At 42.1% G+C, this 72089-nt stretch overlaps 3 protein-coding genes, 2 long non-coding RNA genes and 1 pseudogene across 5 annotated transcripts in view; 3 read left to right on the top strand and 3 right to left on the bottom strand.

Moving 5' to 3' along the window:
- Nucleotides 1-18, bottom strand: part of LOC147981553 (UPF0481 protein At3g47200-like) — a 1683-nt gene extending 1665 nt beyond the window's left edge. The window contains exon 1 of the mRNA XM_087517155.1: nucleotides 1-18. This exon is cut by the window's left edge and continues 1665 nt beyond it. Within this exon, the coding sequence (XP_087373281.1) occupies nucleotides 1-18 (18 nt within the window).
- A 2248-nt stretch (nucleotides 19-2266) lies between these two features.
- LOC147981552 (uncharacterized) lies at nucleotides 2267-2912 on the top strand. Its single transcript, XR_015598957.1, has 2 exons — nucleotides 2267-2563; nucleotides 2645-2912. It is a non-coding gene; the product is annotated as an uncharacterized LOC147981552 (long non-coding RNA).
- A 27949-nt stretch (nucleotides 2913-30861) lies between these two features.
- On the bottom strand, nucleotides 30862-31965 carry LOC147981551 (UPF0481 protein At3g47200-like; annotated as a pseudogene).
- A 2576-nt stretch (nucleotides 31966-34541) lies between these two features.
- LOC147981550 (uncharacterized) lies at nucleotides 34542-35499 on the top strand. Its single transcript, XR_015598956.1, has 2 exons — nucleotides 34542-35059; nucleotides 35141-35499. It is a non-coding gene; the product is annotated as an uncharacterized LOC147981550 (long non-coding RNA).
- Nucleotides 35500-44207: 8708 nt separating this feature from the next.
- On the top strand, nucleotides 44208-46495 carry LOC147981549 (protein FAR1-RELATED SEQUENCE 5-like). Its single transcript, XM_087517154.1, has 2 exons — nucleotides 44208-46352; nucleotides 46433-46495. Exons 1-2 carry the CDS (start codon nucleotides 44208-44210, stop codon nucleotides 46445-46447), a joined length of 2160 nt encoding a protein of 719 aa, XP_087373280.1. The 3' UTR covers nucleotides 46448-46495.
- Nucleotides 46496-48347: 1852 nt separating this feature from the next.
- LOC147981548 (uncharacterized) lies at nucleotides 48348-49203 on the bottom strand. The gene is made up of 2 exons (XM_087515999.1): nucleotides 48589-49203; nucleotides 48348-48503 (listed from the first exon to the last, which is right to left on the bottom strand). Exons 1-2 carry the CDS (start codon nucleotides 49195-49197, stop codon nucleotides 48348-48350), a joined length of 765 nt encoding a protein of 254 aa, XP_087372125.1. The 5' UTR covers nucleotides 49198-49203.
- Nucleotides 49204-72089: the final 22886 nt, after the last annotated feature.

Genomic DNA, 72089 nt, shown 5'->3' with positions numbered 1-72089 from the left:
CTCACCTTGCGCCATCATTTTAGTTACCCAAGAACGTCATATTAATTCACGATAGCTAGCAGGTAGCAGAGAGAGGTAAAGAAACACAGTTAGATCAATATTACTAAAAGCAAGTAGTAAGAATAACATTCTGATATATACAAAGAGTAACAAAATTATCTAAGGTAACTATTGGAAACATAGTTCATCAGCCTAGACATACTCAATGTTAGAAGCTCACACATCAGGTGGGTTCTGGGGAAGGATTATACAAGGCAAGCTTTACCCCTACACAGTGCAATGCAGAGAGGCCGCGTCGAACTCGTTACTTCTTGGCACGAGTGGGAAGTAGTTCGCCTTCTATATTTCATAAGCCTGTTAAAGAAAAAATATACTGAAGATTTCATGATATCAATAGTTCAACGGCTAGGACTTACATTTCTACTATCATGGCCAAAATATACAGCCGAATCATATAAATATGCATCTGAAACCAAATGACCGCGGTAAGCATAGTATAAAACCAGCTGAAGAATCTGAACTATTTCGTAGAGCATACTTTCAATTATAAACCCAAATAGTAGTAACCTATTTCAATTGTCACTGATCATGTTTCCTGTCTCACCAAACACACCCAATATATAGCTCCTGCATGTCCACCTCCCAATTTACTTCAATTCGTAGACAGATCTATAAGAAATCTATATCGTTCCTATGACTTGAATTCAACGTACTTGGTATTATTATATTTTTAATCGACCAATGTGCTGCGTTAATGACATATCAATTCCACTCACTGTCCGAACACCCACAAATGCCATAATCTGCAAGTGAAAAATGAAAAATATTGTGTGATTCACCAGACTGATATTTTTCTCACTTAGGTTGAATTCGACTTGAGGCTATGGTGAAGACAAAATTTATCTGGAATGAAAATGACCTATGTTAATTAAACTAGGCAAGCAACACATTGGGAGGAATTTCATTACCGTCTCATGGCGTCCGAATTCTTCCAAGAGCAACATTTGAGATCGAAGTTGGCCTACTTTTCTCCCGCGGTATTCAAGCCGGTTTCCATCACAACTCGGCAGCCGAGCTTCGTCGGAAATATTGATCGAACACGAGGAAAGAACGAGAGAGGGCGAGGAAGGCGCAAGCAAAAGAACTGATCAGTCAGCGAATCATCCAAAACCCTACTTCCTCCTGAAGGGAATCTAAGGCAGCCCGGCCAAAGCGGTCTAAATTATCGTGAGCGAAATTTTCTTCCGTGGAACCAGCCAACCTGCATGCAACTGCGCTCCTCTCACCCATGCATGTCTATCACTAGCGAGGCCCAATAAAGGGGCGATTAATAGCCACATGCAGTAGTTCTCGACTATTCACATCGGATCGCCATTAATATAGGATCACCAGCGTCATCTTCTTTCGACTATCCTGCATTACATTTGCTTTTTTATATATCTATATCTATACCAATATAAAAAGACCCAAATGGGCAGATTCAAACCATCTCGACCGTCAAATCATGTTATCTAGCGGTTCAAATCGTTCCAATGTTGAGCACCAAGCACGTTTAACGCTCTAATTACCCATCATTGTCATTGGTTATAAACACGTTTTGACTCAACACTATCCCTTGAAATTTGCCATGTAATTAATATCTTACCATTCCTGCGAAAAAGTGATTGATATCTTACCAAATAGCAACATGCAATAGATATATCTTACCTAATATAACGTGCAACCAACATCCTATCTAATATAAACGTGCATTGCACGTACATTATTACTAGTCTAACTAAAGACACTACATGCATATCTAATGCTCCCTCGGACGCTCAGGTTTTCGGTAATTACAAGCACTCTTAGAAACCAGTTTACTTGATTTGGCGTGGACGACCTGATATGTAACACCCTCGTGCTGCTCGGGGATGAAGGCTCTGCGGAGTCATCGTCGACGGCGGCCATGGCGAGATGCATCGAGCTGCTCCGTGCCCCTGCACTAGCTAACGGCGAGCTTCACGTACTACTTTTTTTTAGGGGATCACGCACTACACTATTAGTGTGACCTTTAACTAACACTACTAGTGCCTTTAACTAACACTACTACTAGGAGTTTTAAGGATGTTTACCCGATCTGTTTCTACGCTTAGCTATATATCTCAAGATTTTAAAGCGGCGGCTAGTACTCTTGCACGGTACAAGACAGACACGCGCACGCCAGTAGAGAGGGAACCGGCCGGCCCAACCGATCACAACGCTGAATCATTTGGCAGTCGGCCAGGAATTAATCTTCGGATGTGGACACCCACCGACCCACGTTGAGGTGCTGCCATCTCCGATCGATCCGCCATAGCTGTATCTGTATAAATGCGTTCGTCAAGCAGCTAGTTGAGATGCCACCCACGAAACAAGGAAGGAACCATGGCTGCTCCCAAAGCTCTCATCTGCGCCATGATCATACTACTTGGAGTCGTCGGCTTCACCTGCCCTCGCGCCTCGGCAGGGCGTGTGCCATCGGTCGCTCCGGTGCCGGTCCGTTGTGCATCCACTGGCGAATCGAACATAGTATCTGCAGGAACAGGTGAGTATTATTGCCACTTAGTTTTGGGCACGAGCTCGTACATGACGCTTGCGCCGGCCGTGATATCTATATATCTGCTAGGAATAGGAGGATGCAGTGGCAGCGCTCCAGCTGCCGCAGAAGAGAAGGCCCTGTTCCCGGTGCGCCTTCCGCCCCGCATCCCGCCGTCGCGCGAAAACCTGCTCAAAGCTCCACCAGGAAGCATCCACTAAGGTGACGGGCAAATAAGATGGATCCACTATTGTGACCGGCAAATAAGATGGATCCACTAAGTCGTAATGATGTAACAGTTGTGGTTATCGTGCATGTATGCCACCATGGGAAGCATAGCATCGTATGTTTCAATTCACTGGTCTGTTTCGACGTATATGTTCTAATAGCAACTCGATCCCGCTGAAATGTTAAATCGGGTTTATTAATTGGCACACGTTTTTATGCTAGCTGCGGTGAAACGTTAGATCGAATTTATTAGTTCAACAAATTATTATGCTCCAAATGTTGCACTAAAGAATTTTGAATGGTAGCGACTATAAAGTTCAATGAACAAACTAAAATGTGCTCGATTGTGATGATATGGGCCGAGAAGCGAGGGATTCGCTGTAACCAATAATTGTACACCCGATGGAGTTCATCTTAGAACAAGGTCAAATGGTAACGGCCTATAGAACTCGCAAAGTCACTTTTACCGGCACCCGGAGCTACCGGCAACGCACACCCAATGGGTTCAGCCACATGGTGTGTATCCCAATACAGTTGCATGTATTTGACATCTTTTTCTAGCTTTAAGTGTTGGCATTTCTCTCTTGTGGATTCCACCATTGACAGATAAAGGTAGCATGCATTGTCCTATCCTTCTATTTTTCTTTCACATGGGTACAGGTTATGACACATTCACTCTCTCCTCTCCCACCAACAAAACATCATTTTATTCACCCCATGACAATTTTAATCATTCATATCTTTCAAGTTATAATTTTGTTTTTGAAATAATTTATATATTTGAGTTAGTAGCGCAAAGACCTTTAGAACAAGGTCATTCTTGGATATATTTCAAACACGTTAATTTTTCAACATTTAAATTAACATATTTCACTCAATATATTTTTTGTGGAACAGCTTATTTTAGTGTTCGATACTGATATTTGTGATCAGTGAAATACGTTTCAATTTTGTCGGAAATACACAATGAAATTAGTTTTTAAAATATATCTTGTAATGAGTGAAATCAGTTTTTGAAAAGATTGAAATATAGGAGTATTTCAATCGAGTGGGCATAATTTGTTTTCTCATAATAGTGAAATGTATATTTTTTATGTGAGTGTAACATGTTTTCTAAAAATGTGTGAAATGAGTGAAATCTATTTTTTTTAAATGAGTGTAATGTGTTTTCTGAAACTAGTGAAATCAATATTTTTGTAATGAGTGATATCAGTTTTTGAAACAAGTAAAATATAGTATTTTAACTGAGTGAGTGCAATGTGTTTTCTGGAATGAGCGAAATAGGTTATTTGAAAAAGTGGAATATAACCAACATTTTATGTGAAACTGCATTTTTCAGTGTTTGAAATTGACATTCGTTATGAGTGAAATACGTCTCAATATATTTCGTAAATTTGCAGTGAAATTAGTTTTGCAAAATGAGAGTAATGTGTTTTCTGAAATTAGTGAATTTTTTTTCTAAGCTGATAATTTTTCGAAATGAGCGAAACCAATTTCCGGAAGTAAAAGGTTTTTTTAATTGAGGACCAATATTTGACATGAGTGAAATCTATTTTCCATACATTTTAAACATATTTTTGGTGTGAAATACTTGTAACTTGTTATATTAATTTTTTGTACAATGTCGTTTCAGTTTTTCCAATTCCAATTTCATTTTTCACATTGATTGACGCTGATTATTTCAACTCCCAAAGAAATGATTTCAATTCTTCAAAAAATAAAGTTTCAATCCAATTCAAAACATACACTATCTGAGTGGCATAAATAATTTTGTATTTCAAAAGAGTGGCATAAATAATTTTTAATTGTTTGCAATGTCATTTCAGTTATTCCAATTCCAATTTTGTATTTCAGAATGAGTGAACTAGTTATTTCAACTGTCAAAGAAATGATTTCAATTCTTCAAAAAGAGGATTTCAGTCCTTTCAGAAGCATATTTCACTATCATATTTTAAAGAAGACTGAAACTTACTATTTCAAAATAGTGAAATCATTATGTAAATGAGTGAATATGTATTTTCAAATTAGTGAAATAATTTGTTTGGAATGAGTAAACTTTTGTTGATTGAAATGAGTGAAATCGTTTTTTAATGAGTAAAATCGGTTCTTTTGAAACTCGTTTGAAATATAGTCAAGATTGGTCTTGTCTTAAATATCTCATTGTCTGGAACTCAAATATAGAGAAATATGAAATAACCAGATTTTTGTTTACAAGATATTGGTGAATTAATATCTCACAAGAAAAAAAATGCTAATTTCTCTATGGTTGAAGAGGACTGTGAGTGTGCATGCAGTACTAGATATAAAAATAGTGGGGACGTGATGGTCAGGTATTTGTCAGAAGGTGTCAGCTGTATATAGAAATGTATTACACAAAGGAATCTTTGTGACTTTATACGTTGGATACCTGAACACATCTGAATGTGAGAATCAACGACGGATGCTTGACCGGTAGCTCCCGGCTCCGGTAAAAAAAACTTTTTCGCTAGAGAACTGGGGTGAACTTCCTAACAGCATGGTGCACCATGCTATAGAATAGATTTAGCTTCTCTTAGTTAATCCTGCAGTTTACCAGCTTCCAAGGCATGCACAAACTATCTGCATAGGTCATTTTCCTCAAAATATTTGCATAGATAAGTAAGCAGATAACTGTTGCTACCATATTTTTCAGTTAGAGAATTGTGCATATGAACTTATCTCTGTGCTACATCAAATCCTCAGTTAATCTTATAAAGAAGACACTGAATAATTGGTTTTCTTCTCCTTGTACCATATTTAATTAATGAAAATTACCGTAGAACGATTGTTCAATGGTTTCGGCTCAAAAAAATAATTGGTTTCCTATTTCCCTCATCCAAGAGGCATCTAGCAAGTGGGCCAACATAGATAGTGGCTTACAATATCGTAAGTCAAATAATCAGTCGAAACTATTACCTGAATAATTTGACTTACTTACGAGCTCTTTTACGGTGATTGGGGAGGTACCACCGGTACTTTCAGGTACCACCATTGATTTATCGGTTACCTATTTCCCTCATCCAAGAGGCATCTAGCACGTGAACCGACAAAGAACATCCTCTCGAAACTATTAGCCGAATGATTTGACTTACAATATTGTATTACCCTTTTATGGTTTTGAAATTCTAAAGAAAACACTTTCATTAAAATAGTGTCAGCTCTAGAAATATGAAATTTGGTATTAAAGGCAAACTAATGCAAAATTGCAAAGCAATTTTGAAGATCACAGTTTATTCACCGATGCAACAACATATGTAAAACCAAATAAAGGGGATATCCTACCCAATAAATGGAAAGATCACACATAGTAGTGGAATTGAATAGATAGCCGGTGCCAAAACTTATAGCCGAATCTGCAATTGGCAACAAAGAATGTGTGCAAATACAAAAAAGCATATGCATGTGTGGCAAGTCATGGAATTAAATTATTTGTGAAGGGTAGGGTAGAGATGAAACCCATAAGATCTCGAAATTAGCACATAGTTCTGGCACATGGATAGCTACCTTCTACGCACCCCTGTCCATGCCTAGTTCTTTGATGATATTACAGTCCTTTCGATCTCTCTTAACGGACTCTTCCATGTTAAGTTTGATCTACCCAACCTCCCTTGACATTTTCAGCATACACTAGTAGAAAACAGGGCTTTGGTCCAGGCCTAAAAAAGGCATTAATCCCGGTTCCCCTACGAACCGGGACTAATGGGTGCATCAGTCCCAGTTCGTGAGGCCAGTGCGCCGACCGGGCCTCGGGGGCCATTGGTCCCGGTTCATCTGACCCCTTTGGTCTCGGTTCCAGACACGAACCGGGACCAATGGACCTCGCTCCTGGCCCACCACCTTTAGTCCCGGTTGGTGGCTAGAACCGGGACCAAATGAGGTCCTTTAGTCCCGGTTCTAGCCACAAACCGGGACTGAAGAGAGGCCTATATATACCCCCTGCCCGCGAGCAGAGCAGTGCACTGCTCTGTTTTTTTGGTTGGCCGTGGGAGAGCTTTGTCATGCTCTAGCTCACCTCCTATGCACATGAGGTGTTCGATGAAATGCCCAAGCCACACTTAAGCTTTCTCCTCTCGAAGCTCCTTGTCCAAGCTCCATTTTTTTAGTAATAACATTTGATCACTATTGTACTTTGGTTTTAATGTGATGATGAACTTCTATTCATTTGGTCATTTCTGTATTCATGATGTTCTATGATGGTTTTTGACACACCTAATTATATATAATGCATGCAGATGAACCGGCAATGGATGTACGGTAACAGACGCACCTCCGAGTACATTAAGGGCGTGCATAATTTTCTCGAAGTGGCTGAGGCAAACAAGAAGAATGGTTTTATGTGTTGTCCATGAAGGAAATATGCCCTAGAGGCAATAATAAATTATTATTTATTTCCTTATATCATGAGAAATGTTGATTATTCATGCTAGAATTGTATTAACCGGAAACATAATACATGTGTGAATACATAGACAAACAGGGTGTCACTAGTATGCCTCTACTTGACTAGCTCGTTAATCGAAGATGGTTATGTTTCCTAACCATAAACAAAAGAGTTGTTATTTGATTAATGGGATCACATCATTAGGAGAATGATGTGATTGACATGACCCATTCCATTAGCTAAGCACCCGATCGTTTAGTATGTTGCTATTGCTTTCTTCATGACTTATGCATGTTCCTATGACTATGAGATTATGCAACTCCCGTTTGCCGGAGGAACACTTTGTGTGCTACCAAACATCACAACGTAACTGGGTGATTATAAAGGAGCTCTACAGGTGTCTCCAAAGGTACATTTTGGGTTGGCGTATTTCGAGATTAGGATTTGTCACTCCGATTGTCGGAGAGGTATCTCTGGGCCCTCTTGGTAATGCACATCACATAAGCCTTGCAAGCATTGCAACTAATATGTTAGTTGCGAGATGATGTATTACGGAACGAGTAAAGAGACTTGCCGGTAACGAGATTGAACTAGGTATTGGATACCGACGATCGAATCTCGGGCAAGTAACATACCGATGACAAAGGGAACAACGTATATTGTTATGCGGTCTGACCGATAAAGATCTTCGTAGATTATGTAGGAGCCAATATGGGCATCCAGGTCCCGCTATTGGTTATTGACCGGAGACGTGTCTCGGTCATGTCTACATTGTTCTCGAACAGTAGGGTCCGCACGCTTAAGGTTACGATGACAGTTATATTATGAGTTTATGACTTTTGATGTACCGAAGCTATTTGGGAGTCCCGGATGTGATCACGGACATGACGAGGAGTCTCGAAATGGTCGAGACATAAATATTGATATATTGGACGACTATATTCGGACACCGGAAGCGTTCCGGGGAAGTTTTGGATAAAACCGAAGCACCGGGGGGTTACCGGAACCTCCCAGGAGGTTAATGGGTCTCATGGGCCTAAAGTGGAGAAGAGGAAGGGGCTGCCAGGGCAGGCCGCGCGCCCCCTCTCCCCCTAGTCCGAATTGGACAAGGAGGGAGGGGCGGCGCCCCCCCTTTTTCCTTCTCTTCTTCCACATCTCCTACTTGGACAAGGAAAGGGAGGGGAGTCCTACTCCCGGTAGGAGTAGGACTCCTCCTGCGCGCCTCCTCTAGAGCCGGCCGCACCCCCCCTTGGATCCTTTATATACGGAGGCAGGGGGGCACCCTAGAACACACAAGTTGATCTTCGTGATCGTTCCTTAGCCATGTGCGGTGCCCCCCTCCACCATGTTCCACCTCGGTCATATCGTTGCATTGCTTAGGCGAAGCCCTGCGTCGGTAGAACATCAAGATCGTCACCACGCCGTCGTGCTGACAGAACTCCTCCCCGACGCTTTGCTGGATCGGAGCCCGGGGATCGTCATCGAGCTGAACGTCTGCCAAGAACTCGGAGGTGCCGGAGTAACGGTGCTTCGATCGGTCGGATCGTGAAGACGTACGACTACATCAACCACGTTGTGCTAACGCTTCCATTGTCGATCTACAAGGGTACGTAGATCACACTCTCCCCTCTCGTTTCTATGCATCACCATGATCTTGCGTGTGCGTAGGAATTTTTTTGAAATTACTACGTTACCCAACAGTGGCATCCGAGCCTAGGTTTTATATGTTGATGTTATATGCATGAGTAGAACACAAGTGAGTTGTGGGCGATATAAGTCATACTGCTTACCAGCATGTCATACTTTGGTTCGGCGGTATTGTTGGACGAAGCGGCCCGGACCGACATTACGCGTACGCTTACGCGAGACCGGTTCTCCCGACGTGCTTTGCACAGAGGTGGCTTGCGGGTGACAGTTTCTCCAACTTTAGTTGAACCGAGTGTGGCTACGCTCGGTCCTTGCGAAGGTTAAAACATCACCAACTTGACAAACTATCGTTGTGGTTTTGATGCATAGGTAAGATTGGTTCTTGCTTAAGCCCGTAGCAGCCACGTAAAACTTGCAACAACAAAGTAGAGGACGTCTAACTTGTTTTTGCAGGGCATGTTGTGATGTGATATGGTCAAGACATGATGCTAAATTTTATTGTATGAGATGATCATGTTTTGTAACCGAGTTATCGGCAACTGGTAGGAGCCATATGGTTGTCGCTTTATTGTATGCAATGCAATCACGCTGTAATGCTTTACTTTATCACTAAGCGGTAGCGATAGTCGTGGAAGCATAAGATTGGCGAGACGACAACGATACTACGATGGAGATCAAGGTGTCGCGCCGGTGACGATGGTGATCACGACGGTGCTTCGAAGATGGAGATCACAAGCACAAGATGATGATGGCCATATTATATCACTTATATTGATTGCATGTGATGTTTATCTTTTATGCATCTTATCTTGCTTTGATTGACGGTAGCATTATAAGATGATCTCTCACTAATTATCAAGTAGTGTTCTCCCTGAGTATGCACCGTTGCGAAAGTTCTTCATGCTGAGACACCACGTGATGATCGGGTGTGATAGGTTCTACGTTCAAATACAACGGGTGCAAAACAGTTGCACACGCGGAATACTCAGGTTAAACATGACGAGCCTAGCATATGCAGATGTGGCCTCGGAACACGGAGACCGAAAGGTCGAGCGTGAATCATATAGTAGATATGATCAACATAATGATGTTCACCATTGAAAACTAATCCATTTCACGTGATGATCGGTTATGGTTTAGTTGATTTGGATCACGTGATCACTTAGAAGATTAGAGGGATGTCTTTCTAAGTGGGAGTTCTTAAGTAATATGATTAATTGAACTTGAATTTATCATGAACTTAGTCCTGGTAGTATTTTGCAAATCATGTTGTAGATCAATAGCTTGCGTTGTTGCTTCCCTGTGTTTATTTTGATATGTTCCTAGAGAAAAACTATGTTGAAAGATGTTAGTAGCAATGATGCGGATTAGATCCGTGATATGAGGTTCATCCTCATTGCTACACAGAAAAATTATGTCCTTGATGCACCGCTAGGTGACAGACCTATTGCAGGAGCAGATGCAGACGTTATGAACGTTTGGCTAGCTCAATATGATGACTACTTGATAGTTTAGTGCACCATGCTTAATGGCTTAGAATCGGGACTTTAAAGACGTTTTGAACGTCATGGAGCATATGAGATGTTCCAGGAGTTGAATTTAATATTTCAAGCAAATACCCGAGTTGAGAGATATGAAGTCCCCAACAAGTTCTATAGCTAAAAGATGGAGGAGAATCGCTCAACTAGTGAGCATGTGCCCAGATTGTCTGAGTACTACAATCGCTTGAATCAAGTGGGAGTTAATCTTCCAGATAAGATAGTGATTGACAGAATTCTCTAGTCACCATGACCAAGTTAGTAGAACTTCGTGATGAACTATAGTATGCAAGGGATGACGAAAACGACTCCCAAGCTTTTCATGATGATGAAATCGATGAAGCTAGAAATCAAGAAAAACATCAAGTGTTGATGGTAGACAAGACCACTAGTTTCAAGAAAAGGGCAGAAGGAAGAAGGGGAACTTCAAAAAGAATAGCAAGCAAGTTGCTGCTCAAGTGAAGAAGCCCAAGTCTGGACCTAAGCCTGAGACTGAATGCTTCTACTGCAAAGGGACTGGTCACTGGAAGCGGAACTACCCCAAGTGATTGGCAGATAAGAAGGATGGCAAAAGTGAACATAAGTATATTTGATATACATGTTATTGATGTGTACTTTACTAGTGTTTATAGCAAACCCTCAGTATTTGATACTGGTTCAGTTGCTAAGAGTAGTAACTCGAAACGGGAGTTGCAGAATGAACAGAAACTAGTTAAGGGTGAAGTGACGATGTGTGTTGGAAGTGGTTCCAAGATTGATATGATCATCATCGCACACTCCCTATACTTTTGGGATTAGTGTTGAACCTAAATAAGTGTTATTTGGTGTTTGCGTTGAGCATGAATATGATTTGATCATGTTTATTGTAATACGGTTATTCATTTAAGTAAGAGAATAAATTGTTGTTCTGTTTACATGAATAAATCCTTATATGGTTACACACCCAATGAAAATAGTTCGTTGGATCTTGATCGTAGTAATACACATAATCATAATATTGAAACCAAAAGATGCAAAGTTAATAATGATAGTGCAACTTATTTGTGGCACTGCTGTTTAGGTCATATTGGTGTAAAGCGCATGAAGAAACTCCATGCTGATGGGCTTTTGGAATCACTTGATTATGAATCAGTTGATGCTTGCGAACCATGCCTCATGGGCAAGATGACTTAGACTCCGTTCTTCGGAACAATGGAGCGAGCAACAAATTTGATGGAAATCATACATACTGATGTATGTGGTCCAATGAATATTGAGACTCGCGACAGGTATCATTATTTTCTGATCTTCACAGATGATTTGAGCAGATATGAGTATATCTACTTGATGAAACATAAGTCTGAAACATTTGAAAAGTTCAAAGAATTTCAGAGTGAAGTGGAAAATCATCGTAACAAGAAAATGAAGTTTCTACGATCTGATCGTGGAGAAGAGTATTTGAGTTATGAGTTTGGTCTTCAGTTAAAACAATGTGAAATAGTTTCACATCTCGCACCACCTGGAACACCACAGCATAATGGTGTGTCCGAACGTCATAACCGTACTTTATTAGATATGGTGCGACCTATGATGTCTCTTACCGATCTACCACTATCGTTTTGGGGTTATGCATTAAAGACAGCTGCATTCACGTTTAAAAGGGCACCATCTAAGTCCGTTGAGACGACACAATCTGAACTGTGGTTTGGCAAGAAACCAAAGTTGTCATTTCTTAAAGTTTGGGGTTGCGATGCTTATATGAAAGAGTTTCATCCTGATAAGCTCAAACCCAAATCAGAGAAATATGTCTTCATAGGATACCCAAAGGAGACAGTTGGGTACACGTTCTATCACAGATCCGAAGGCAAGAATTTTGTTGCTAAATTCGGAAACTTTCTGGAGAAGGAGTTTCTCTCGAAAGAAGTGAGTGGGAGGAAAGTAGAACTTGATGAGGTAACTGTACCTGCTCCATAATTGGAAAGTAGTTCATCACAGAAATCTGTTCCTGTGACTCCTGCACCAATTAGTGAGGAAGCTAATGATGATGATCATGTAACTTTAGATCAAGTTATTACTGAATCTCGTAGGTAAACCAGAGTGAGATCCGCACCAGAGTGGTACGGTAATCCTGTTCTGGAAGTCATGTTACTAGACCATGACGAACTTGCGAACTATGAGGAAGCGATGATGAGCCCAGATTCCGCGAAATGGTTAGAGGCCATGAAATCTGAGATATGATCCATGTATGAGAACAAAGTTTGGACTTTGGATGACTTGCACGATGATCGGCAAGTAATTGAGAATAAATGGATCTTCAAGAGGAAGACGGACGCTGATAGTAGTGTTACTATCTACAAAGCTAGAATTGTCGCAAAAGGTTTTCGACAAGTTCAAGGTGTTGACTACGATGAGAGTTTCTCACTCGTATCTATGCTTGAGTCTGTCCGAATCATGTTAGTAATTGCCGCATTTTATGAAATCTGGCAAATGGATAAACAAAACTGCATTCCTTAATGGATTTATTAAATAAGAGTTGTATATGATGCAACCAGAAGGTTTTGTCAATCCGAAAGGTGCTAACAAAATGTGCAAGCTCCGGCTATCCATCTGTGGACTGGTGCAAGCATCTCGGAGTTGGAATATACGCTTTGATGAGTTGATCAAAGCATATAGTTTTATACAGACTTGCGGTGAAGCCTGTATTTACAAGAAAGAGAGTGGGAGCACTACAGCATTTCTGATAAGTATATGTGAATGACATATTATTGATCGGAAATAATGTAGAATTATTTTGTAAAGCATAAAGGAGTGTTTGAAAGGAGTTTTTCAAAGAAAGACTTCGGTGAAGCTGCTTACATAGTGAGCTTCAAGATCTATAGAGATAGATCAAGACGCTTGATAAGTTTTTCAATGAATGCATACCTTGACAAGATTTTGAAGTAGTTCAAAATGGAGCAGTCAAAGAAAAAGTTTCTTGCCTGCGTTACAAGTTGTAAAGTTGAGTAAGACTCAAAGCCCGACCACGGCAGAAGATAGAAAGAGAATGAAAGTCATTCCCTATGCCTCATTCATAGGTTCTATAAAGTATGCCATGATGTGTACCAGATCTATTGTATACCCTACACTGTGTTAAGCAAGGGAGTACAATAGTGATCTAAGAGTAGATCACTGGACATTGGTCAAAATTATCCTTAGTGGAATAAGGAAATATTTCTCGATTATGGAGCTGACAAAAGGTTCGTCGTAAAAGGTTACGTCCATGCAAGTTTTGACACAGATCTGGATGACTCTAAGTCTCGATCTAGATACATATTAAAAGTGGGAGCAATTAGCTAGAGTAGCTTCGTGCAGAGCATTGTAGACATAGAATTCGCAAAATACTTACGGATCTGTATGTGATAGACCCGTTGACTAAAAATATCTCAGAAGCAAAACATGATCACACCTTAGTACTCTTTGGGTGTTAATCACATAAATGATGTGAACTAGATTATTGACTCTAGTAAACCCTTTGGGTATAGGTCACATGACGATGTGAACTATGGGTGTTAATCACATGGTGATGTGAACTCTTAGTGTTGAATCACATGGCGATGTGAACTAGATTATTGACTCTAGTGCAAATGGGAGACTGAAGGAAATATGCCCTAGAGGCAATAATAAAGTTATTATTTATTTCCTTATATCATGATAAATGTTTATTATTCATGCTAGAATTGTATTAACCGGAAACATAATACATGTGTGAATACATAGACAAACAGAGTGTCACTAGTATGCCTCTACTTGACTAGCTCGTTAATCGAAGATGGTTATGTTTCCTAACCATAAACAAAATAGTTGTTATTTGATTAACGGGATCACATCATTAGGAGAATGATGTGATTGACATGACCCATTCCATTAGCTAAGCACCCGATCGTTTAGTATGTTGCTATTGCTTTCTTCATGACTTATGCATGTTCCTATGACTATGAGATTATGCAACTCCCGTTTGCCGGAGGAACACTTTGTGTGCTACCAAACGTCACAACGTAACTGGGTGATTATAAAGGAGCTCTACAGGTGTCTCCAAAGGTACATGTTGGGTTGGCGTATTTCGAGATTAGGATTTGTCACTCCGATTGTCGGAGAGGTATCTCTGGGCCCTCTCGGTAATGCACATCACATAAGCCTTGCAAGCATTGCAACTAATATGTTAGTTGCGAGATGATGTATTACGGAACGAGTAAAGAGACTTGCCGGTAACGAGATTGAACTAGGTATTGGATACCGACGATTGAATCTCGGGCAAGTAACATACCGATGACAAAGGGAACAACGTATATTGTTATGCGGTCTGACCGATAAAGATCTTCGTAGATTATGTAGGAGCCAATATGGGCATCCAGGTCCCGCTATTGGTTATTGACCGGAGACGTGTCTCGGTCATGTCTACATTGTTCTCGAACCGTAGGGTCCGCACGCTTAAGGTTACGATGACAGTTATATTATGAGTTTATGAGTTTTGATGTACCGAAGCTATTTCGGAGTCCCGGATGTGATCACGGACATGACGAGGAGTCTCGAAATGGTCGAGACATAAATATTGATATATTGGACGACTATATTCGGACACCGGAAGCGTTCCGGGGAAGTTTCGGATAAAACCGGAGCACCGGGGGGTTACCGGAACCTCCCGGGAGGTTAATGGGCCTCATGGGCCTAAAGTGGAGAAGAGGACGGGGCTGCCAGGGCAGGCCGCGCGCCCCCTCTCCCCCTAGTCCGAATTGGACAAGGAGGGAGGGGCGGCGCCCCCCCCTTTTTCCTTCTCTTCTTCCACATCTCCTACTTGGACAAGGAAAGGGAGGGGAGTCCTACTCCCGGTAAGAGTAGGAATCCTCCTGCGCGCCTCCTCTAGGGCCGGCCGCACCCCCCCTTGGATCCTTTATATACGGAGGGAGGGGGCACCCTAGAACACACAAGTTGATCTTCGTGATCGTTCCTTAGCCGTGTGCGGTGCCCCCCTCCACCATGTTCCACCTCGGTCATATCGTTGCAGTGCTTAGGCGAAGCCCTGCGTCGGTAGAACATCAAGATCGTCACCACGCCATCGTGCTGACAGAACTCCTCCCCGACGCTTTGCTGGATCGGAGCCCGGGGATCCTCATCGAGCTGAACGTGTGCCAAGAACTTGGAGGTGCCGGAGTAACGGTGCTTGGATCGGTCGGATCGTGAAGACGTACGACTACATCAACCACGTTGTGCTAACGCTTCCGTTGTCGATCTACAAGGGTACGTAGATCACACTCTCCCCTCTCGTTGCTATGCATCACCATGATCTTGCGTGTGCGTAGGAAATTTTTTGAAATTACTACGTTACCCAACAGTCCATGCCCTATATGTGGGAATACGAAGTCTTACTCTGACCGGAAAATCCTTCACAACCACCTACTTTATAAGGGTTTCATGCCACACTATAATGTTTTGACCAAGCACGGAGAAAGAGGGGTTATGATGGAAGACAATGAAGAGGAAGAGGATGATGACAACTATTTGCCTCCTGAATACGGTGATGCTGCAACGGAGGAAGCTGAAGATCAAGAGGAACCAAATGATGTGCCCGATGATGATCTTCGCTGGGTCATTGTTGATGCAAAGAGACAATGTGAAAGTGAAAAGGAGAAGTTGAAGTTTGACCGCATGTTAGAGGATCACAAAAAAGGGTTGTAGCCAAATTGCGAAGATGGCAACACAAAGCTCGGTACCACACTGGAATTGCCGAAGTGGAAGGCAGACAATGGTGTATCTAAAACTGATTTGAGAAGCTACTGAAAATATTGAAGAAGAAGCTTCCAAAGGATAACAAATTGCCCGATAGTACGTATGGAGCAAAGAAGGTTCTATGCCCTCTAGGATTGGAGGTGCGGAAGATACATGCATGCCCTAATGACTGCATCCTCTACCGCGGTGTGTACGAGGATTTGAACGCATGCCCCGTATCCGGTGCATTGCGGTATAAGATCAGACGAGATGACCCTGGTGATGTTGAGGGCGAGCGGCCCATGAAGAGGGTTCCTGCCAAGGTGATGTTGTATGCTCCTATAATACCACGGTTGAAACGTCTGTTTAGAAACAAAGAGCATGCCAAGTTGATGCGATGACACAAAGAGGACCGTAAGAAAGATGGGAAATTGAGAGCACCCGCTGACGGGTCGCAGTGGAGAAAAATCGAGAGAAACTGGGGGGATTTGCAGGTGACGCAAGGAACATATGGTTTGGTTTAGGCGCGGATGGCATTAATCCTTTCGGGGAGCAGAGCAGCAGTCATAGCACCTTGCCCGTGACTCTATGTATCTATAACCTTCCTCCTTGGTTGCGCATGAAGCGGAAGTTCATTATGATGACAGTTCTCATCCAAGGCCCTAAGCAACCCGACAACGACATTGATGTGTACCTAAGGCAATTAGTTGAAGAACTTTTACAGCTGTGGAATGGAAAAGGTGTACGTGTGTGGGATGAGTAAGACCAGCAGGAATTTGACCTACATGTGTTGCTGTTTGTAACCATCAATAATTGGCCTTCTCTCAGTAACCTTTCAGGACAGATAAACAAGGGATACCACGCATGCATGAACTGTTTAGATGACACCGACAGTATATATCTGGACAAATGCATGAAGAATTTCTACCTGGGGCATCGTTGATTTCTTCCGACCAACCATCAATGTCGAAAGAAAGGCAAGCATTTCAAAGGCGAGGCAGATCACCGGAAAAAGCCCGCCGTCCGTACTAGTGATCAGATACTTGCTATGGTCAATGATTTACAAGTTAATGCAGAGCATCCTATGGTCATCCCCATGGATCTACCATTGTCTCACCAAGTGCCAAGAGGACCTATGACACGAGCACGAGTTAGAGCTCTCGAGACCGAGGTGACTTCCTTCCTTAGTGATATCACATATGATCCACTCGAGACATGGCTACTACCTAAGTCCAAGATGTCGTGCATGATTAGGTATCAAGAGGACCCTCCTGTAGATGCACGTGAAGACGGACAAGTCCTCAAGTTCAAGGACGAAGAGAACCAACGGAAGAAGTCAAGAACAACTTCCAGGCCCTGGATATCCGGCCGTGACCCCGGACATCCGGCCCCTGGAGCATCGTCCACAACAGTCGCCCAGCTGCCAAGGACCTACAGGCCCGGACATCCGGCCCTAGCCCAGACATCTGGCCCAGCCCGGATATCTGGCCCGAAGCCCGGAAATCCGGCACCCTCTATCCAGAGAGCGCCGAGGCCGACCCCGCCAGCCCTGACATCCGGGCCCCAAGCCCGGACATCCGGCCCGTCCCGAGCCTCCGGACACCCGGCCCATCGCCCGAACATCCGGACCCCGCCTATCCAGAGAGCATCAAGGCCAGCCCCGACCGCCCGGACATCCGGCACCTCACAAAGGCCCGGACATCCGGCCTCCCCTGTCGAGGTAGGACCGGAGGTACAGGCGGAGGCAAGAGATTTCAATATGGTCCAAGCAGCCTCACGCCTCTTCCGCAGAGGCCTTATGACAAGTCCGAGGAAGAAAACGCAGCCATATCGAAGGCCGAGGTGGAAGCCCATTTTACACCGAAACCGCCACCGCCACCAAGGGAGAAAGTGCCCAAGGAAAAGATTGACCACTTCATTCGTATGGCTAGACCACCAGCTCCCAAGCCTGTTGACACAGACTATGAGCGCCACCTCAGGAAGTTAAATCGAGCACGTCTACAAAAAGAGGCGAGCTCGAGCTCGAGCAAATCAGCTGGCAAAAAATGCGGTAAAACCGTTCCCCAGATGGGAGAAAAGGCGGCGCAATCAATCCCCAGCTTGTTGTGCCAACAAATCATGAGAGTAGGCGTGCCCAATATTATTGTGGGCAAACCGTTTAAGTTCCTGAGCTGAGCGATGTGGTAATAACCGAGGAGCATATAAGGCAGGCTGAAATCCTCAAGATCACTGTTGGACAACTCCTCGATATCGAGCCCATGTCTCTGCTTAGAGATGAGGAAATAAAACGGAAATATGTCCGGGGCCAACCTTTGGTCGAGCCAGACGAGGTCAAGAAGCTCACAACGAGAATGTATGAATTGCATCAATGGTACATGGACATTACCAAGATTTCCAATCGAGAGTCCCTCATGGTGAATGTCAAGAAGGATCATTACTTCCATGAGAAAGCTGTGTCCGTTGAGTATTCAGAACTATTTCAGTTATACAATCAAGACGCACTCGACAAATCTATCGTCAGTTGCTATTGTCTGTAAGTGATTTCTTTCTGTAATTTAAGTCTCAAGCTAGCTGTAGTGATCATTTTGATCAATCATTACCTGTAATTATCCTCACTATATTTTTTTTCTGTGGTATTATGCAGGATGAAAATGTATGAAATGAAAAAAGGTGGACGCTATGGCATTGAGTTCATTGACCCAAATACCATTAATGAATACACATGGAAATTAGATGCATATTATGAAAAAAGTGTAGAGGAAAGCATGCTAGAGTTCTTCAAGCGCCTCAAATACAATGAAGATATACTACTTCCTTACAACTTTGAGTGAGTCACACTGTCTTGTACTACAAATTCTGTTTTTGCCTACTAGCTAGCTACATGTTTTTGGTTACATATGCCCGCTTAATTAAGACATGCAAACGTGTGTGCATGCAGATTTCACTGGATCTTGTTAATCATTAAAGTTGATGAAGGAACAGTTGAAATACTGGACTCACTACTTAAAAAACAAAGTGACTACACCATCTTGTTTGGGATAGTCAACAGGTAATTTCAATCATTATTAACTATATCTCGGCCTATTTAGTTCGTCATTTCCTGATATGAACTATTTAATAACCCTTTTATTCATTTTCTTTGTCGGTGGGCAGGGCTTGGGCAAAGTTCATCAGCGTCACTACAGGCTAATGGAAACGAAAGCTGAAATGGTATCGACCCAAGGTAAGTAATTAAGTAGTACTAGCTAGCTAGCTGCCATCTCCTTAATTATCATGCTTGATTAATTATTATCTGATCAAATTCCATTCTCGTAATGGCCCTGAAGCAGGCGCCGGGGAATAATCTGTGTGCATACTATGTTTGCGAGAACATTCGCATGATGGCGTCCGAAAGGAGCAGATCTCAAAGACACGACTGGGTACGTTTGTAAGAACACTATTCACATTTTTACACCATTATCGATATCTAGTCACACAACTAATACACATGCATATTGATCTCCTTCTTAACAGTTCAGAGAAATGCGGGAGCAGCTCCTAGCAGAGGAGCGTATAGAAGCAATTCAAGAGAAAATAGCGGGAATTTTGCTCGACCAGGTCATAGATCCCAAAGGAGAATACTATTACCCGCTACCGTCCCCATGAACCACATCCAATTGTCATCGTGCTCCGAAGGCACCAATTAGGCTAATTCCACTAGCTCCGAAGGCACCAATTAGGAGAAATTGTATATAGCTAGCTAATTGTCTATATATATATATATACATGTGTGTATATATGTGTGAATTAATGGTGGTTGTGAGACATTCGATGATATATATATATATATATATGATCGGTTCTACTAGAAATTCTATTTATATATATGCATAACGTGTACAATATGTAGTATCGTAAAATACCAGCAAACGGAAAAGAATTAAATGAAAAATACAAAATAAATGAAAAAGAAATCATAAACCAAAAACCCCCCAACCTTTTAATACCGGTTGGTGTCACCAACCGGTACTAAAGGGCTCCCTGCCCCCAGACCTGGCTCGTGCCACGTGGTTGCCCTTTAGCACCGGTTCATGCTGATCTGGTACTAGGGGAGGGGGGGGGGACTTTAGTTCCCACACTTTAGTGCCGGTTACCGAACCGGCACTAAAGGGCCTTACAAACCGGTGCTATTGCCCGGTTCTGCACTAGTGTTAAAGCAGCTTCGTCTCTTCTAGTCGGTCGCCATGGCTAGGGGTGTTAACTGATATCCCTGAGACTTTGAACTTTGAATAGAATCCATAGTTCCCTCAAAAACCAAAACACTCCTTGACCTAAAAAAACTCCTCCACTGTGAGCAAGATAGTGAAATGACCCTCCTTTTATCTTAAGAAAACAACTCCCTTTTCCCCCTTCCCCATGTCTCTTGAGCATCGAGCTCACCAAGTCACCACCACTTTTGTTGATTCCGTCGGCGGCTTGCACTGCTGCCTTCTGCCATGACGTCCTTCGTGCCCTCATATGCGCCAGCATGGCTAATCCTAGCCATGGTCGATCGCCGCCGCCCAGGTTTGATACCCCATAAATCAAGATATTTTGAATTTCCCTGGTTTTTCCGTGTAGCACTGCTCTTTCCCCCCTCCCTCTTTCTCTCTAGCGGCAACCTCACGAAATCTCTAGTGCCTTCTTCTCCTGCGCTGCTACCTTCTGCTAAAGTGAAAACTTGAGCGGTACCGCTACCTTCCGGCAGCTGCATACCCAATCAGTTAGTGACACCCCGTATCGTATAGTAACCTATGTGATGTATAATAAGTTTGCAATGTTTATGAAATGTTGGCATTTCAGCATGAGTAGTGTCCTATGTTGTCAGACTAGCAGCCCGATGTACTACTTTTGGTCAAGCATCGACATGCATGCATCTGCCTCTTCTCTCATCCCTAAATAAATTCATGGACTTTATTTCATCTTATTTAATTAAAAACATTCATATCTTTCAAACCATAAGTTCATGTTTTAAATATTTTATATATTTGAACTCCTGGCGCAAAGACCTTTAGAACTAGACAGATCTTTGATACATTTCAAATACATATAAATTTCAACGCTTCATATTTCATATGTGAAAAAAACACATTTCACTTGAAAAGTATGGAATAAATCCTTTTCAATAGAAATACATGGAACCAACCTATTGCACGAGAAGCATATTTTAACACAAATATGAAACTGAAATGACAACTTGTAAAACTGATTATTTGGAAATGTGTAACATTTTATTTGAAAATTGTGATATATGTCATTTCACAAATGTGCAGTTGAAATTGATGTGATTTTTGTAAAACAAGCCAGTAACATATTTCATAATTGTGAAAAGTAACTATAGAGAGTGAATTTGCAATGTATGATTTTGAAACCGATATTTCAAAATGTTAAATAGTTTATTTCAAAAGTGTGAGATATGTCATTTCACAAAAATGCAATTGAAATAGATGTGATATTTGTGAAACAAGCCAGTAATATATTACAGAATTGTGGAATAATAACTACAAAAAGTGAAATTCTAATATACGATTGTGAAACTGATTATTTGAAAATGTGGAAATAGTCTATTTCAAAAGTGTGAAATTGGAATATATGATCATGAGACTAATTATTTGAAAATATAACATATTTCACTCCTTTAAAATAAACGATTACACATTTTCAAATAATCAATTTCATAACGGTAAATTATCTGTTCACTTCATGTGGTTACTATTTCACAATTCAAAACATACGTTTCGCTTTTCACTGCCTTGTTTCACAAAAAAAAAACATCTATTTCAATTGCACATTTCTCAAGTAACCTATTACACTCTTTTGAAATAAATTTCTTCATATTTTCAAATAATCGGTTTCACAATTTGACATTTTCGTATCATATTTTTCTTCACTTTCATAATCGGTATTTCACTTTTCACTGTCTTGTTTCACAAAAAACACATTTTTCATGTGAAATAGGTTTGTTCCACATACAAAATGTGAAACGTTGAATTTTGAACGTGCTTGAAAAGTATCCAAAACTGGTTTAGTTCTAAAGGTCGCGGCGTTCAGAAGTTCAAATATATAAATTATTTCATAAACAAGCTTATGTTTTAAAGGATATAAATGTTTTTTGTTTGCTAAGACGAAACAAAGTCCATGGCTTTGTATGCAAGGGAGGGAGATGAAACAAGTGCATGCGTACGTGAGAGAAGAGAGAGAGTTGTCACATCCATGTCTGCATATAAGGACAAATTGTGGGAGCCGTTAGGTGTATTAAATCTGGTATTCATTATGTATATAAAAAAAAGAAGAAATAGTAGCTGTTTATGGCTTAGATCTTAAAGCAGCTTGTGTATGGTTGGATCGTGTTTCTGTACCTTCCGCCCGACTCCGCCTGAAGAACACCTCGAATTCCCCTCTGCCATGGCGTCAAGATAACAAGATCAATCTTTGAAACATTTGAAAGTAGTCTAAATTTAACGATTCAAACCATATTTCAATTAACTGAAATATGTGAAAAACTATAAAACTGTGAAATGAGTTATTTCAAATATGTGAAATCGATTGTTTCAATGAGTAAATTTGGTTAGTTAAAGTATATAGAAGTTGTATTTTCCAAATATATGAAACGTGTTGCAGTTTTAAAAATAATTGTTTCACACATTTCAAAAATCTAGTTTCATAGATTTCAATTATTTGAGAGTAATATGTGTCTTGAATAAGTGAAACCAGTGTTTACAAATGAGTGAAATACTTATTTTAATGAGTGAAATCATATTTGAATCAGTGAAACAGTCCAAATCACTTATTTCTCAAAACTTGTGTTTCATTGTGCGAAAATTGATTCTTCAAATTAAAAATTAGTGAAATTAGTGAAATAGACAAAACCAGTGTTTAAATTTGTGAAATGGTTTATTTCAAATATGTGAAATGGTTTATTTCAAATATGTGAAATTCAATTTTTCATGATGTGAAACTGATTCTTTCAAATATATGAAACATGTATTTCTCAAATATATGAAACACATTTCAGTATGTTTGTCAATTTGCTGAATCTTGTGTGTGAAAAATAGTGAAATAGGTTGTTTAAAACATGTGAAATTGATTATTTCAAATATATGAAACTAGTGAAACATTTTTATGTTTTATGAAACCAATTTCTAATGTAATTGAAATATCTATAAAAAATAGTTCAATTATATTCAAAATTGATCTTGTTCGGAACGTCTTCACACCACAAATTCAAATATATAAGAAGTTTCAGTAACAAACATTTGGTTCAGAAGATATGAATCATTAGAAATATGAGGATGAAAATAAAATGCATGTCCAGTGCATGGGGTGAGAGAATGCATGCATGCACCGTTCTCTCCACTCCCCCTCTCTATTCTCTGTAAAAGCTGACTGACTGTCCGACGCAAAACAAGGGCACAAATCCCCAAAATGACACCAACGACGGATGCTTGACCGGTAGGTACCGGCTCCGGTAAAAAAAACTTTTTCGGCTAACCCTAGCCATTGTCGATCGCCGGGGCATTGGCTGCGTGGCTGCCGGGGATGTGCCCGTGCTTGTTGTCTGCAGCTTGCTCAGCTGCCCCGAGCTCTCTCCTTTGTTCCGTCGCCAAGCACGCCGCCCCATCTCGCTCACACCCCGCCGTCACGCAGGAGGTGCTCCAGGCCTAGGCCGCCGAGGGCATGAGTACGCCAGGCTGCAGATCCGGTGGAGGTGCGGCCGCCCTGAGCTCGTCCTGTCTAGCGCGCCTCTGTCCAGCTCGCTTCTACCTTTGTTCAACTCGTTGCTGAGCTCCTAAGGTAAATTCAGTGGTGATAGTTGCCCTTTGTATGTGTCCGTACGTGGTGATAGCTTGATATATGGCTGTTCATTGCTCACCGTCTCCGATTCTTTTTCCCGTGGTGATATGCATGGTGACAGTTGGTCCCATTATTTCCTTCATTTCGATTCCAAGATCACTTGCGTATCTAGCCTGGCTTTGTTTCCTTTCTCTGAAATATATACTCAACCTTGTGGTACTTTAACAGGCAGCAAAATAACTCCTTAATTTGGTCTGAGTACTAGTCCTAACAAGCTGCGCAGTAATCTGTTCATCTATGTTCCACCAAGTTAGGGCCAGTTTTTGTCCAGGTCATCTTAATAGAAATTGTAGAAATTTTTATGTAGGTATCCGAGATGTATTTATTTGCTGCAATTGGTTCAGCGGTTAAAGAAATATGAACAGGACCGCAAGCAACTCAGTTTATTTAGTTGAAAATTTCAGTTAAGCAGGATTGGTTATTTATGATTTGACATTAAAATAAAGTTGTATTTGGCATTATAGTTTTGACTTCAAGTGAATTTTTGGGTGTTGTATCCGCATTCTGCAAGTAGGAAATGCTTGATTAGGCTGTCAGACCGGCAGTTGCAACCATGTAATTCCATTGAACCTTTTCCATCCAGTTGTTGAAACTGTAGAAGTTTTCTTTTGCATGGTAATATGTGTCTCATTCATATTATAAAGATTAAAGTACAAGCCACATAAAGACCGACATGACTGTTAGCTTCGGTCCCGAGCGTACGAACGCCGACGAGTACTTTCCGTCGAGTTCCGGCTGGCCGATCCTTTGACCAACAGACGGACGTACAGCAAGAAGCAACTAGACAGGCAGCTGGATGGATCCGTATGTCTAGCTAGCTTAGACGCTAGCCCGTGCAAGTCGCCGGCTTGATCGCTGAAACTCTCTCGCCAAAACACACGCGAACACAGGACGCGGACACGCCGAGATGATAGCCACGCAGGCTCGTGTCGAGCCTGTTGTTTTTCTTTATTACTTTTGATCTCAACGTGGTACAAAGATTACAGGGGTAGCTACCTTTATATACTAGTCAGGAGGACAGACATAAGATAACCTACACGGCTACGAATTCTAATCCTACTACTATACGGTGATTGTCCTGTGTACGAGCCGGACACAGACCACACACGTCGTGGTTATTTTCAACAATCACCCCCCTAAACACGACCTCGTCACATCACAGCTCCGACGCCGATCCTTCTTCGCATCTCCAAAAACTTCGCTTGATCCAAAGTCTTGGTTAGCATATCCGCTAGTTGATCATCGGTGCAAACATAGTTGACTTTCATCTTAGCTTCTTCCATGCAGTTCTTTATGTAGTGATACACCATATCAGTGTGCTTGCTTCTATCATGCCGCACTGGATCTTCGCGTAGAAAACTTTCAGACTTGCTATCAACATTAAGCACCACTTGTTCCGGATCTCGATTCATGAGATCACTGTGTAGCCTCCCTAGCCACACGCCTTGACACATCGTAGCTGCAGTTGCAATATACTCTATTGCATCAACTGCGGGCGTTTTATACTTCTTGCTTAGCTCAAGACGAGGTTTCATTGGAGCGTCAATTGGATTGCAATCTTTCATGCCATGGCTTTCAAGTATTTTCCTTGCGTATGCCTCTCGGCATAGTGTGACCCCCTCCGTCTTTCAATGTACCTCTATCCCGGGGTAGTAGCTCAAAAGACCGAGATCATCCATCTTGAAAAGCTCTTTCATCTGTAGTTTGAACTTTGCAATCACCTCTTCATCTGCTCCAGTTATCAACAGGTCGTCGGCGTAGATGCCAACTAGTAGACGATCCTTTCCTTCACCTCTCTTGTACATCACATGCTCTAGTGGGGCTTTCTCAAATCCAAGAGAAATCATCGTCTGATCAAGTTTGATGTTCCACGCCCGAGAGCCTTGCCGTAGCCCGTACAAGACTTTGTTTAGCTTCAGTACCTTGTGTTCCTCTCCATCTTTGATGAATCCCGGTGACTGATTCACATCTCCATCACCGTCTTCATCTTTGTGTTCCTCTCCATCTTTGATGAATCCTTTGTGTAGCTTCAGTACTTTGTGTAGCTTCAGTACCTTGTGTTCCGATCCCACCACTGTCTTCTGTTCCAACCAACTCACGTCGATCCGTCAGACTGTCCAGTCCGACCCAGCCGAACGTATCCGACTGTAACCATGCTCCACCCTGCGTAGTGTCCGCCCTGCACATCTCCGGGCCTTGCTTAACGCAATGTGAATGCACGATCCTCACGACACGCTCCAGACTACCAAATCTTAACCAAGACCATCACCAACAAAGAAAACGAAATAAAGTCCCCTTGTAGCCTTCCAGTGTGCACGTGCCAAAGAGATCACCGAAGAACTCCAATCCGTCTCACATAGCTTTTGGACTTCTTCGGTGATCTCTTTGGCACGTGCACACTGGAAGGCTACAAGGGGACTTTATTTCGTTTTCTTTGTTGGTGATGGTTTCGGTTAATATTTGGTAGTCTGGAGCGTGTCGTGAGGATCGTGCATTCACATTGCGTTAAGCAAGGTCCGGAGATGTGCAGGGCGGACACTACGCAGGGTGGAGCATGGTTACAGTCGGATATGTTCGGCTGGGTCGGACTGGACAGTCTGACGGATCGACGTGAGTTGGTTGGAACAGAAGACGGTGGTGGGATCGGCGACGACGACGTAGGAGCATGATGCTGATGGTGACCGACTTCTGGGGCGTGGAAACACGTGGTGCACATGCCCGAGGCTTGTGCGACTTCGACAAGACTATGGCGCGGGATTGATTCAAGGTGGTGTATACACGGAGCTTGAAGTCGATGAGGCGCAGGGGTGGATTGATCATCTACCATGGAGTCATGTTGAAGGTGGAGCTGAATTGAGGGGCTACGGTGTAGGGATCCAGTGAACCGAAGCCTATTCAGCAAAAGGGAAAAAGCGAGTGACATGCAGTTCAGACTGGAGCCCAGTGGTCTGATGGAAGCGTGAAACTCGTCATCGGTCGGTGATGATCGGTGGTACTCTGTAGTGGAGGTTGAGTGGTGTGGGTTCGCGACTCTTGAGACTCGACCAGGACAGCGGAGACTCGACGCGGCAATAGTGGCGAGGCGTGCGGCACGCACGGGACATGGAGACGGGCCAGGGCTCTGGTGGTCATACATGTGGTGAGACAACTACGAATTTGACTCGGGATGACTACAAGCAACGGTGAAATTCTTTCAAGTTTTAGACACGTGGCCAAGAAAGGAGCGGTGATGTTGAGTTCAGGTAACTCTTATATGTGACACCCAATATGTGAGTTGTTCACTTTCACGCAGGTCAGTGATCAGTGTGTGATGGCATTGGACGGGTACCCTGGAAGTTGGGAGCACAAACTAGAGTAACAAGGAACTTAATTTTGCTCGAGCGTTGACTGTGTCCAAGAAAAGAAGGGACTGCAAGTTGCAGGTAGAGTCATATGGAGTCTTTGGAGTAGCAGCGGTACTCATGGGATAAGCTCAAGTCCAATGTACATGGGAGTTTGACGCATTGACGAATTCAAGTTGGTGGAGAATATTCGCCAAGGTGGAGTTTGTTGAAGTTGTGTCGAATATAGTGTACAAGGTAGGTTACAGTTGGACTATGAGTTGTATTATGTTTACATAGGATGTGGAGTCGTGTCCTAGTAGGACACTTGTATCCTAGGCCTCTTATATAGCGGGGGTAGACACACGATGTAACCTATGCCAACATAATAGCACAGGCGCGCAAGGGGGAGCCGGCGGCGTGTGCCGGGCCCAGGTGGCCGGTGTGCGGTATTGTGACGGTGTCACGGGAAGGAGCGTCCGTAGTCAAGCCTCGGGGATGTAGCCATATCGGTGAACCTCGTTAACAAATCAAAGATGGAGAGGAACACAAAGTCTTGAATCAGAAACTGAAAATACTGCAGAACATCTCTGAGCTTGAACCAACGCCCATCACCTGCCTCCTGCACCACCATAGCAGCCACCGAAAGAAAAAATGACGGATCACCTTCTCATCCGAGCTCGACGCGGCTCCATCGATGATATGCAGTTTTGCGGACCTCTAAGGTGGCTCGCCAAAGACGAAGCCATTACCGTTGAATGAAATTGTAGAAGTTGTTAAGCATGAAACTACCAGGTTATGTACAGTTGTACACTGCTACCATGGCTGTCAAGTTCGTACAGTTTGCATGAAGCTTACACCGAGTTTCGTTCAGGCGGCAAGATGATTAGTTTAGTGCAAGTATTCAGAGATAACTGGAGTACATATATACTACTATGTTTACAGGAAAAAGAGCCTAGACGACCCAACTTCTGCAATCTAGAGATGTTGCTTACGGAATTGGTATGCATCTGCAACTATCTACTAGCAACATCAGGTATATGTTTGTATCTCCTCTGCATGCATCATTTCTTGATAATTTCTGATTGTTAAGAATAATAAGTTACTGAATGTTTACCTCATCTCTCATATGTGTTTCATAAAAAGGTGTATTACAACTGAAGATTCTCGAGCAATAATGCAAGCAAGGAATCTGGCCGGTTACAGGGATTTGTCTAAGTTCTGTTTAGAGATTGAATTCTTCTTCTTTGTCGTTCTGGATAGCAGCGGATGAGAACTATGTGCTATGTTCTATGAAAGTAGTTACTGGGAAGACCCTTGGACAAATTCTATGCTAACTCAATGTTGCAAATCAAATTTACTTTTTGAAAATTGAGGGATTATTGGCAAGTGCTAATTGCTTCTTGTTCTTGTCATGTATGCAAGAAACCCGAGTATTCAAAAACAAGAAGTCAAGGACTGAAGATGTACATGTACAAATATATTATAGATCAAACGAGGGAAGTGTTGCAACATAAGAATTTGATTATCTCGAGCAATATATCAATTTATAGGTGCCTGATATTTGAGTCAAAATTCCTTAATTGATGTGTATTCTGGAAGAAACAAAAGGTCATATGATGCATGGTTGGGATACTTTTCCTTGCCCTGTAAATTTTATTAATCAATGCCTATCTCACTCTGTTCATGCTCTCTACCACTTTTTGTTACTTATTTGTTTTCTTCTTTTTCCTCCTTTTGTTACTTATATCAGATACTTTTTTGGCAGGCAAACACAAGATTAAAATTTCAAAGTAGTAAAATTAATCAAAACTTGCATTCATCGCATCAAAGTTTTGAAAGGTTTTAATTAAAAATTACGAATTCTAATATTGAAGTATCAATAACTCAATATTCCAAAATTTATAAAAAATTGTTTTCAGATTATGAAATTCGACCTTACTACTTTGGCGTATTTAAGTATTTCAACTCGACATGTTTGAAAAATTGAAATAGGGAATTGCCAATAATTTTGTGTTTTTTCCTTTAAAACTTGGCTCAACCATGTTGAGCTAGTAAGAGACAATGTTGTGGGAGTCCTTAATGCTGCTTTCTCCTTGTACGGTTATAGTTGTTGGATGCTCAATATATTGAATAACTTTACCAATAAGGTTGCCATGAAAATGATCTGGCTACTTTGTCTATCATAGTACGAATCGGACTATTCTTCAGCTTCAGGGTCATGATAGGTGTCTTGTACGCTGTGTCACGGTCGGAGTAGAGGTATAGTGATCGAAGTTGATGTGATGGTTGTCTTGGTTGTCAAGTTCTTTTTTCCCTGGCAGACCTGATGCTCGTGCCAATGGAGGGCTCATCGTGCGGATTGGTGTCGTCTTTGTGGTGCTTGTGCAATAGTCGTCGTCGTGGTACTTGTCAAGTGTGGTGTGTTGGATACTGCTAGAAGCTCCCGTGGTGGATGGCTGCCTCTAATGAACTTCGCAGTTTTTGAGTGGGGGTCGAGATCAAGGCAGCAGGTGCCCAAGATGCACAGGGCAGCATGGAGCTCGCTAGTGCAGCTCACGTGGTGGTCAGTGTGGAAGGAGCGGAACTCGCGGATTTTTGACCACAAGAACTCGACGGAAGAACAGGTGCTAGATCGAATCAAGAATGATCTCGTTGATTGGACGTTGGCAGGCAAGCATAAGGTGGCCCTAATGATTCACAGACCTAGGGAACCAGATTAATATTTGTGCTGTTGGTAGGCAAGTAAGGAGGTTCAGACTGTAATTAGGTGGCTGGATACTAGCTTTGTATCCTAGGTAACTTGCTAGTTGCTATACCCCTGTAAAACTCTTCTATAATTTCAATGAAATGATGCATCATGCAGTCTTTTCGTAAAAAAATATGCGATGATGAAACTTTATGTTATGGCCGTTATGCTATGCATGTTTTAATTTGAATGCTTTTAAGATATGTATTGTGTAGTGTTTGAAGTTCCTGCGGCTAGGACACAAAATCTAGACAATTTTATTTTTACTCCACTAACTTTAGGGGATCGGCTAGGTGCGGCCACCGCCACCGGATACTACACTAACTTTTAGGGGATCGGTTAGAAATGCCCTTATAAGTTGTAGCTATCAGCCAGGGTTCCTTGGTCGTGGCCCGGTGAGAAGGGCATTCATTGGGTCATGGATGGCCACCCACGTGAAGTTTCTTGGTAGTAGCAGTCCTTGGGTCTTTTCATGTTGCTTAGAATACTGTGCTTTCGTTTTATTCGGTCGTGCCTTACTTATGGGGTTCTAGAACTCTTTCTATCTTGATGAATACAGATGTAGCTCTCCTACATAAATATGATATGCAAAAAAATCTGTTACTATATGGCAAAAAAACAACTTGATGAGGCACTAACAAATGATTTCCAATCAGGGTATGGGCACCATTGTTCTTATGCCTAGAGGAGTACATTAGTGTCCAACCCAATGTTTATAAATTGTGTGGAACCTGTCGACGGAAAACATAGAAACAATTAACCTTCTATTAAGATATCCAGAAGTAGACTGTCTTCTGACGGGTTGGGAAACAAGTGCCCACCTAGCTGGTTGCCTAATTAGTACCCGTTGTCTGATCCAAATACGCAAGCAAGGATAACAATGATTGGATAATGGTGCGGAGAAGAACGATAGCTGCTGCTACTACCGCTAAGACCAACCATGGATTTTTTAGATGATTATGCCACAACCAGGCCATCCATCTATTTACGCGATTCTGATAATACTCTTCCATCATACGGCAGACAGATTTAAGATAGTGCGCACCGTTCTGATCAAAGTCCACATTCTTACCCAGCTTACTGAAAAGAGTTGACACTTCTTCATCAGTACGCATGTGGTGTAGGATTATTCCTTTGCGAGCAAGCAGTGCAACATCACAGGGGGTACTAACAAGCTGGGACATAAAAGCGATATAGGAAGTGACATCATTTCCATACTGCGAGCATGTTTGCTCAAATGCAACCAAGTTCCTCAAGAGGCAAATGGTATTTTCATCAATAAGCAAGCATGGAATTTCCACCTCACCCTTGTCAAAAGTTATGTCCAGAAGAGAAGGCGGGTTATGTTTGTTGTGCTCTTTGCACTTAAACTCAATTCCAGCTTCATGATACTGTTCCGCTTGTCGCCATCAATTCAGTGTCTGACAAGAACTTATATGAGATGCCTGCTGATTGATAGAAAACTCTTCGAAATAACTTCTTTTGTAATATGTGTGCCACAAAGTTGTGAGAGGATGCAACCATCGGTTTCTAATTTGACAATGCTGCTCTGGTTGAATCCTTTGTTGAGGCCGGAAGTACATATGACACAAATGGAGCAAGTGGTGGAAGTCTGTTTGCCCATCAAAATTACGAGCAACTGTTGTGTACTTCTGAATATTGAGTTCTAAATATTTACGGACCTTTTCTGTAAGTAGATCTACAGCATCGTGTCCAACAAGTAACCCATATATTCTCTTCACAATGGAAAATGGTAATTGGTTCTCAAAAAGAAATAGGTCGCGAAATACATGGGCGTGATGCCATTCAGAAATTGAGTCACATTTGGGTTGGTCGGGATCCTTCTGATCATAGCATTGTTCGCCCGTACTAATATGCCCAAGTTCCACACTTTCTGTTGAACATAAATCAGATGATGTCCCAGCAATCAATCTCATACTTTCAGTACGTGTTCCCTCATTTGATGCATGCTCCGTAATCTCCTCTGGTTGTGCTATTGTGTATTGAAGTGGTTCTCCCCCCTGATAATTACTACCACTTGCATTCTGTTCACTAACACACCAATCTAAGTCGTTCATTCCACCAAGATAAACAAGCACAAAGCATCCATCAAGCAGGAGGATTCGCAGGAACATGTCACTTTCCAGAGAAACTTCCTCAGAATAGCAACTCCTTGCCTGCTTCCCAATACTCTCCATCATTGTTAGATAGACCTCTAACATTTTCCTGCAGTTCAGTTTAAGAACATAGTCTAAGCAGTTCCATTTTACTTTCTCCATAAACTGCAGGGAAGAATTTCCATGGTAATAAGGACCTATGAACATAACTTTTGGTTCATAAGATGGGTTCCACATAAGATGCCTAGACATACTCAATGTTAGAAGCTCCCGCATCAGGTGGGTTCTGGGGAAGGATTATACAAGGCAAGCTTTACCCCTACGCAGTGCAATGCAGAGAGGCCGCGTCGAACTCGGTACTTCTTGGCACAAGTGGGAAGTAGTTCACCTTCTATATTTCATAAGCCTGTTAAAGAAAAAATGTACTGAAGATATCATGATATCAATAGTCCAACGGCTAGGACTTACATTTCTACTATACAATCATGGCCAAAATATACAGCCGAATCATATAAATATGCATCTGAAACCAAATGACCGCGGTAAGCATAGTATAAAACCAGCTGAAGAATCTGAACTATTTCGTAGAGCATACTTTCAATTATAAATCCAAATAGTAGTAACCTATTTCAATTGTCACTGATCATGTTTCCTGTCTCACCAAACACACCCAATATATAGCTCCTGCATGTCCACCTCCCAATTTACTTCAATTCGTAGACAGATCTATAAGAAATCTATATCGTTCCTATGACTTGAATTCAACGTACTTGGTATTATTATATTTTGAATCGACCAATGTGCTGCGTTAATGACATATCAATTCTACTCACTGTCCGAACACCCACAAATGCCATAATCTGCAAGTGAAAAATGAAAAATATTGCGTGATTCACCAGACTGATATTTTTCTCACTTAGGTTGAATTCGACTTGAGGCTATCGTGAAGACAAAATTTATCTGGAATGAAAATGACCTATATTAATTAAACTAGGCAAGCAACACATCGGGAGGAATTTCATTACCGTCTCATGGCGTCCGAATTCTCCCCAGAGCAACATTTGAGATCGAAGTTGGCCTACTTTTCTCCCTCGGTATTCAAGCCGGTTTCCATCACAACTCGGCAGCCGAGCTTCGTCGGAAATATTGATCGAACACAAGGAATGAACGAGAGAGGGCGAGGAAGGCGCAAGCAAAAGAACTGATCAGTCAGCAAATCATCCAAAACCCTACTTCCTCCTGAAGGGAATCTAAGGCAGCCGTGAATCAACCTGTGGTTGAGTTGGTTAGGTGGACAGTGGTATCCCCAACCCACCAGGGTTCAAATACTGGTACTCGCATTATTCTTGGATTTATTTCAGGATTTCCGGCGATGCGCTTTCAGTAGGAGGAGACGTTCCCGTCGACGACGAGGCGCCTATGGTGACTTCGTAAATTTCAAGATGATATGCCGGCTCGGTCTCTCGGAGGTGCTCATAGGGGTAGGGTGTGCGTGTGTACGTTCATAGGGGTGAGTGTATGCGCGTGTATATAAGCGCTCGTGTCTGTACTGATGCTCAAAAAAAAAAGAATCTAAGGCAGCCCGGCCAAAGCGGTCTAAATTATCGTGAGCGAAATTTTCTTCCGTGGAACCAGCCAACCTGCATGCAACTGCGCTCCTCTCACCCATGCATGTCTATCACTAGCGAGGCCCAATAAAGGGGCTATTAATAGCCACATGCAGTAGTTCTCGACTATTCACATCGGATCGCCATTAATATAGGATCACCAGCGTCATCTTCTTTCGACTATCCTCCATTACATTTGCTTTTTTATATATCTATATCTATACCAATATAAAAAGACCCAAATGGGTAGATTCAAACCTTCTCGACCGTCAAATCATGTTATCTAGCGGTTCAAATCGTTTCAATGTTGAACACCAAGCACGTTTAACGCTCTAATTACCCATCATTGTCATTGGTTATAAACACGTTTTGACTCAACACTATCCCTTGAAATTTGCCATGTAATTAATATCTTACCATTCCTGCGAAAAAGTGATTGATATCTTACCAAATAGCAACATGCGATAGATATATCTTATCTAATATAAACGTACATTGCACGTACATTATTACTATTCTAACTAAAGGCACTACATGCATATCTAATGCTCCCTCGGACGCCCAGGTTTTCGGTAATTACAAGCACTCTTAGAAACCAGTTTACTTGATTTGGCGTGGACGACCTGATATGTAACACCCTCGTGCTGCTCGGGGATGAAGGCTCTGCGGAGTCATCGTCGACGGCGGCCATGGCGAGATGCATCGAGCTGCTCCGTGCCCCTGCACTAGCTAACGGCGAGCTTCACGTACTACTTTTTTTTAGGGGATCACGCACTACACTATTAGTGTGACCTTTAACTAACACTACTAGTGCCTTTAACTAACACTACTACTAGGAGTTTTAAGGATGTTTACCCGATCTGTTTCTACGCTTAGCTATATATCTCAAGATTTTAAAGCGGCGGCTAGTACTCTTGCACGGTACAAGACAGACACGCGCACGCCAGTAGAGAGGGAACCGGCCGGCCCAACCGATCACAACACTGAATCATTTGGCAGTCGGCCAGGAATTAATCTTCGGATGTGGACACCCACCGACCCACGTTGAGGTGCTGCCATCTCCGATCGATCCGCCATGGCTGTATCTGTATAAATGCGTTCGTCAAGCAGCTAGTTGAGATGCCACCCACGAAACAAGGAAGGAACCATGGCTGCTCCCAAAGCTCTCATCTGCGCCATGATCATACTACTTGGAGTCGTCGGCTTCACCTGCCCTCGCGCCTCGGCAGGGCGCGTGCCATCGGTCGCTCCGGTGCCGGTCCGTTGTGCATCCACTGGCGAATTGAACATAGTATCTGCAGGAACAGGTGAGTATTATTGCCACTTAGTTTTGGGCACGAGCTCGTACGTGACGCTTGCGCCGGCCGTGATATCTATATATCTGCTAGGAATAGGAGGATGCGGTGGCAGCGCTCCAGCTGCCGCAGAAGAGAAGGCCCTGTTCCCGGTGCGCCTTCCGCCCCGCATCCCGCCGTCGCGCGAAAACCTGCTCAAAGCTCCACCAGGAAGCATCCACTAAGGTGACGGGCAAATAAGATGGATCCACTATGGTGACGGGCAAATAAGACGGATCCACTAAGTCGTAATGATGTAACAGTTGTGGTTATCGTGCATGTATGCCACCATGGGAAGCATAGCATCGTATGTTTCAATTCACTGGTCTGTTTCGACGTATATGTTCTAATAGCAACTCGATCTCGCTGAAATGTTAAATCGGGTTTATTAATTGGCACACGTTTTTATGCTAGCTGCGGTGAAACGTTAGATCGAATTTATTAGTTCAACAAATTATTATGCTCCAAATGTTGCACTAAAGAATTTTGAATGGTAGCGACTATAAAGTTCAATGAACAAACTAAAATGTGCTTGATTGTGATGATATGGGCCGAGAAGCGAGGGATTCGCTGTAACCAATAATTGTACACCCGATGGAGTTCATCTTAGAACAAGGTCAAATGTTAACGGCCTAGAGAACTCGCAAAGTCACTTTTACCGGCACCCGGAGCTACCGGCAACGCACACCCAATGGGTTCAACCACATGGTGTGTATCCCAATACAGTTGCATGTATTTGACATCTTTTTCTGGCTTTAAGTGTTGGCATTTCTCTCTTGTGGGTTCCACCATTTACAGATAAAGGTAGCATGCATTGTCCTATCCTTCTATTTTTCTTTCACATGGGTACAGGTTATGACACATTCACTCTCTCCTCTCCCACCAACAAAACATCATTTTATTCACTCCATGACAATTTTAATCATTCATATCTTTCAAGTTATAATTTTGTTTTTGAAATAATTTATATATTTGAGTTAGTAGCGCAAAGACCTTTAGAACAAGGTCATTCTTGGATATATTTCAAACACGTTAATTTTTCAACATTTAAATTAACATATTTCACTCAATATATTTTGTGTGGAACCGCTTATTTTAGTGTTCGATACTGATATTTGTGATCAGTAAAATACGTTTCAATTTTGTCGGAAATACACAAGAAATTAGTTTTTAAAATATATTTTGTAATGAGTGAAATCAGTTTTTGAAACGATTGAAATATAGGAGTATTTCAATCGAGTGGGCATAATGTGTTTTCTCATAATAGTGAAATGTATATTTTTTAAGTGAGTGTAACATGTTTTCTAAAAATGTGTGAAATGAGTGAAATATTTTTTTAAATGAGTGTAATGTGTTTTCTGAAACTAGTGAAATCAATATTTTTGTAATGAGTAATATCAGTTTTTGAAACAAGTAAAATATAGTATTTTAACTGAGTGAGTGCAATGTGTTTTCTGGAATGAGCGAAATAGGTTATTTAAAAAAGTGGAATATAACCAACATTTGATGTGAAACTGCATTTTTCAGTGTTTGAAATTGACATTTGTTATGGGTGAAATACGTTTCAATATATTTCGTAAATTTGCAGTGAAATTAGTTTTGCAAACTGAGCGTAATGTGTTTTCTGAAATTAGTGAAATTGTTTTTCTAAGCTGATAATTTTTAGAAATGAGCGAAACCAATTTCCGAAAGTAAAAGGTTTTTTTTAATTGAGGACCAATATTTGAATGAGTGAAATCTATTTTCCATACATTTTACACATATTTTGGTGTGAAATACTTGTAACTTGTTATATTAAATTTTTTTACAATGTCGTTTCAGCTTTTCCAATTCCAATTTCATTTTTCACAATGATTGACGCTGATTATTTCAACTCCCAAAGAAATGATTTCAATTCTTCAAAAAATAAAGTTTCAATCCAATTAAAAACATACACTATCATATTTTACAAAATACAGAAATTTTGTATTTCAAAAGAGTGGCATAAATAATTTTTAATTGTTTGCAATGTCATTTCAGTTATTCCAATTCCAATTTTGTATTTCAGAATGAGTGAACTAATTATTTCAACTGTTAAAGAAATGATTTCGATTCTTCAAAAAGAGGATTTCGGTCCTTTCAGAAGCATATTTCACTATCATATTTTAAAGAAGACTGAAACTTACTATTTCAAAATAGTGAAATCATTATGTAAATGAGTGAATATGTATTTTCAAATTAGTGAAATAATTTGTTTGGAATGAGTAAACTTTTGTTGATTGAAATGAGTGAAATAGTTTTTTAATGTGTAAAATCGGTTTTTTTGAAACTCATTTGAAATATAGTCAAGATTGGTCTTGTTTTAAAGATCTCATTGTCAGGAACTCAAATATAGAGAAATATGAAATAACCAGATTTTTGTTTACAAGATATTGGTGAATTAATATCTCACAAGAAAATAAATGCTAATTTCTCTATGGTTGAAGAGGACTATGAGTGTGCATGCAGTACTAGATATAAAAATAGTGGGGACGTGATGGTCAGGTATTTGTCAGAAGGTGTCAGCTGTATATAGAAATGTATTACACAAAGGAATCTTTGTGACTTTATCCGTTGGATACCTGCACACATCTGAATGCGAGAATCAACGTTAGATGCTTGACCGGTAGCTCCCGACTCCGGTAAAAAAAACTTTTTCGCTAGAGAACTGGGGTGAACTTTCTAACAGCATGGTGCACCATGCTATAGAATAGATTTTGCTTCTCTTAGTTAATCCTGCAGTTTACCAACTTCCAAGGCATGCACAAACTATTTGCATAGGTCATTTTCCTCAAAATATTTGCATAGATAAGTAAATAGATAACTGTTGCTACCATATTTTTCAGTTAGAGAATAGTGCATATGAACTTATCTCTATGCTACATCAAATCCTCAGTTAATCTTATAAAGAAGACACTGAATAATTGGTTTCCTGTTCCTTGTACCATATTTAATTAATGAAAATTACCGTAGAACGATTGTTCTATGGTTTTGGCTCAAAAAAATAATTGGTTTCCTATTTCCCTCATCCAAGAGGCATCTAGCAAATGGGCCAACATAGATAGTGGCTTACAATATCGTAAGTCAAATAATCAGTTGAAACTATTACCTGAATAATTTGACTTACTTACGAGCTCTTTTACGGTGATTGGGGAGGTACCACCGGTACTTTCAGGTACCACCGCTGATTTATCGGTTACCTATTTCCCTCATCCAAGAGGCATCTAGCACGTGGACCGACAAAGAACATCCTCTCGGAACTATTAGCCGAATGATTTGACTTACAATATTGTATTACCCTTTTATGGTTTTGAAATTCTAAAGAAATCATTTTCATTAAAATAGTGTCAGCTCTAGAAATATGAAATTTGGTATTAAAGGAAAACTAATGCAAAATTGCAAAGCAATTTTGAAGATCACACTTTATTCACCGATGCAACAACATATGTAAAACCAAATAAAGGGGATAGCCTACCCAATAAATGCAAAGATCACACATAGTAGTGGAATTGAATAGATAGTCGGTGCCAAAACTTATAGCTGAATCTGCAAATGGCAACAAAGAATGTGTGGAAATACGAAAAAGCATATGCATGTGTGGCAAGTCATGGAATTAAATTATTTGTGAAGGGTAGGCTAGAGCTGAAACCCATAAGATCTCGAAATTAGCTCATAGTTCTGGCACATGGATAGCTACCTTCTACGCACCCCTGTCCATGCCTAGTTCTTTGATGATAGTACAGTCCTTCGGATCTCTCTTAACGGACTCTTCCATGTTAAGTTTGATCTACCCAACCTCCCTTGACATTTTCAGCATACACTAGTAGAAAACAGGGCTTTGGTCCAGGCCTGAAAAAGGCATTAATCCCGGTTCCCCTACGAACCGGGACTAATGGGTGCATCAGTCCCAATTTGTGAGGCCAGGGCGCCGGCCGGGCCTCGGGGGCCATTGGTCCCGGTTCGTCTGACCCCTTTGGTCTCGGTTCCAGACACGAACCGGGACCAATGGACCTCGCTTCTGGCCCACCACCTTTAGTCCCGGTTGGTGGCTGGAACCGGGACCAAATGAGGTCCTTTAGTGCCGGTTCTAGCCACAAACCGGGACTGAAGAGAGGCCTATATATACCCCCTGCCCGCGAGCAAAGCAGTGCACTGCTCTGATTTTTTGGTTGGCCGTGGGAGAGCTTTGTCATGCTCTATCTCACCTCCTATGCACATGAGGTGTTCGATGAAATGCCCGAGCCACACTTAAGCTTTCTCCTCTCGAAGCTCCTTGTCCAAGCTCCATTTTTTCAGTAATAACATTTGATCACTATTGTACTTTGGTTTTAATGTGATGATGAACTTCTATAAATTTGGTCATTTCTGTATTCATGGTGTTCTATAATGGTTTTTGACAGACCTAATTATATATAATGCATGCAGATGAACCGGCAATGGATGTACGGTAACAGACGCACCTCTGAGTACATTAAGGGGGTGCATAATTTTCTCGAAGTGGCTGAGGCAAACAAGCAGGATGGTTTTATGTGTTGTCCATGCCCTATATGTGGGAATACGAAGTCTTGCTCTGACCGGAAAATCCTTCACACCCACCTGCTTTATAAGGGTTATAAGGGGGTGCAACAAGTATGTGAGTTTTTTATGACTAATGTTGAGTCCATGGATTATACGCACTCTCACCCTTCCATTATCGCTAGCCTCTTCGGTACTGTGCATTGCCTTGAGAGTTGGTGCAAACTTCGCTGGTGCATCCAAACCCCGTGATATGATACGCTCTATCACACATAAGCCTCCTTATATCTTCCTCAAAACAGCCACCATACCTACCTATTATGGCATTTCCATAGCCATTCCGAGATATATTGCCATGCAACTTTCCACCGTTCCATTTATTATGACACACATCATCATTGTCATATTGCTGCATGATCATGTAGTTGACATCGTATTTGTGGCAAAGCCACCGTTCATTATTTTTTCATACATGTCACTCTTGATTCATCGCAATCCCGGTACACCACCGGAGGCATTCACATAGAGTCATATTTTGTTCTAAGTATCGAGTTGTAATTCTTGAGTTGTAAGAAAATAAAAGTGTGATGATCATCATTAGAGCATTGTCCCATGTGAGGAAAGGATGATGGAGACTATGATTCCCCCACAATAGGGGTGAGACCCCGGAATAAAAAAAGAGAGAAAGAAAAGAGGCTAAAAAAGAAAGAAGGCCCAAATAAAAAAAATTATAAATGAGAGAAAAAGAGAGAAGGGACAATGTTACTATCCTTTTTCCACACTTGTGCTTCAAAGTAGCACCATGATCTTCATGATAGAGAGTCTCTTATTTTGTCACTTTCATATACTAGTGGGAATTTTTCCTTATAGAACTTGGCTTGTATATTCCAATGATGGGCTTCCTCAAATGCCCTAGATCTTCGTGAGCAAGCGAGTTGGATGCACACCCACTTAGTTTCATTGATGAGCTTTCATATATTTATAGCTCTAGTGCATCCATTGCATGGCAATCCCTACTCCTTGCATTGACATCAACCGGTGGGCATCTCCATAGCCCATTGATTATCCGCGTCAATGTGAGACTTTCTCCCTTTTTGTCTTCTCACACAACCTCAATCATCATATTCTATTCCACCCATAGTGCTATGTCCATGGCTCGCGCTCATATATTGCGTGAAAGTTGAAAGAGTTTGAAAAGGCTAAGTATGAAACAATTGCTTGGCTTGTCATCGGGGTTGTGCATGATGAGAGCATTTTGTGTGACGAAAATGAAGCATGGCCAAACTATATGACTTTGTAGGGATAAGTTTTCTTTGGCTATGGTATTTTGATAAGACATAATTGCTTGATTAGCATACTTGGAGTATTACTATTTTTATGTCAACAATAAACTTTTATATTGAATCTTTCGGATCTGAACATTCATGCCACAATAGAGAAAAATGCATTGAAGAATATTCTAGGAAGCATTCCACATCAAAAATTCTGTTTTTATCATTTACCTACTCGAGGACGAGCAGGAATTAAGCTTGGGGATGCTGATACGTCTCCAATGTATCTATAATTTTTTATTGTTCCATGCTATTATATTATCTATTTTGGATGTTAATGAGCTTTATTTTACACTTTTATATTATTTTTGGGACTAACCTATTAACCGGAGGCCCAGCCCAAATTGCTGTTTTTTTGCCTACTTCAGTGTTTCGTAGAAAAGGAATATCAAACGGAGTCCAAATGGAATGAAACCTTCGGGAACGTGATTTTTGGAACAAACGTGATCCAGGAGACTTGGAGTGGACTTCAAGCAATCAACGAGGCGGCCACGAGGCAGGGGGGTGCGCCCTCAACCCTCGTGGGCCCCTCGTTGCTCCACCGACCTACTTCTTCCTCATATATATATATACATATATATATATATATATATATATATATATATATATATATATATATATATATATATATATGAGCTCTTTTAGGGTGATTGGCGAGTTACAACTTGTAATTTCGTGTAACTCCACCTCCAATTTTTCCTTACCGTCAGATCTGAGAAATCAGTAAAATAATTAATTTTTGGTCAAAAGGGTAGAATAGTAAAGTTCCACCAATCCGTTCCGCAGGAGAATTAGCTCGCCCGTGCCCGTCCCCCACGCAGATCGTTCTGTTTCTGGTCGCATAGCCGCCGCCGCCCTTTCCGCCGTTCCGATCAAGCGATCCCGCCACGGCACCGCTCCAGGCAAGCACCAGCAGTCGCCTACCTGGTGTCGCTCCTGCCACGAGGGTTCCGGCTCAACTCCAGGAACTGCTAACCGTCCGCTGCGGCGCGCCGAGCCCACCGAAGTCTTCCCTGCCCCGCCGCCCACTGCAGCGCCTCCCTTCCATCAAGCAGCCGGCGATGCGAGCACTCCGTCGACAGGTACCTTTCCCTCCCCTACCCCCTCCCTCCCCCCACCCCGCGTTGCTTGTCAGGTCGTCGCCAGCTGTGAGAGGAAATTTGGGTGCTCCTGCAGTGTCAATTCAGCCTAGACTCTTTGCACAATTAGAGATCAGATAACGGTCAGTTATCGTCCTTCTTCGATGATTTCTTTCTCTTCTTCCCGGTGCAGGCTCTTTTCCTTTCAGGTTTTGAGAAAATGTTTGCAGCTGGCCCATAAGATGCTCATTTCTATGCGCTGGGATTACAATGCAATGGTCAGTGGGAGGGAAAAAATACATTAAGAGAACCATGAAGAGAGTATCAACAACATTTTTGTCTATAGCTTATCAACTATGTATTCAACATTTGGAAAATTACAAGTACACAAGCATCTCAAACAACCTTGTGTAGAAAACAACAATTCCAGGAAGCCAATATTCTTTACTTCTCTTTCAGGCATTTGTAAAGATATTGTTTGCTCAAATACCTGTGAGGATAACATCGTCCATCCTAATGGATTTACGACTAGCATGTTGTGCATAGAACTCAACATCCTTAGCCAGTTGCTGTGCACATTGGGAAGAATATGTTAATTACACTACCCATAGAGTTTCCAAATATGCAAATCTAACAAGATTCAGAACCATTCTTATTCTGCTGAGGGCAAATAAGCAGTTCAGTACAGATAGTACAGCAGAACGCTATAGTTTCAGAGGTGTTGCTCTGAAAATCCACGTCCTTATGTTCTGATACATCTCCTTTACTGTTGCCGTGCAACCAGTGGTTCCCACAACATCCCCGATCCCGAGCTGGAAATGTGGTCAGCTATTGCTCTCTAGCTGATACAGTGTACCACTTAAAAGGGTGAGATTCTTGAGTTTGTGGATGGGTTTGGGTGATCTTCAGTGCAACTTGATGTTTTATTTCTCACGTGTATTCTACAACCCACCAAGGTCCAGGAGTCACGTTGGCTAAACATTACCTAAATGCATTAAATAGTGCTTTGCTTTATTCAAGAGCACATTCCCAATTGAACTAAATATCTTGAATTGTGTTAGAGGAACATGCAAATCATATATAAGGATAGTATCTATAGCAGAGATTGTTTGTTAGAGTTTGGTGTATTCTCATCATGAATATTTTGTCTATGCAGAGCTTGTTGTAAGAGAAAAAACCATCAGTATCAGCATGAAATTCGAGATACACAACTCCTAGTACGGCGGCATCCACATCGCTCCCACGATTACTGCTTTTGAAGTTTGTGTATGATATAAAAATTAATGGATGTGCTATGATCTTGTGCAGAAGAGTCAGATCAGTCATAATGTGGCCAAGTTCAAATTTGTTTCCCTAGACCTACTTCCGTGTTGGGCCATGCAATTGGCCAATATATAAGATGCAGGTCTGAACACTTGTATTGCTCATATCCTGGTCAACAGTTATGATGTTGAGTTATGGTCATTCTTTTTGGTACATGGAGTGAGACAGATATTCTGATTCTGTTTTCTGTATTTTGTTAACCGACTGCAGAGGGAAGGATGCTACTGGTCAGGAAGTAGTCAAGCCTTATACTCCGACTACACTGGATTCAGATATTGGATACTTTGAGCTTGTTTTAAAGGTAATTTATCGTAAACATGTTCCAACCGCACTGAATGTGTCTTATCATTGATTCTGATGGTAAAAAGATTATGTGACTAGTTGACTAGAATAATTAGCTTAATTGTACACCATATTATTAATTCACTTCTGAAGATATGTTGCAGCCAAATAGTTCCCTTAGAACATGACCAACCATCGACAATTATGAGCTGTTATATCATGTCAACTATTGTGTTATGATTGGTTGCCATGAAAAGCAATGCCCAGATTTTAAATACTACTCATGCACTACCGTATAAATGGTGCATAGAGTTGTAAAAGCACTGCAGTAGCAACAACATTGAATTGAACTTCTTTGTTGCAATATCCATTATATTTAAGCACCAAGAGTATCACTTAGTTTAAGTTCTTATCTTTAGAACAAGAGAACAAAACATAGACTAACCTGAAGAAAAATAAGCCATGATGGAACTCCTGAAACTCTGAATCTTTTATGTTGATAGGAATATGTGAGTAGGGAAATTCTTTTACTTGTGGTGCATGATTGAAACCAGTTGTTAATTTGTATGTGATATGCAGGAAGACATGGCCGATGTAAGTGCAGAGTGTATGGCTGAGTACGACGACATTGTCAGCAAGATGTTTGATAGCGAGGAAGAGGGTTTTGAGTTCTATAACAAGTATGCTCTTGAGAAAGGATTTAGTGTGAGAAAAGGGTATGTTGAGTGGGATGAAGCGAACGAGAAGATAATTCTAAGGAAACTTGTCTGTAGTCGTGAAGGTTGCCATGAAGAGAAGCACATGAAGAGGAAGAGAGAAGATAGGAAGAGGAAGCCACGGAATATCACTCGTGTGGGGTGTAAAGTGAAATTTGTCATTGCAAGAGTCGCGAAAACAGGGCGGTGGTTTGTGAAAGATTTCATCGATGAACACAACCATCCTCCGGCCCCACGAGACCTTGCTTGCTTTTTGCGTTCCCACAGAAGAATCAGCGACGAGCAGAAAACGGACATTATAGAGATGGAAATTGTTGGAATCCGAAAACACAAAATCATGGATGTGTTGTGCATGCAGTACGGTGGATATGACCATGTTGGATGCATGACGAGGGACATCTATAACTTCTGTCATCGCTACAAGCAGGAAACAGTCGCTGCCGGTGATGCTCAGACGGTGATCCGTCACATGATGGCGCGGCAAGAGAGAGACCCAGATTATTTCTTCAAATACTTGGTTGATAAAGATGGGCATCTGAAGGGATTGTTCTGGTCTGATACTCAATCTCGCCTTGACTACGAGGCTTTCGGTGATGTTGTGGTTTTTGATAGCACATACAGGACCAATAAGTACAATCTGCCGTTTGTGCCGTTTGTCGGGTTGAATCACCACCGCAGCACTGTTATCTTTGGATGCGGGATCATTTCTCATGAAACTAACGAGGCGTACGAGTGGATGTTGCGGAAATTTTCTGAAGCCATGTCGCAGAAGCATCTGATATCTGTAATCACCGATGGGGATCTTGCAATGCAGAGAGCGGTCAGGGTGGTGTGGCCTGACTCATACCACAGGCTATGTGTATGGCACATTCAGCAGAACATTGTACGCCATCTACATGACGATGAGGTTAGGGAAGAATTCAGATCTTTCATATATGACTCGTCTTCTATTGAAGAGCACGAGAGAAAATGGATAGAGTTCTTACGAACGAATGAAGTTACAAGTGAGGAGTCGTGGCTCCATCAGATGTATCAGATGAGGAAGCTGTGGTGTGCTCCATACCTGGTGGGGCGTTGTTTCTTAGGATTGAGCAGCAATCAGCGTAGTGAGAGCCTCAACTCGATACTACATACACATCTTGAGGGTAAGATGACATTGTTTGATATACTAGAGCACTATGAGCGTTGCCTTTCGGGACGACGCTTGAACGAGGCGATCCTAGACATCGTGGCCTTACAGTCCGTTCCATTTACAGACGCGGATGCTTCAAGTCTTGAGAAACATGCTTCCCGGGTTTTCATGCCTTGTATGTTTGAGATGGTCAGATGGAGCATAAATGCCGTCAGCAAATGTGTTATCAGCGAGATACTAGACGCATGGGAGTTGACTACATATGTTGTCACTAAGATTGATAGAAGAGGGAAGAAGTTCGAAGTGCGCTGTGAGGTGAAGGAAGGTTCTTTGTACAGGATTAGTTGCTCTTGTCGTAAGCTGGAATGCTTGGGAACACCATGCTCTCACATATTCTACATCTTGGGAATACGTCAAGTGGAACTGCTGCCTAGGTGTTGTGTTCCCATGAGGTGGACGATGAGTGCGAAGTCAGCATTCCCTCCGACCAGAAAGAGCGAGATGTATGACTATTCAGAAAGCCTTGTGAGGTACCATGAGTTGCGGAATTTGAGTCACGTGGCATGTTTCCGAGCATGTCAATCCAGTGAGGAGTATCAGTGTCTGAAGACGGTTCTGAATGCACAAGATGGGAGCAAGGAATCAAGCCGTGGTCAGGAGGAATGCATTAGGTTTGGTCCGCTGCTGCCACAGACGATGGAAATTGATTGTGCAGATTTGGAAAAGGTTCTAGACCCAGTGCATGTGCAAGGCCGAGGTGCACCGAAGAAAAGGTTGCAGGCAAAGATGAAGAAGCAAAGATCAAAGAGGAAATGTGGCTACTGTGGGGTGGAAGGTCATGATCGGCGTATATGCACTAAATTGGAAGAGGTGTCAAATATGTCTATTTTTTATTTTGCGTCTGCTTTACTCATTAATATAGTGCACTAATTATATTTGTTGCTGTGTAGGAAGTGATGGGCTGATGGCAGCAAACTGTTAGGTACAACTCTCTATACAAGGGATTTCGTGGTAGGAAACTGTTGCGCTTGTGGTCCTGTTATGAAGTATTAATTATTGCAAGTATGACCGTGCTTGAATAACATCAGTGTTAGTTGTCAATTCATGTATCATATTTGTCTTTTAGAAGTATTATTAGGTTGGCTTCCATATATTTCTAATATAAAAATAATTGTTGGTTGGCCGAGCAAAGAATGAAACTGTCTACATGTTACTTATTAATAACTTGAAACGGACCACTGTTTTGAGATGTACAGTATATGTTCACAGAATTATAAAATTTCTGCAGTATATGATGATACTTCTTTCTGAAAATGAGATTGCAATATGTAGTTGAGATCCGGTGTTGTAATTGTGACATCACACTTTCTGCCGACGCTATGCAATTTCTTAAATTTTTGTAAATATTTCTCCATATTCTTCAGGTGACTCGAAGTGGCAAGCAACTACATGCTAAGTCTGCTAAGAAGATCAAACGCACTAAGAAGATCAAGCAGGCAGAGAAAAAAGTCTATGGTTCTAGATTCTCAAGCAAGGCAGAGAAGACTAATTGTAGCAAGGCAGGGTGTGCTTGTCTGTACAAAAAACATCGTAGATTTAATGGCAGCTGATCATGTAGTAAAAACATCATACGTTGAAGACATGTGGGAGGTTGAAGATGATGTTCGATGAGTTATTGGCTTTCATGAGTATGTAGTCATTTCTCCGGTTGTTGTAATTGAACACATGCATGTGTGTGTCTGTTTGTGTGCCGCTATTATCCCACTCCTCTAGGTTCTCTGCTTTAGTCTGTCGTGGCCAGCTATTAGCCCCCTCCTATAGATTCAGAGTTCTTTTACAACAAATCAAAGAAGGTTAGGTAATATTTATGATAGATGGAGAGGTGATCACAGAGCAGCTAAAATATAGTGTCCTGAATGTCAAACAGAACAAAGCAGTCCCAAAATTGATGCGAGCCGGATTGACTTTTTTTTCCAACTTGTTTTCTTTTTTCTTCTTTTTTTCTCTTTTTTTGTTCTCTTTTTTTGCTCTTTTTTTGTTCTCTTTTTATGTTTTTTTTGTTTTTTTTGTTTTTTATCAAGCCGGTTACTAGCAGACTATGTATCCACACAAAATTAGAGCTGACAGAGAAAAGGGAAAAAATATTGGTGAGACGTGTGACACGGAAGCTAGCGTTGTGCTAGTAGGAAAAGTGAGGCATGTACGATGATGTGCTGCATAGACTAGACCAGCATACAAGGAGAGAGAAAAAAGAAGAAAAACAGCAGTGCTGCAGGGCAGACACGGCTCAACTTGATGTCTGGGTTCTGGCGTTAAGTGCTGAGGCGCATGCAAGATGGCAGACACATGAGCTGGATGTATGGGCATGTGGTTTAGCGGCGCTTGAGTGACAGACAGAGCGCGCCTGTATGTCTCGGGTCGCGAGAAGCGCGATGCGGTAGGCTGATCTGCGCGTGTGGTGATGATTACCGCAATCTTTTTTTTGCTTTGCAGATTGAGAACTAGGGTTGCTTTACAAATTGCACCAAAATTTTAAGCTAATACTCTTTGCATGTCTCATGAAATGTGTAGTGACATTCTTAGTAAAATTGGTCGTTTAATTTACGTTATGAACATAAAATTGGTTTGGACTAGTGCAACACATGCAATACAAAAATAGTAGAAGTCACAATTAAGTGTGCGGACATCAAAGGAACCTTTCATCTAAAAATTGAGCAACAACTCAAAGTGTTGAAAGCCTATTATTGTAAACATAGTCTCACAATTGTCACTTCAATGAAGTGATTGTTGGTTCAAAAATAATGTAAAAACTACTTGGGACAATAGTTTAGCTCTAAAGCTTGAAATTGTAGAAAAACCAAAAGCCTACTGAAGAGGCTCGTCACTGCTCCCGAAATCCAATGCCTTCTTCGGATTGTTATCTGCAAGTTTCTTCCTTTTGGGCGATGACCCATATTCGCCCAAGTCCCTCTCGCCGATATCCATGTACCCACATGCATATATGTCTTCTTCGGACATGTCCTGCCAAAATGCATGCGAAAGTTATTTATGCAAATGATGTGGCCATTTTTTGTATAATAAATAGGAACTTGGCAATATAACCAACCTGTTCAGACATGTCATCATCGCTATTGTCTAAGAATGCACAATTCTTCACAATGTACAAATGACATTTCTTTATCCCTTCTAAAGCGTGCAACATTTCATCGACGTCATGCTGGCCTGACATCTGTACCATTCCTTCCATGCGGATCTGCTCCATCTTGGCCTTGTAATCCAGATCATTGCGGTCCTCTGATAAGTTAAGGTCCATGCCCGCACGCGTCTGCATGTTATTGAAGCCCATCTTACCACGTTCGAGATGTAGAACGCGGTCTTGCATCATATTCCCTTCCGTGCGGATCCCCTCCATCTTGGCCTTGTGATTCATGTCATTACGCTCCTGCTGCAACATACGGTCCATGTTCGCACGCGCCTGCATGATATTGAATTCCATGCTGCCACGCTCGAGTTGCATAGCATGATCCAGGTCCTTGCGCTCCTTCTTCAACTTTAGGTCCATATCGTCATGGAAATGCTTCAACCTCTGATCCATGGTTGCACGCTCCTCATTCATCATCTGTTTCATGGCTGCACACTCCTCCTTCCTCATGCGGTTCACGGTTGCCCACTCCTGCTTCAGATTCTTGTCCATCACCTCTCGCTCTCGCTGCATATTCTTGTCCAGTAGTCAATGCACACACAGAACCGTATTGTTAAATGCCAGCCTCTCCTGTAGAAAATAAGAAAGAATAGCATCAAGAACACCATGTACCATTTTTATACTGATATAGACATGTTGACAAGAGTTGGTACATTGCAGCTTGTGTTTTGCATCAAAACTAATGCGATACATGGAGCTAACAAATTTACAACTAATAAATCTAGGCCTAAGTCTTTTGGGTAACAATACTGAAACAGATGTCCCAGCGAGCTTTACTCAAACAGAGTTTTGCTTACTAACTAGACACCTAGGACAACAATGAGAACCAGGCAACCAGCATAAGATCATCGAAGAAGAAACATATGCTAAACTTGCTCATTGGCAAAATAGGTTGTGCACGCGAACATGACAGAGAGGACTAAAATAGGGGCCATACTTGTTCTATTCCATATTTGTCGACAATGATTATGGCTGAGGCATGATAATGCACTTGTAGCAACGCGTGCCAAGCAGGCAAGAAATTGACATAAAGCAGCCATTCTTCCAAATTGAGCCAATTCTGGTTTTCGAAGAAATACTACACATAATTACTGTCCATTCTATACGATGCCATACACTGCCTAAATATAAAGAAAATGACCATAGTCCAGTGGCATAATCAGAAGAACATAACTCTTTTTCACAGCACAAAGGTTCTGAACCCATCAACTTGCAAGTTATATTCCAATAAAATTTACCATGTTCTGTATTACCTACTAACTCTAATCACTACCTACTGACTCCAATCACTATAATGGAAAGCAGGGGGGAATAACTATTGCTCCCAGATATGCAATCCAAGATTTTCCTTTCGTCATCAGTCCTCCAGATGATTTCTGCCTCTTCCACATATCCTGTTGTTTCCCGGATGTCAGGAACTTGCTGCTCCTCGCAGCGAGTTTCTGGCTGAACACCATAACTATCACGGTCCATCTTTTGTAGGCGCTTTTGCATCGATCTCATTTTATGTGTCATCTTAATATTCTTCATCATGGCTACCCACTTCAAGAGGTACAATGTGGTGTATCAGTACCATGGAAGGCTTGAAAGGGGCGGAGATGGCATTACAAACTAGTTTCAATCAGGTGGTTGAGAAAAACAATCCAGAAAGTAATATTAAACTTGGATACCAGACAAGTTTTACTTCACTTTCCCCTCAATAAAATCATGATATTTGTGGACATAGCTTACTATTGGTCAAACAAAAGAAGGCAGGGACATTTACGAACCTAAAGGTGGTCTTGGCATCAACAAGTAGAAGTAGCTTTTACTTAACATCGACTCAAAGATCAACTCCAACAGTGAGGTTCAGATCTACTTCATTACATAAAAAAGTTTAAGATGTAGTTCATTATCTAAAATATTCATATGTTAGTAAACAAGAGCATTGAGATCAAGATTGATAGTTACCAACTCGACATAATCTTGCATACCAGGTTGAAGTCGGTTTCATATTCAAAAATATTCAAGCATGTCGGAGATGTTGTTCGCAGCATCCTTAAGCCGATTCAAACATAGGTGTAGGTGATTGTTGCGTGAGAACGACGTCTCCGACACCTACACGCGGAATGTGACTTTGAATGTCTGAATGGAACAAATTCAGACATTCAGTGATGGCCGACTATGTGGTTTACTGTCCACATGCAATGCAAAAGAGAGAACAAAGGAATAATGGGGTGAAATACAGGAGTACCAAACCTGAATATTCTGACGGACGGATATCCTTGAATGTCTGAATTTGTTCCACTGTCGCCTACACGCGTGCGGAATCATCAGAGGCAGAGGGCCGCGCAGGGGGCTGGAGGGATACTCGTCCTGCGCGGGAAGCTTGGCAGGATAAGCAGCGACGGTTCTAGACACCGGACCTTCTCCGTCCTCGGTGGCGGCGGACGACTGTGCAGGATAATGGGTCAGAGGATGTGCATGAAAAAACAGGGCCGTCCTCGGCGGCGGCGGTGGCGGAAGATTAAGCCCCGCGGTTACCTTCATATGGATTGGGTCGCCGGCGTTGATGGCCGTCAGTGGCTGCTCCAGGGAGAAGGCGCTGCCTTGCGGAGCGCCTATTCGACGGGGCGATGCTCGGGGCGCTGGGGCAGCAGAGGAGAGCAGGCGGCTGCGGCTGTGCGAGGGTCGGCGGCTGTGGCGGCACGAGCGACAGGAGGGACGCCGGCAGCGCCACGGTCGAGGGCAGGCTTGGCGGCGGCGCCTGTGCGAGGGGATTGAGGTGGCTAACAATCCGGCGAGGCCAATGAAGATGCCGCCACCACGACCACCCAGATCCTCCTATGCTAGACGCCGATCTGGGGAGCGGGGAGGAGAAGGCGCAGCAAAAGCGGCTGAGCCGGCGGCGGAGCGACCCGTGAGAGGAGGCAAGCGGAGATGCGATCGACAGATTGGGGACGAAGTGTTTCTTTTTTGCAGGTTTTCTTTTTCTTTTGTCCCAGTGCTGCATCCTAAATTGGACGGATCTATCCTTTTAAAAATTGATTAGCCCGACCATAATCTTGTAATGGTCCCACAATTATTTGTAATTTCATGTAATTTTACTCCAGTAACTCCTCGTAACTCCTATTTCTCCACCGTTTGATCGGAGTGAATGGACGGTCCCTAAAATCGCCAATCACTGTAATATATATAAACACTATTCTGATCACGGGATCAGAATAATATTCTGATCACAACATGAACTTCCCGAGTAACGCGCCTGACCTTCCTCGTGTGCTAGGTTGAACTTCAGCTAAAAGGTGTCCAAATAGGGCTTGCTATATACCGTTGGATAGCTATGGACATCAGTATCATGACCCAAGTTAAATTTTTGGCAAAATGTAAGCGGTTTAAGAGCAGTTTTGAAAACCGTTTTTTCTTCATATAAAAAACGTGAATCGTATTTTCGATCGCATTTTTAAACTGTTTATCGGAATGAGGCAAATAATATGGCGTTGGAAAGTTGCTGGAAAACCGCTCCTTCCACATGTTGAAAGTTTTCTCTAATTCCCTACGGTTAAAGAGTAATTCAGAAAATCGTAAAATTTCGCAAACCGAACACCCGAGTTCGTATTTTCGACGCCATTTCTAAACGGCTAATCCAATTGAGGCAAATAATATGGCGTTGGAAATATTATGAAAATGCGCTACTTTTTTATGTTAAAAGTTTTTTCTAATTTTGAATATTTTAAAAGTAATTTAGAAAACGCTACAAGTTCCACCGAGTTCGTATTTTCGAGCTAATTTTTTAAGAGTACGTCCAAATGCAGCAAATGATATGGCGTTGGAAAGCTTGAAGAAATGCGAAAGTTTTTTGTATATATTGTTTCTCCTAATTCATTACAGTTTTATGTCAGTTTTGAAAATGGTTAAAACCGTATTTTTGCCGTAATTTCTACAAACTTTATCGGAATGGGGCAAATAATATACCGCTGAAAAGCTACGGAAAATGCGAAACTTTTTCATGTTGATGGTTTTCTCTGATTCCTAGTCGTTTTAAAGTAATTTCAAAAACAGCGAGATCATGCGTTCTGACTTTATCGTGAAACGAATTCTTCGAAAATGCACCGCGTGAAGAACCTGAACTTCTCGGTGCGTTTACCTGAACTTCACTCTGTTTTTCACGTGATTTTTTGCCCGTAGCACTCCATACACTTGCCGAAACACTCACCGGAATTGAGCAGGTAATATACCGGTGGAAAGCTGATGTAAACACGCAACTTTCCCGTGTTAATTGTTTTTTCATACTCGCGACGATTTTAAAAGTTTTTCATCTCAAATTCATTCACTATAGTAGGCGAACTTCCTGCTGTTTTCACGTTGAACTTCTATGACGTATTTTCGTTTGTAATTTTCCCATTTCATTTCGTCCCTGTTATACAAATGATATTCCTTTTGTACAAACCTCTCTCACAATAATTTTTTCAAATTTATCCGATGGAAGACTTGAACTTATAACAACAAAACTTTTAGCATTTCCTTTTTCATTATTTTTTAATACAGAATGCAGACCGTGTAGTACGTGAACTTCTCACAGTTATCAATTTGAACTTCTGAGATCATGCATTCTGTCTTCATCGCAAAAACAAAGTATTCGAAGATGCACTACATGAAGAGGTTGAACTTCTAGAGCAGTTCCATTTGAACTTCACTCCGTTTTTCACGTGCTGCTATTTTTATAAACTCAGTACTTCTCTGCTATTTTAATTTGAACTTCGTAGTTCCATTTTTATAGAAGAAAAAAATTGACTTTTCTAAGAAAGCGTCGAATAACTTTTTTGCATTTAATTTTTGTTCTAGAAACGAGAAGAATATGAGGTTTTGTATACATCGGGTTGCTCCATTATTTTAGTTTGAACTTCTTAGTTTTATTCTTTAGTAACAAGAAAACTTTAGGTTTTTTTAAAACGCCAAAAAGATGTTGTTTTTTGTTTTTTGAACTTGTAAATCCTAGGTTTTAATATACTTTGAACTTCTGTGTTATTTTTAGTTGAACTTCACATTTTTATTTTTAATTAAATATTTTTTGATTTTTAAAACAGAAGCATAAAACAACAACTTGATGTCCATATAGAGTCAACCTTCTTCAACAATTCACTTTGAACTTCAAATAAACAAATTGAAAAAACAAAAGTACTTGCTCAATACCGCAACCATTCTCATCCATTTTTGAGAAATACATGAAGAAAAATGTCCAGCCCTTTTGTTGGCATTTTCAACAAACAGGTGAATGGCATAAAAAGAGAGGGATCTAGGCAGCATCACTTGCTGGTGAATGTTGCTTCCCTTGCTAGTGAAACCTTGTTCATTTGGTCAATGCTAAAGTAGATCTGGAGGAACACACACACACACAAACAGACATACAAATCATACACACATATGTGGAGTGAGAAATTATGTGTACACACTTAGTAATAGATGAACCTTCCTGGAAGTAATACATGAACTTATCTGTACAGACTTTTTTCTCACGTACACACGCACATCGGTTTTCCATGGAAGTTGAGGTTTGTGATCTTTAAGCACATCACCAAGAAGTCTGGAACAGAGGTGCACCACTTTGTGTGAAGCTGCCAATTTTAGTACTCACAATGGCTAATTAAGGCTGCATTTACTCAAAGAAAACATGAAATTTGCTGCCAACTTTGTTGCAAACCCATTCCATCAAAAAACACATCCTATTGTTTAGTAAGTGCATAACTTTTACACCAGCAGAAGCAACCTGGAGCCATGGGACGAGCGCAGAAGTCCTGTCCAGTCAACCAGAGAAGGCCTAGTGCTGGACTATAGGCTTATCCCTCCTGTTGCAGGCAACGGTAATTTGGAAAAGGTTCAAGCACGAAGTTTGCCCTTAGGCCTCGGACAGGTCGCCGCTTGATGCCATGTTGCAAGCACGGACCGGCAAGCACGAAGTTCAGTACTGTATCCAGCATCCACAAACAAAATTCAATAGAAGCACTCCTCCTAGCATTAACACAAACATGTTGTGGGCAACAAACACAAACCATCGCCAGGGGCTCGATGAAGGAAACTAGTATGCACTAGGAAGTTCAGGGAGCAGCATCTGGCGGGGTGTGGAAGTCCAGCGGCTGGGCGCAGCAGTGGTCGTCGGTTGTGGTCGCCAATGGAAGTCCGGCGGCTGGGGGCGCCTTGGGGCTGGGAGTCGGCGGTGGAGGGCGCGTCGGGACCGAGCGGCGCGCAGCGGGAGGAACGTTGGCTGCTGGGGTCGGGGGCGGCGACAGGGCCGAGCAGCCGGCGGCGGGAGACGTGCTGGGATCGGCAGGGCGCGACGGGGCTGAGCGGCCAGTGAAGGGGCCGAGCGGCCGGTGGCACGCGTGGATGGCGGGATGGGGCGGGGGTGGGCTGACGGAGTCATGCGGGGGACAGTGGGATGGGGCCGGCGGGTGGCCACGGCGGTGGGAGAAGGTGGCCGGCCACGGCGGCGGCGGTCGCGCGGCGGCGCGCGGGGGGTTGGGGGCACGGGGTGAGGGCGATCTGGGGGCGGGGCAAGATGTTGCGGGCGATGGGATTGGGATTGGGTTGTTTTTTTTCTGTTCGGTGGCATTTTTGGATCTCAGGAACCTCCAGCGGGCCTTATATAGGGAGCTGTGATCCAAATAGTTATTCTAACCCTAGGATTAGAATAGTGCTGTCCTATATATATATATATATATCCATATACCCCGCAAACATCCAGGAGCACCATGAAACCCTATTTCCACCGCCGCAACCTTCTGTACCCAAGAGATCCCATCTTGGGGCCTTTTCCGGAGCTTCATCGGAGGGGGCATTGATCACGGAGGGCCTCTACATCAACTCCATGGCCCCTCCGATGATGTGTGAGTAGTTTATCTTAGACCTACGGGTCCATAGCTAGTAGCTAGATGGCTTATTCTCTCTCTTTGGATCTCAATACAAAGTTCTCCTTGATTCTCTTGGAGATCTATTCGATGTAACTCTTTTTGCGGTGTGTTTGTCGAGATCCGGTGAATTGTGGGTTTAAGATCAAGTCTATCTATGAACACTATTTGTATCTTCTCTGAATTCTTTTATGCATGATTGGTTTATCTTTGCAAGTCTCTTCGAATTATCAGTTTGGTTTGGCCTACTAGATTGATCTTTCTTGCAATGGGAGAAGTGCTTAGCTTTGGGTTCCATCTTGCGGTGTCCTTTCCCAGTGACAGTAGGGGCAGCAAGGCACGTATTGTATTGTTGCCATCGAGGATAACAAGATGGGGTTTATATCATATTGCATGATTTTATCCCTCTACATCATGTCATCTTGCTTAAAGCGTTACTCTGTTCTCTTGAACTTAATACTCTAGATGCATGCTGGATAGCGGTCGATGTGTGGAGTAAAAGTAGTAGATGCAGAATCGTTTCGGTCTACATGTCTCGGACGTGATGCCTATATACATGATCATGCCTAGATATTCTCATAATTATTTGCTTTTCTATCAATTGCTCGACAGTAATTTGTTCACCCACCGTAATACTTATACTATCTTGAGAGAAGCCACTAGTGAAACCTATGGCCCCCGGGTCTATTTTCCATCATACAAGTTTCCAATCTATTTTATTTTGCAATCTTTACTTTCAATCTATATCATAAAAGTACCAAACATATTTATCTTATTATTATCATCTCTATCAGATCTCACTCTTGCAAGTGGCCATGAAGGGATTGACAACCCCTTTATCGCGTTGGTTGTGAGGTTCTTATTTGTTTGTGTAGGTACGAGGTGACTCGCGCGTGGTCTCCTACTGGATTGGTACCTTAGTTCTCAAAAACCGAGGGAAATACTTATGCTGCTTTACTGCACCACCCTTTCCTCTTCAAGGGAAAACCAACGCAGTGCTCAAGATTAGCAAATAGCTTAATGGAAGTTAAGAATATCTTCTATAGCTATTGTCAGAGAATTGTGGGGGATGGACGTAAAACTAGATTTTGGGAAGATGCGTGGATAAAGGATAAACCTCTTTGTTTGATTTTTCCTTGTCTTTATAATTTAACTTTTTGCAAACATGTTATTGTTGCGAAGGTATTTACCTTGGAGTTTAATTGTATTAGGTTCAGAAGATGTTTACATGGGGAGACTCTTGATATGTGGAATAAGTTACTTGATATGTGTGGTCAGGTGATTTTGTCGGATAAGCCTGACAAAGCTAAATGGTTACTTACAAACTCCGGTAGCTTTTCCGTTAAATCTCTGCATCACTATCTTATAGCTAGACAAGTTGTTTTCCCTTTTAAAAAACTATGGAGAATGAAGATGCCTCTTAAAGTTATGGCATTCTCTTGGTTAGTAATCAAAAATAGAATTCTGACCAAGGAAAATCTGAGTAAAAAAGGCTGGAAAGATGCTAAGTTTTGTGAATTTTGTGACTGTGAAGAGAGTGTGAATCATTTATTTTTCTCTTGTTCCTTAGCTAAGTTCCTGTGAATATTGTGGGATGTGCTCTAGGGAACTAGAGAGTTCCAATGTCTTTTTTCGACCTATGCCAGAACTGGTTGTCTAGCTATACTAGCAAAGATAGAGTAGTTTTTTTATTGGGTACTGCTGCTCTCTTGTGGTCTATATGGAAAACAAGGAACAAATCCTGTTTCCAAAGTGTTATGCCTAGAGATCCTACTGACATTATCTTTCTTGTTTGTTCCCCACTTGACTCTTGGAAAAATCTGCAGAAAAGAGGGGTGCAAAGCATGCTTCATCAGGTGTCTAGACGTATCGTGAGGGTGACTCATGATATCTTCAGAGGAGGGCATGGTTTGGCGCCGCATGTGAGAAGGATTTTGTGAAGTTAGCTGCTGGAAATGCTTGCTGGCTTCAAAGTCTTTATGTTAATTTGGTTATCGTCCTTTAGTCTGGTGATACTTTTGTAGCTAGCGTAGCACTAGGCCCTTTCATGGCTAGTTTTGGATAGATTGGAGCATCTTGATGTGGTGATATATATCGGTGTTGTGATGATTAGGCTGGATAGGCTAGAGCATCCTGGTCTGGCTTCTAGATCAGTGATGTAATGTTGGTTTGATGCCCTGTAAACAACTCCATTTTCATAATGAAAATGGGGGCCGTGTGTCCCCTTTGATTGAAAAAATAGCCAAGTCATACAAGATCAAAGATATGCCTATGTGTGAAAAAAGAACCGAAGTGATCAAATCCGTGATCAACAAACTACGACAATGACCTTATCTACACCAACTATCTCAGGACACCACAAGGACGACAAGATTCTTCAACAACAACGCCTTCCTAAAGGGAGCGACGATCAAGCTCGTCGTCATCGGATCCAACCATCAAAGGCCAAATTCTAGGTTTTCACCCTAAAGAACGGTCTCGGCATGTCCAAGCAATTCCTCCAACAAGGTAACGATGTAAAAACATCTCCATTGCCAGGTATAACCAACCATACCTAGGTTTTCACCTCGGAGCTCGATACCGGGTGCACCATCAAAGTCACCATGCGTTGTCACCACCGCTTTCCCTCGATCCCAGCAGCTATATGCGATGCATGACAATCGTCTCTGCACAACCATACCCTCCATGTCAAACCGCTCTTCGTAGATTGCACCTCGCTGTCAAGACAACCACCGGATCTAGAGAAGAAAACTCTCGCGAAGACCTTTTAATGGCCACTGCAATTCGTAGTGAAGGCACCGCCACAGGCCGGAGTGGTAACCACACGATCCAATACAGTGGCACCACAATCGGGGGTCAAGAGATCGACCGACGCTGGCATCAGACCGGATCAAGGAAAGGAGCCAACACGTTCTGGACCTGGCGGAGTGCGTCCTTGTGCGAGACAGCAGACCAAACAACCGAGAGCTAGTGGATGGATCGAATCCACCTATAGCGCAGGGATGTTGCAGTCACCTAGATCACATCATCACATGTTGGACGGGCAAACCAGCCCAGCTTGGGTCCATTCTGTGATGTGTGTTGCCGCTAGGTATTTTGACCCAAGTAGAGCACGCCGCACCTGCAACCGTTCGAAGATCTGATGTCCGCCGCCAGTGCTCTGCCGCCTGCTGCTACCCGAGATCTACGCAAGGAACCTCGACCCGCCGTCTAGCCACAAGAACGGGCCCCGCCGCCACCACCACAGCACAGGCTTTGCCTGGCGCCGGCCTCTGGTGGCGGCGAGGGGGAAGAGCAGCACAGGTAGAAAACAGGGTTTTGGTCACAGCTCAATATACACATTAGCCCCGGTTGCATTACGAACTGGGACTAATGTGAGCATTAGTCCCGGTTCGAGTGGCTAAAGGCATTAGTCCCGGTTTAAGTGGGACCTTCAGTCCCGGTTTGAGACACGAACCGAGACTAAAGGGTGCGATGCCCTTTAGTCCCGGTTCGTATATCAAATTGGGACTAATAGTCCCGATTCATGTCTCAAACCGGGACAAAAAGTATAATATATCAAAAAGTAGGCCGTTTTGCAAATTTCTAGAATCCTCAAATTCCAAAAGGAAAAAAGTTATGCTCAAATTTTAGTTTTTTTTTGAATTTTGGTTAAATCTGGTCAAACTGTGGCCAAACTCCTTATTCAAGAAGTATTAGTGTTACAAAATAATTATTCAAGAATATTAGTGTTACTAAATAATTATTTCAGTTTTTTAGAATTTTGGTCAAGTATGGTCAAACTGTGGTCAAACTATGGTCAAGCTACTTATTCAAGAAATATTAGTGTTACTAAATAATTATTGTTTTTTAGAATAATAGTTTCAAACTCAAACAGTGAAACATGTGACTTCATGCTCAAGCTAAACTCCTGAGGGTTAATAGGATTGGCATCTTACAATTGTCAGGAAAACAACAAATGCAGACTTGGAAATTAGGGGGAATAGAACTCGAAGGTTAAGCGTGCTCAGGCTGGAGTAGTGACAAGATGGGTGACTGGCCAGGAAGTTAGACGATTTGGAATGATGAGGGGTGATTAGAGAATAGAGATTATAGATTAAATTGAGCAGTGGCGAGGGGTGATTAGAGATTAAATTGTAAAATAATTTAGAAATTTCGTAAAATTTCCTGTTACCAACCGGGACTAAAGGTGGAGCTCCAGACAGCGACCATGTGAAGGGCCTTTAGCCGAACTGGGACTAAAGGCCACTAGTAGAAAAAGGGTCAAATGTGAAGCACATTAGTGCCGGTTTGAATTGGAGCCAACACTAATGTGACCATCAGTGCCGGTTCCAACGGCTAGGCGGGCGGGCATCATTAGTACCGGTTCGTGGGTAACCTTTAGTGCCGGTTCATGCCACGAACCGGTACTAATGAGGCTGTGTCAGGCTATGGTCAGTCTGGAGCCCCCACGAAGACCTTTAGTACCGGTTCATGCCATGAACCGGTACTAGAGTTTCTTTGTAAGCTGATTTTTAGTCCCACCTCGCCAAGAGAGAGGCAGTATGAGTGGTTTATAAGCCGTGAGTGCACAGACAATGACGAAGAGTTGCACTGCTCACCTACATGTTGATTAGCTTCAAGCCTTGCGGAATAGCATAGATTGCACTGAGCTATGTGCAGTGCAGTCTATACTATTCCGAATGGCTTGAAGCAAATTAACCAGCATTGCACCTCTTTTTTATTTTTTAATAACTTATTTGAACTCCGGACTTCTTTTGTGTTCAGTATGCAGCATTCAAAGCGACGTCATCAATTTCCAACATGTTCTGACATCATTTGTTGTTTTTCGGTCATTTACCTAATTGTTTAGAGAGCTAAATGACCATGAAATTGAAAATCACTATAAAATGAATCCTGAAAATGTTGAAACTTGGCATGGTATCATCATATCACCCGCATAGCATGCGCGAAAGAGTAGAGAGGGTCACGGCAAAAACTGGACGCACTTCGTGTACAAACTGGACATACTCTTTCGGAGTATCAGGGTTTCGGACGAGAACTCATCTGTTACACGGCCACTTCAATGTTTTTTAAACTTATTTGAACTCCGGACTTCTTTTGTGTTCAGTATGCAGCATTCAAAGCGATGTCATCAATTTCCAACATGTTCTGACATCATTTGTTGTTTTTCGGTCATTTACCTAATTGTTTTAGAGAGCTAAATGACCGTCAAATTGAAAATCACTACAAAATGAATCCTGAAAATGTTGAAACTTGGCATGGTATCATCATATCACCCGCATAGCATGCGGGAAAGAGTAAAGAGGGTCACGGCAAAAATTGGACGCACTTCGTGTACAAACTAGGCATACTCTTTCGGAGTATCAGGGTTTCGGACGAGAACTCTGGTACACGGCCACTTCAATGTTTTTTAAACTTATTTGAACTCCAGACTTCTTTTGTGTTCAGTATGCAGCATTCGAAGCGACGTCATCAATTTCCAACATGTTCTGACATCATTTGTTGTTTTTTGGTCATTTACCTAATTGTTTTAGAGAGCTAAATGACCGTCAAATTGAAAATCACTACAAAATGAATCCTAAAAATGTTGAAACTTGGCATGGTATCATCATATCACCCGCATAGCATGCGTGAAAGAGTAGAGAGGGTCACGACAAAAACTGGACGCACTTCGTGTACAAACTGGACATACTCTTTTGGAGTATCAGGGTTTCGGACGAGAACTCATCTGTTACACGGCCACTTCAATGTTTTTTAAACTTATTTGAACTCCGGACTTCTTTTGTGTTCAGTATGCAGCATTCAAAGCGACGTCATCAATTTCCAACATGTTCTGACATCATTTGTTGTTTTTCGGTCATTTACCTAATTGTTTTAGAGAGCTAAATGACCGTGAAATTGAAAATCACTACAAAATGAATCCTGAAAATGTTGAAACTTGGCATGGTATCATCATATCACCCGCATAGCATGCGCGAAAGAGTAGAGAGGGTCACGGCAAAAACTGGACGCACTTCGTTTACAAACTGGACATACTCTTTCTGAGTATCAGGGTTTCGGACGAGAACTCGTCTGTTACACGGCCACTTCAATGTTTTTTAAACTTATTTGAACTCCGGACTTCTTTTGTGTTCAGTATGGAGCATTCAAAGCGACGTCATCAATTTCCAACATGTTCTGACATCATTTGTTGTTTTTCGGTCATTTACCTAATTGTTCAGTATGCAGCATTCAATTTCCAAAAGAAAATAAATTGAAGAAAAGAAATAATGCAAAAAATAAAAAAACTATACAAAAAAATTACTCAAAAATAAATAGAAGAAAATAAATAATGCAGAAAAGAAAAAACTATATAAAAAACTACTCAAAAATAAATAGAAGAAAATAAATAATGCAGAAAAGAAAAAAACTATATAAAAAATTTGTTGGCGCGCTGCCCTGTGGGCCTGCCAGACCTAGGGTGTGCAAATGCAGGCCCAGAAGGGCCAGCAGGCTCACAGGGCAGCGCGCCCTAATTAATTAGGCCCAGAAGCCTGCTATATAGAGGAGTTCGAAGAGGTAGCCGCGGCTGGGTTTATAAACCAGTGCGGCTGCCCTTCGCCCGGCGAGGTGGGACTAAACTTTGGGGTGGCAGCGCGAGGCCTTTAGTACCGGTTGGTGGCTCCAACCGGTACTAAAGACCACCCTTTAGTGCCGGTTGGAACCACCAACCGGTACTAAAGGCCTGCTCTTCCCGCCTCTTGGCCTGGCCAAAGTTGGCCTTTAGTACCGGTTGGTGGCTCCAACCGGTACTAAAGGCCTCTCCTATATATACAACACTTACAAAATTTCAGTTAAATCTCCCCACTTCTTTCGTCTCCAACCTCTCGCGCGCCGCTCAAACCCGTCCTCGCCGCCCGTCGCCCGTCGTCCGTCGTCGCTGTCCCCGCCGCCGCCCGTCGTCGTCGCCGTCTCGCGCCGCCGCCTCGAACGCCGCGCGCCGCCGTCCATCGTCGTCTCGCCGCGGTCCCGTACGTCTCTCGCTCTCGCGTATACCCCCGCCGTCTCACGCCGCCGGCCCGTACGCCGCCGCCCCTGCCCCATACGGCGGCGCCCCCGCCCGTACGTACGGGGCGGCGGCGTACGGGGCCGCACATATACACACATACACACACATATATACGTACACACTACACATACACACATACACACACACATACACATACACACACACATTTTTTTTACTTATTTTCTGTTTTTTAGAAAAGTTAATTAGATGATCGAATGTTTGATTAATATCGAATGTTAGATGAATTAGCTAGATAGAAAATTATCGAACTAGAGATTTGAACTAGTTGAATAATTAATATAACTAGTTTATTTTTAGTAAGAAAATTATCGAACTAGTTTATTTAGGTATATGAGATTTGAACTAGTTCAATAATTAATATAACTAGTTTATTTTTAGTAAGAAAATTGTCGAACTAGTTTATTTAGGTATATGAGATTTGAACTAGTTCAATAATTAATATAACTAGTTTATTTAGGTATATTAGATTTGAACTAGTTCAATAATTAATATAACTAGTTTATTTTTAGTAAGAAAATTTAGGTATCTGAGATTTGATGATCTAATTAAAATATTATTTGTTAATGAGTTTTTTTGTTTATTTAATTTTATATATATTTTGAGTTTATATAAATGTTAGATTAATGTCGAATGTTAGATGAATTAGATAGAAAAGTTAAATATATAGTAATGTCAATTGTTAGAGATGAATATAGTTAGATATATTAATGTCAAATGTTAGATGAATATATATTTGGCTAGATATTAATTAATGTTAGATAGTAATAGGTGTTTAATGTTTCACCTATATGAACATAGGAAATGTCATCTGACGAGAAAAAGATTTCATTATGTGCAAACATTATGAAGACCAGCGCGGCCTGTGCGACAGAAATTTCCTTGTTGATGGTAGGCGCTTCAGCATCAAGCTGAATGAGACATTCGAAGTTGATACAGTAAGTCACTTTGTCAATTATTATTTGAATGCAAAACTTATGCTTCATTTGCTTCAACTTATAATTTTAATTTTTCACTAGTCTACTAGCGCATCCCCTGCCATGCAAGAATTTTTGTCTTGGATAAGATATGTTTTAGTGCTATAGATGATATGGAGGTAAAGAGAGTTTACATGAAGACGGAGCATGGGTATACTTTCAACGTCAAATTATATAATCGAGACACATACACCCATTTTGAATGCAAAACTTGGCAAGCACTATGCAAGGCTTATGCATTTGAGCCTGGTATGGTTGTCACCTTTGATATTCGTCCGGAAGATGATATTGAAGGTAATATAGACATCTGGGTCGATGTGCAAACGCCTCCAGTTCTACCATTATGTGAGTTTTTCTCAACCATGCATGCATATGTTTATGTCTTTGATACAGTTTATTCAAAAATAGTTGACAACTAATTTGTATTGTCAGCTTATTTCGGTTCAAGCAAACATGTCCGACGCTTGGTAGACAGGACCTACTACTGCCCCGGGGCTCAACTAAACTGCGAGGAGATAAGTCATTATGTTTCATGGCTTGAGGATCTTAATACTGTCAAGACAAATTTTTTTCCTGAACTTAGAAATGTTAGTACTCAAAACGTGCGACCAATGGTGATCGTATTGAACTACGGTCACATCTATAATCGAAAGATGGTAAGATTTTAACTATTTTTCCTTAATTAGTACATCTTTTGCATACATTATTTTTGAAGCTAAACTTTCATTGCTAAGTATATTAATTACTATACGATGTTCTTCAACAAGGACTTCCGATGATAGTTGTGCCTCAGTGGATCGAGACTAAAGGTGACATGTCAATGGTTAGCTTACGGCCAAGATATCCTACATTGCACATCAGCGCATTCAGGATTTCTAAAAGCGAAGAATGCTTAATAGTGAAAGATTGGAGCAAAATTGTTAACGATCGCAGAGAAGTTCTAGGGGGCAGCAAGGAGAAGCGCAACCCAAGATTAGGAGACAGATTCATCTGCATGCTCCAGCATGATGAATCAGGAGAGCTATAAATGTTCTATGCTATTCTACCTGAGAGGGAGCAACACTAGTTCATGCTCTTAATTAGTGTCTCATGTCCATGTCCTGAACTTCGATGTTGGTGATGATTATGTTGAACTCGATGATATCTCTGCTTCTGTTACAAAGTGAATGTTTCCTCTTTAAGCTAGCCAGTGTTGGTGATGATTAGATAGCTAGCGGTAATGACTATGATGATTAAATAGTGGTAATTAGACGACTACGATGATTTTTAGCTAGCTAGAGTTTATTTATTTATTAATATGCGATGATGATGATGATGATGATGATGATGATGATGACGACTACAACTCATTATAACGTAAAACAATCCTAAATTAAATTGATAACACAAATTTAATTGAAAAATACAAAATAAAACAAAACCCACAAACATTTAGTACCGGTTGGTGTTACCAACCGGTACTAAAGGGCTCCTGGCCCCCGGAGCTGGCTCGTGCCACGTGGTTTCCCTTTAGCACCGGTTCATGCTGAACCGGTACTAAAGGGGGGGGCCTTTAGTGCCCACACTTTAGTGCCGGTTACGGAACCGGCACTAAAGCCCCTTACAAACCGGTGCTATTGCCTGGTTCTGCACTAGTGGGCCCGTTTTCTACTAGTGCAGGCGACAGGGGTGGAAGGTGCTATAGATTGGGTCGCCGTCTGTGTCGCCTAGGTTAGGCGACGTGGGGATCTTTTTTTCCTCGCATCTGACCGGGAATGTGAATATCATAAAATTAGAAGTAACTAGATGATACCTCAAGCTTTGCTGTGGAAAGCTTGCTAAACAAATGTGTAAATAGTTCCTAGTAAAATAAAAACTATTGAAAAGAAAAATAAGCTTTAAAAAGTTAAAAAATGCAAAGCTTATAAAAAGAGAAAGAAAATTTGCAGTTAAAAGGATGCCAATTCTACAAAAATGTGATTAGGGCATCTCAGATTTTTCACTTGTGGATTCCTCACCGTCTCTCGTTCTTTGCTTCCGTTCACTCATTTTTTTCAACGAAGCTCGATCGCTGAGTTGAGATAGAACCTGACTTGAATATCGCAAGAGAAAAGTAGGCCAACTTTGATCTCAGTTGTTTCTCTGGAGAGAATTCGGATGCCACAAGATGGTAATGACATTTCTCCACCTATTTGTTCCTCGCCTAGTTTTAATGCATGTCAATTTAATTTCAGATTAAATAGGTCGTTCCGATAGATAGTCTGAGATTGATTTCAAATGAGTGAGAAAAATAGTAATTCATCGGTCGGAAATGTTGTGTTATTTTCATATTTTACTCACGGATTAGGGCATTGTCGTTTTAGGGACAACAAGTGCAATTGATGGGTCATTAACATAGCACAATGTTCAATTAAAAAATTATAAAAAACTCCTTAGGGCTTTCATGTTACATGAAATTGAAGTCAGAGAAAACAAAATATCTAGGAGCCCCACTCCCTCCTGCTCATCCGTGCCGCCCCGCGCGCACGGCGGGTGGACGGGCCTCTCTCTCCGGTGCTCCCCTCTTTCCCGGCCTCCTCCCTCCACCCCGCCGCCAACTGGGTGCGCCGCCGGGCGAAGCCTGGCAGGTGTTGGCGGCGGCGGGACTCTTCTGCCCTTCTCGCTCGGCGGCGGCAGCGTGGGCTACAGCTGACCAGCAGGGGCGCTGGGATGGGCATGGGGCTCGGCAGTGGGACATCTCCGTGGCGGCTGCGTGTTCTTCCCTGGTGGGGCGTGCTGGCAGTGGTCGGGCCTTCAGATTGGGCAGTGGCCGGATCTGGTTCCCGATGGCGACGGGTGATGTGGGCTACGAACGGCACGGGCTGGTAGTTGTGGGTGGTTTTGCTGGTGGGGATCGATCCAACAGGGCTCAGGTGGCTACGAGTGGCCACGTGTGGTGCACTAGCCGGCGAGGCATCCCTAGCAGCTTCGGCAGCGGCGTGTGTCTACAGGGAAAGTGGCCGTGAAATTCTCCCACCCTGATGCTGCGGGTCCTTCAAGCTGATGTGCGGCAAACTTCACCTTCTCCGCATCTGTGCATCCTGCTGTGGTCAACTCCCTAGCTGTCTTGCGGAGCCAATCATCTGCTACTATCGGCTCGGTGCTACTGGGAAACACCGGCGGATTCAGCCTAAGAAAACGGGCTAAGTGGTCAACAGGTGGTGGTGGTGGTGGGTTATTGTTGTTGTTGTTCCCCTGATTCTGATTCTGGACTAGTAACTGCATCAATGTGTTCTGCTGCTGGATCAACTGGGTGAGCTCCGGTGGAAAGGTAAATCTGGGGTCACGTCTCAGAGGCATCTGAGGGTTTAGAAAAGATGAGATATAAGAATAGAGGGGGTCTAAAGAGAAAACACTACCCATATGCACATGAGGCAAACCAAACAATTCACTTCAATCAATCAAACAAGGGCATACAATCAATCTAACTATCACAAAAGTGCTCGGACTACTATATTTACATGGTGGATTACTACTTCTGATGGGGTGGTCTACTAGAAATATTCTTCGGTTGCAGACTCCATGATATCTGCTCCTGCTTCATCAACATAGTCATCATCGCTACTATCTGCTTCCGAGTCGGTGCCGTCGATGATGATGTAGTCTTCCGGGCTAATCTCCTGGGGTTCTTCGTCTTCCTCTATGGGCGTAGGGCCTCCCATAAATATTCCAATCTTCTTTGTTAGGTCGGCATTCTTATCCACCAATACTTCAATTTCCTCTTCATAATCTTCACGTGTAGCCTTGAGTTCTTCCTCCAGTTCCTTGATTCTAGTCTTAGCCTTCTTCAGGTCTATCATGTCGGCGCACATCTGGTTGTCCTGTCTTCGAATGTGCTGGTTTAACTCCTGGATAAAAGCTGCAATTGATCTATCCTTCCTAGTGCTGATCATCTCCCAGTGTTCATCCCGGCGCCCACAAATCTTGTAGATAGTATCCTTGAGATCCTTGCGGTAGACTTCTCCAATGCGTCCCATGGCGATGTGAGCTGCCATGCTCTTTCCTAGAATCCAGGTTGGTGCATCAAAAGAAAACTCTATGGGCTCAGTGACTGGCATGAACTTCCTTCCTGGAACTTGAACTTGAATCATCTAGCGCTCTTCTTCAGGTAAAGTGGTGGTGTAGGTTCCCGTGAAGCTTGGTACTCCTATGTTCAGGTATCTAGTGACTTCCTTCAAGTGACGTCCAAAGGGTGTATCTTCATCCGGTTGCGTGAACTTGTTCCTTGCATCCGCCATCCTAAAGAGTAGAAAAGATGAGAGGTCAGAAGAGAAGAGAGTGAATAGTGATCTAGATCTTGTGCTTAGTGGTCATGTCCTACAGTCAGCGTGTGCTCTGATACCATCTCTGCAGCGACCAGACCTCAAACAGTCTGATCTCTGTGCTCTGGTGTCATCCCTGGATCAGTAATGCTGACACCACACAGTACTCGGAGGATTTATAGCAGAGTAGCAATCACACACTTATTACATCGAGTGTCTCAAAAGAGAACTTATTACAATAAGTATGGCTTAAGGCCATCTAATATCGATAACAACGGAAGGCTTGGAAGATAAGTGAGTCCATCAACTCCAACGGCATCACTGAGTATAGAACCACGACCTAAAAACTCCTTAATCGTCGTCTGAAAAGTCTACAACATTAACGTTGCAGCCCGAAAACGGTTCAGCACATGGAATATGCTGGCAAGGTAACACATAGAGAGTAATGGAATGAAATAGCTATACTATATGCATATTTGGCTGGTGGAAAGCTCTATGGTTACAGTTTTGCATAAAGCAAATTTTTCCCTACTTCAAAGGAATAAAATTTAATTACTATCATGGTGGTTGTTAAACATTGAGAATGGTTGACAGCATTCTCAATCCCAATTAAATATCATCATTAAACATAACCCAACAAAATTAATTTAGAGTAACATGTTGAGATTCACATGAAAATTCAAGTACTAGATACTCAAGATGTCCATAACCGGGGACATGGCTAACCATGATTAGTTTATTAAACTCTGCAGAGGTTTGCGCACTTTTCCCCACAAGACTCGATCGCCTCCGTTTGGTTTCTCGCACTACATGGTGTTTGAGAAGACGGATGACCGAGACATTGTCTTTCAGAAGCGCTAGCACCTTACGATGGGTAGACCGTACCACCTACAGCCCCTACATCTGCTAGTCTACCACTGTAAGAGTTCGCACGACTTAGTCAACTATGCTAGAGCCCATAATAGCTTGTGGCTGCACACGGAAGTTTCTAGTATGAATAGTCTCATGATCCCTTTGAGCCTGGGTGGCGGTCCAAAAGAAAACAGGCAAGTCCTGGAATACCCAGGTGCCTCAATCCACCCAGATGTGTGTTTAAGTTGCCACCTTAGATAAACCATTAATTATCAATCTCACATCTGTCATGGATATCACTCACCTAATCCACGTCTACTAGCACAGCATGGCATAATAAGCAAACGTCGAAGTAACTCCCAAAGGTTTGATAATAACAGGTAATAGGTACTACATCATCTACTTCCCCTCCCACAATTTAATTAGATCCTAGTCATGCAATGTGTGAGGATTGATCTAATGCAATAAAACTAGGTAGTAGAAAAGGTATGATCAAAGTGTTACTTGCCTTGCTGATGATCCGCGAAACCTAACGATTCGAAGTAACAGGCGGCGCACTTCGAGTATTCTATCGCAGACAAACAAACAAGCATACAATAAGTACTCATCTAATGCACAGGTAAAACTCAAATAAGAGACCTAACCAGAAAGTTCAACTTAAGAACTCCGGTTGGCAAAAAGAATCAAATTGAACGAAGCAACGAAAGACGAACGGCGAAAGAAAACAACTTCGTTCTAGTAATCTGGATCTAGGGCAAATTTTACAGTAGCAAAATCTTGTTTAAGTTGATTAAATGGATAGAGGGTTTCGAGATGAATCCCTAGGCACTTGAATCGTCTGATTCCGATAAACGAGCGAAAAGTTAAACTAAAACGAAAATCGGACCAGGAATCGGAACAGAAAAATCGCGGATTTAATCCGAGAAAAAGAAAAATGACGAACGCCGATTATATTTTTTTTTCCGGCACGGAAAACGAGGCGCGACGAACCTCGGGCGGCGGGATCGTCGTCGTCGGCGGCGGCGGCTCCGGCGGCACGCGCAGATCGAGGCGGGGCTGATGGGCTGGGGCGGCTCGGGGCGGCGCTATTTAAAGGCTGCCCCTGGGCGGTGTCCCGCTCGGGTACGGCCCGAAGTCGGTTCTTTTTTTATTATTCCTCTCGGAAGAAAAATAAAAATAAATACTAAACGGACTCCAAAAATTCTGAAATAAATTTTCACGGGCTTCTAAAATCAAGCCGCACAAGGTGAACATTTATTTGGGTCCTAAATGCAATTTTGAAAAACACACTTTTTCCTAATTTCAAATGAAACACCAAAAAAACTCCGAAATAAAATCTTATTTGATTTTATTATTAAATCCTCAATATTTCTTTATTTTGGGAAAGTCATTTTATTCCCTCTCTCATATTTTTGTAGTAGAAATAATTGATGATAAAATAAATAAAATCAAATGATCCTATTCTCAAAATTTGAGAGAACTCAAATATGAAAATAACGAAATCCCCAACTCTCTCCGTGGGTCATTGAGTTGCGTAGAATTTCTAGGATCAACCAAAATGCAAAATAAAATATGATATGCATTGATGATCTAATGTATAACATTCCAAACTGGAAATTTGGGATGTTACATGAAAGCACCAATGTCGGTGTCAAAACCGGCGGATCTCGGGTAGGGGGTCCCGAACTGTGCGTCTAAGGTCGATGGTAACAGGAGACAGGGGACACAATGTTTACCCAGGTTCGGGCCCTCTCTATGGAGGTAATACCCTACTTCCTGGTTGATTGATCTTGATGAATATGAGTATTACAAGAGTTGATATACCACGAGATCGTAATGGCTAAACCCTAAAGTCTAGCATGTCTGACTATGATTATGAGGATATATCAACGGACCTAGCCCTCCAGTTTATATAGACACCGAAGGGATCTAGGGTTACATAAGGTCGGTTACATAGAAAGGAATCTTCATATTCGGACGCCAAGCTTGCCTTCCATGCCAAGGAGAGTCCCATCCGGACACAGGTAGAGTCTTCGGTCTTTGTATCCTCACATCCCATCAGTCCGGCCTTGTCTAATAGGTCGGACGCCCGAGGACTCCTTAGTCCAGGACTCCCTCATCAGGGATGATGACGTCCTTGACGAGGAGGATTGTCTCCCTCAACTTGCTCTTGTCTTGGAGTATTTACGTTATCGTCTTGCTCTTGTTGAACTTGATGTTCTTGGCGATCTTGTGGAGGAGGTTGTTGAGCTTGTAGATGCACGCAAGCTTGATATATTCGTTCTTGAACTTCATCACGAAGCGCTTCTTGTTGCTCACGAGCTTGTCGGTTGAGCGTGGCTACAGCTCAACTTGAATCTTGGAGGGCACATTGCGCCTCAAGTGCTTAAGCTTCATGTAGTTGTTGTTCTTGACATTGTGCCTCGGCATCTTGTGCATCTTGGTGTTGGCGCGCTCGCTCTTCCTCTTTTTGTTGATGTAGACGTTGCCGTTCTTGTGCTTGTGCGAAAGTAGCTTGTTTTTGACGATGTCGATGTTCTTGTGCGCGAGCTTGCTCTTGAGAGTCGGTGTCGTGTTTGTGGTTTGCTTGACGATCTTGACGCGCGGCACGACGAAGAGTGTTCGATGTCGGGCTACTTGATCCGGAGATGGTGTCGTCGGAGTGTCGACTTGAGCGGCTCCGTCTTGAGTAGGACGACGAGGTAGATGAGAGATGGACCATCATGGTTCGAATATCCTCTTTGAGGGATGCCATGGATGTGTCGAAGTAGTCTCTTGTACGTTGGTCAGATTGTCGTAATTCGGAGGTGAGGTTGTCGATGCGGTCGCCCAAAGCTTGTTGCTCTTGATGCAAAGCTCGTTGTGTTCCAAATAGGTGTAGCTTGGTGACGTAGTTGTTCGGGTCGTCGTCTTGCTCAAGGAAGAGTGGGTTGGTAGAAGTACTTGCCCTACCCATCATTCCAAACAAATATGTAACTGGAAGAAAGAGAAGAACTTATACCAAATGTACCTTGACCGATGTTGAAGATGGATCAGTGATCACTCAAATGTGGAACAATGAAATAACACAATTCGTACCAATTCTTGTCGGTTTCTCACACCTACACAAGTAAAAGCCTATGGTGGAGCTTGGTTAGGATGGTCGCACATAATTTGATGCAATTGTTAGTGAGCCACAATAATGTTGGAAAAGATTCGCAAATTTGCAAATGAAACAAGTAGACAAATAGCAAGATATGGTACACGGAAACACACACGCAAAATAGATAAGTGGGGTCGTGCATGTTGGGTTTCGTAGTAATTTCAAAAAAAAAATTCCTACGCACACGCAAGATCATGTGAT

This window comes from Triticum urartu, chromosome 3A, assembly GCF_056163025.1.
Source record: "Triticum urartu cultivar PI428250 chromosome 3A, HENAU_Tu73, whole genome shotgun sequence".
Taxonomy (NCBI): domain Eukaryota; kingdom Viridiplantae; phylum Streptophyta; class Magnoliopsida; order Poales; family Poaceae; genus Triticum; species Triticum urartu.
This window is presented reverse-complemented; position numbering and strand designations above follow the sequence as displayed.

Excerpts from the sequence above, each read along its gene's own strand:
- LOC147981549 (XM_087517154.1), top strand. The coding sequence starts at position 44,208 with ATGCAGGAAGACATGGCCGATGTAAGTGCAGAGTGTATGGCTGAGTAC.
- LOC147981548 (XM_087515999.1), bottom strand. The coding sequence starts at position 49,197 with ATGCAGCGAGAGCGAGAGGTGATGGACAAGAATCTGAAGCAGGAGTGG. Across the intron at positions 48,504-48,588 it reads ATGATGACATGTCTGAACAG|GACATGTCCGAAGAAGACAT; the intron begins GTTGGTTATATT and ends GCATTTTGGCAG.